Genomic DNA, 68,799 nt, shown 5'->3' with positions numbered 1-68,799 from the left:
TGATCGTTCATACAGTATCTTTTTTAGGAGCAGCTTCTTCTCCCTTTCTGAGCTATCTGGACATATGCTTGGCAATCTTTTAACTATTGAAACTACCTCTTCCCAAAATCGAGTTTTCAGAGCTTCATTTTAAGAGAAAATTTCAGGAAGAATAATAGCCAGGTAAAAAGCAAGATGGAAAATCAATACCAAAACCCTTCTGTGCTTTCTGGAAGCAAGGATGGAGGGGAGAGCGCAACAATTTCTGGCACTGTAACTCAATGAAACACAAGTCTTCTGAAAATTGATAAATAAAGGGTAGAGGTGGGGGATTCCATGCAAGGTACAGAAGACAGTGAGAAGGGACCAGGAGCTCCCACAGCAGTTGCTCTGAGTGGGCTAAGGAACAGATTCCGTTATTATGCTTCAATCCTTTTTTGCATTACAAAAGATACAGGAAAAGAAACTGCAGAGTGTTTTCAATGTCTGTACAAACTATGCAGCTGAAAAGGCTGATAGCTCTCTTTTAAAGCAAGTGGTGACATTATTTGCTGCTCTATTTTAAAGGAAGCCAAAAATTTAAGGTGTTGGATAAGGAGATAACTAAGCTCCCTGTATTTGTCCTTAAAAGTCCAAATACAAATGTTTTACACTTGAGGTCACAGCCTGTATGCCTAACAACCTGACATTTCTATTTGCTCTTGCAACAGCTTTGGCTTGACCGAGAATACCGATACCAATCCAGTAAGTTATGTGCTTCATTCTTACAACTTCAGTGAATGAGGAACATCAACATCCACCACCTCAAATTCAGAGGATAGGCCATGCCATGTGTAATGATGGTGCTTTCCAAGGCTACGACGGGTCTCCCCTCCACCAGAGCTTCCTGTACAGAGGGATGAATCCTGACATAACCACCTGGGGATAAACACAGAAGAGTGAGTTATTTGTGTGGGTATTTGCAGTAACTACTGAGCTGTTTCATAAAAAGCAAATTGTCGTCATCACAACAAATTTATCCCCCTCTTCAGCTGTTCTTTGGGGTGAATTTACAAATAATTTCAAGACTAGAGCTGTGTTTTATGTAAGTGAAATGTGTGCAAAACATCTCTACTGTTAATATGAATTATAATTCTCATCACCATCACTGAAGGATCCTCTGCCACCATTTCTGCAATTGTATTGTTATTCCACTTGAACATTATTGTGAACAAACTGAGCCCTGCAATCATGCCTAAAGATGGAAATATGTTTTAGAACAGTGGAAGCACCAAGGATACCACAAGAACTCAGTGCACTACTCACCATGCAGAAATCTTCTCACCTGGGTGGCCCCACGTGCCATGGAGGACACGTGTCTTCCCAGGCTGAGGGTTATCTTCCTAATCATCTTGTGTGTATGGATGGTCCTGAGGTAACAGGGGTCAGGTGAAAAGGAAAGATGTAATTTAGCAATGATGTGACCCTAAGAAGCTACACATATCAGTTCTTGCCTTGACCTTGGAAGGTAGACAGCCCTTTGCTTAACAGATGGCTTGGAATCTCCTGGTGTTCTAAGCATGAGCCAGAGTGGCAAAACAAAATTTTAAGCTGCAGAAATGGAGTTAGAAAGGGGTCACCTGGCCCATTAATGCTGGGCTGAAATCGTGGTGGAGCAGAGGAAGGGATGAGGAGTAACAAACTAGGGAGAATTCTGAAGCAGAAAACCTTTTCAATTCCAAAGTGACCTGCTTATGATAGATGTCAGACCCAGCCACTGCCACCTCCAACGTGAAAGGTCACAAGGAGTGTGGTGTTACATTTAAATGGTATGCTCTGTCTCACCCCTCCAAAATGTATGGTATATTCTAAGCCTGTGGTCCTGCCCTGAACCATCATGTATCCGTAATCCCATTGGCACAAGTCTGATTCTGCATCCACTTTGAATTTCCCTCTTAAACTGTGCGAGGGAAACCAGACTCTCTCTTGGCCCTTCTTCTCCTCTCTTGCCCCTTCCCTCCCCTAGGCTCTCCCCCTTCCTCCCCCTTCTCCCTCCGTAACCATGCTGCCCCCGGGGGGGGGACCCCCAATAAACCCTCATCTAATCAGCACCCTCAGAAGCCGTGTGGAGTCTCCTTGCCTGCCCGCTGCTGCCAGCCAGCTCACAGCCTAGGGGGCTCCCCAGGGACTCCCCGGAGTGCGTCCCCCAAAAACGAACAACAAATGGCACCGAATGTTCGGCAAGAGCACCGACAGCCCTGAGACAAAAATGGACCGTGCCAGCACAGCGCAGAACCCCACAGAACACCGCTTCCCCGCCGCCTTCGGCACCGTGGGGCGGCTGCGGGGGGCTGAGTCTCCTTGCCTGCCTGCTGCTGCCAGCCAGCTCACAGCCTGGGGGGCCCTCCGGGGACAGCCCGGGGTGCCCTCTTCCCTCAAACAAACTGCAACAAAGAAGGAATCTACAAGGCAGAATAGTGCTATAGGGATAGGAACCTGTTTTTTGCCAGTGTCTAGGAGAAAATAAGGAGCTCAAAAAGGAGCTGAGAACTGACAAACCAGACTGGAACTGCAAGGAGGAGAGAGCAGCTTTCCCAAGAGCTGGGAGTGCTTTATGCAGGCTCATGTTACATCATCCTTTTTAGCATAGTGCCTTGGAAGCAGAGTGGCAATTCAGCCCCAGCAACAAACTCCAGAACTCCTCTGGTCTCTTAGCAACTCCTTTTCACTCTAATTAAATTCATTCCCAAACAGAGAAAGAGGGGAAGAGAGCTGTAAATGTTGAGAGAGTGGTCTGGTCTGGGCCTCAAGGCAGTTTCACTCAATGCCTGGCTGCTTCACATACTTTCCCTGGGCTTTTGGCCATATCCCTCCAGTCTCCCTGTTCCTCACCCCCTCACTAGGAGGAAAGGATTCCCTTCCTCAGTCCTTTGTGACTATTTTTAATTCAGATGGCAAATTAATTAAAAAACAGTACTGTGTTCATGTTACATTTAGCAGAACATGGCTCTGCTCTCAGTACAGTGTATGACACTTCAGCTATATGGAAAATTATTATACCCAGGGAGAGTATATTTGCCCAAATCTAAAGACTTCAACATACAGGACAGCTTGGGCTGTGCTATTTAAGAAATGTGGGACTGGATCAACTAGACACAATACACACCCGACTGAAACACTAAGATTTTCCACTTTCCAAATCCTTTTCGTGCTAAGTTCAGCAGCTTGAGCTGTCATGGGTTCATGCAAATGTTCTGGTATGGCTGTATGTGTGCCTACACACCTCTCGCTCTCTGGGGCAAAGTCAGCTTCAGAACAAATTCATTAAGCCAACAAGGTTATGCCAGGGATCGGTTGAGCTGCTCGAGTCGTGCTCTGAATTTTAACAACTCCCCAAACTCAGAAGCACAACACCAAGGAGTGCCCAAGCTGTACTGGCCAGTGGATAAAAACCAGCTGGTCATCACCTGAAACCCAACAGGGCTGAGCTGATATTCACAGGAAGCTCGGCCAACATCCAGCCTGAGCTGCCTCAAAGATTTTTGAAGCTTGACAAGTTTTGCTGCAAGACCCATACAACCTTTTGCCTTGTAACCAAACTTGCACATTCCTAGTGCATGTTTCAGGCAGCTGGAGCACGGACCTGCTCTCCTCCCGCCTCCCCTGTGACCCACGCTGTGTATCTGAGCTCATGGAGCAATGGCCTGGTGTCTCTTACCTCTGGTGTCTGTCTCACGGAGGGAGGCTGGGTGGATACTGGAGCGGTGCCTGGGGAGCCCTGGGAGGAGGCGGAGGAGGGGGTGCGCTGGCCAGAACTCCTGGCCAAGAGAATCTATTTATTATTAACCACAGGCACAGCTGAGCTCCACAACTGCTCCCTGCCCAGGGTGCGGGGGGCCACTTCACGGCAGGACCAGGAAAGCTTCTGTGATTATTTTTGTTCATGCAGAGCCAGATTTTCCCCTTGCTCTTTAAAAGACATTTCTCGTTTTTCAGATTCCTTTCCTCTTAGATTTTTTTTTAATCGGTGAATTCCTTGCTTGATAAAACAATGCATTTGCAGACTGAGCCCTATTGTGCTTATTCCTAAAAAGCAGAGGAATCACATTCATGCCTCCCCCACAACTTTGCTAAATGCAGCTGTTAAAGCTCTTTCTTCCCAGAGTGAGAGCTCTGCCCAGCTCTTGGCCTCTCCAGCAAGGAAAGCCATAGGTCTAAAGACAGCTGTGGCCACATTTTATACGATGCAGATATCTGGCTACACCCAGAACATGAGTTGAGTTCACAGGAAAAACTACCATAGTCTCCTCCTATAAGGACAATCCATTCTAGCAGTTCCAGGGCAGTTTTGAACAAGGACTGTGAAATTGATGTTTGTCCCCTTCTAAAAAAAACATTAAACTTTGATATCTAATGCACTGCTATTGTACATGTTTCAGTTTTATATTCTGCAGAAAATATCAGAGCTGAGATTTAGATGACCATGAAGGAACTGATTTACAGGTTAAAAGACAGACATGATTCTGTGCAGCTTCCATGCACAACATAAAACTAGCTGAAGTAATTACTAACGTATTGCTAAAGTAATCAGTGTCAGGGAACTGATTTTACTGCAATCCATTAATCAGGAAATTGTAAAACATATGTTGTTAAAGCCGTATTTGCACTTTACACTTGTCCCCTTCAAAAGAAATTTCTTACAACTTCTGTTTAACCCAGCAGTAACAAATTGTGTCTTACTTTCTACATCCTTCCAGTCTCTTCAACCAAACACATCCAAGGAAACTTCAAACAAAACTTGCTGAGTTACAAAGACAATCTGCCTCTGACTTCTGCTACCCAGTCTGGAGGGAATTTAATTGCAGGAATGATAGATTGCATCCTCAGATACCGTAAATGGATGTTGAAGATTTTGTGAACAATATGTTTTTCCTGGGAAGATGGGTGGCCAGATGTATTGGAAAGAAAATGTGTAGGTAAAATAACATTTAAAAAAATACACACAAATTACAATGACATAATTTTATTTTACATTAAATCTATTTGGAAAGACTGCAGTATTGTAGGAATCTATCTGGACCATCATGTTTTTGACATATTCTCAGGCAAGATGACTTAGTAACCAAGCTGGCCACTCAGTTTCCAATTCTCCACATCACCTCAAGGTGATCTTATGCAGTGGGCACCCAAGTCCAGCCTGTCATATTAGGTAAATCAGGGGTAAGGATGTTTTGCTTGATTTGTCATTTTTTTCCTTAAATCCAGTAGAAAATCGGCCTGTTGGATTTTTAGCTCAGCTTCCCAACATGAACCTGTGAGTCTCTGAGACAAAATGGGGCAGGTCAAACAAGCCTCTGAGGGCACTTCTGCAGTCTTGTGCCTATCTCAGCTCTGGAATTGCTCCCAGCAGGTTTCTGCAGTGTGAGATATGGCTGCCAATAGCGATGATGGGGTTTGGAAGCAGCCAGTAGGGGACTGGCAGGAGAGAAAGCCCTGGAGAAGAGCTGGAGACAGGTTTGTGTGAAAGTGTGGGGCAGTGTTTAACTCACTCCTTGCCTGCTGCAGTGTTAGCTGCCTTTCCAGTCCTGTCTACCTGCCCCTGACCCAGAGCTGGCTTTTGCTACTTCCCCCTCTGGCCCTCAGAAGTAGAAGTTAATATTAAACAGGTTCCTGAGTAAAATGGGAGCGGCTGGGAACAAAGAAATTGTCATGGCAAATTCCTACTGCTCCCTAGGAGCTGGGCCCTACAGCCACCCTAGCATTTTTCTTTCTGAGTGATTCCTAGAGTTTACATCTCCCCTGAAACCTTTCCTCTCTCAGGGGTGTCACTGCTGGAAGCATTAAGGAAGTGGGAAACTCCACATTACTTTTGTCACTCTCTCATGTCCACCATGGGACAGTATTTTCCTTTCCCTGTGCACCTGGTTTCTAAGAGTCTATTTACAGTTGTTAGGCTGGGATTTGTTCATTGGTGTTTCTCGGTTTTTGAAGCTTGTTTCTAGGCTGCCAATATCCAGGAGACCTCCTAGGGACAGAATCATACAGAAGACATTTAACCCTTCGCTTATTTTACCTTAGTGAGAACTATGGTGCTGGGTCTGTCTTGTCAGGGCAACAATCTAACCAATAGGAAGGTCTGACAAAGTCGCTCTTTTGTGACTTAACCTCTTTAACTGTCTTGACATCCTTCTACTTTCATCAGCAGATTTTCATTACCATTCTAACGTATGCAAAATAACTTCCCAGATTATCTTAATGGCTTAAAAGTATTTGATTTTTTTTTTCTAATATGAAGTATTTTTTACTCCAGCTGTTTCTAACAGAATGCAAGACTGAACATACACACCTGGTGCACTTTTTGAACTTTTATTTCAGTGCTGAACATTGCATGAAAAATGCTCTGTGATGGAATCAGGTGCAGTAACTAAGTTTCTTCTTTTAAATATTAAAAAGGTATTCCCAATTCTCATGGGACAGTTTTCCATTGAACATCCAGGCTTTCTTATAACAGGGATTTGTTGAACTGAATTTATGAGCTATTTGGCATTGATGACTGTGCTGATAATATCTCGAGGGAGTCTGCTGCACAGGGAGCCTGGATCAAGGTCTTTATTTGGTGCTCCTTGCTCTGGATGAAAGTTGGTTACAAACAATCACTCAAAGAAGTTATTCATTCCAAGATTGCTGGAGTCCATAGTTCATTCCAAGAACTAGCCTTTTTTTGTGTTTTACGCATACCTGTGCCTTGTTTTGAAGCTTGTTAAAACTGATATGTATGTTTCACCTCCTTTTAATTCAAAGCTCTGTTTGCCCAGGTCTGGATTCTGTATATTCCAGAAAATGCCAGCAAGCATTCCCATTGCCTCATTCCTTAGGTAGTTTAAGGGCACTGAAGTAATTGTTTCAAGGAAACCTGAGAACACATGTACCTCTTCTCTCCTGTGCTCTTCCTAAAGTCCAGCATCTTTGGGTATGTCCTAGTGCCTATGTTTAGTGCAAAGGCTTAATTTCATTTAATTTCATTTCAGTATTTTCTGGAGCAACTAATGGCCTGGATATGTTTATTAATATATTTTCAAGGAGAGAGGCAAAATATCTAACACTGCAGTGACATGGTTCTCCCTTCACCTTTCCCCTGCACCCCAGCTTGTCACTATCTTTTTGGAATGTGTTTAGTACTTGGTTTAAGGTTCTTGGCAGTAGGAAGCCAAGGGCACCATGTGGATCAGGCGAACAGTGGTTTCACAACCAGGATTTATTACAGAATCACAGAGTAGGTTGGGTTGGCGGGACAATCATCTGGCCCAACCTCGCTATTCAAGCAGGGCCATCCTAGGGCACACGACACAGGATCGCGTCCAGAGGGTTTTGGAATACCTGCAGTGAAGGAGACACTACAGCAGAAGGACGCGATGTTTCTCACCCCGTTAATACAGCACCGGGTGGCTCAGTGCCAACTTTTGGGCCGGGCCTTTGAGGCGCCACTGTCCCGTTCTGCCCCCCGCCCCCCGCCGGCGCCACGTCGCCGTTCCGTGTCGTTCCCTCCTGGGAAAGGGCCTTTCCCGCCACCGGCTGATCTCGCCGGGACGAGCCGGGCCCCATGCCCGGGCGCGGGGCTGAGCCGGGCGCGCTCCCGGCGGCGCCACGGGGGCGCGCACGGGCCGCTCGGCTCGGCCAACGGGAGCCGCCGCTCGACCGGGAGGGCGGCGCCGCGGCCGCGCCCCGCCCCGCGCGGCCGGAAGAATCCGCTCCCGGAAGTTCCGGCGCTGCCGCCGCTTTGCGGGATAAACAGTAATGGCGGAGGCGGTGGCGGCGCTGGAGACAACGGCGGGCGCGGCCCTGGGGTCACCCGCGGCGGCAGCGGGAGCGGCGGCCGTCGCCTTCGACTTCGCGGCCGTGCCGCCGCCATCCGCGGGGCCTGGGGGAGGCGGTTGGACCAAGCAGGTCACCTGCAGGTACGCGCCGTCCGCGGCGGGTGGGGAGGGGGAGGGAAGCGAGCGGGCGCGGCCGCCCTTCCTTGTCCTTCTTTTCCTTTCCCTTCCCTTCTCCCCGCACTGCCCCCCCCTGCCCCGGGGCCTTTTCCCTCGCCGCCGGTGGGGGCGGTGCGGCCCGCGGCCTCTCTCCAGCCGCGGCCTCGTGCGAGGGTGTTCCCTGCGGCCTAGCGCCTGCGGCGCCGGGCCGGGGCGCCGGGAGCGTTCCCGCCGCCTCAGCGGGAGCCGCGGGCCGCTCGTTATTGTGCGGGAACGGGCCCGCGGCGCTCGGCGCAAGAACGCCGTGTGAAAGGAAGTCCCGCAGCCGCGTTCCGCAAAGCGCGACAAAGCAGGAAACGCGACGTAATTTAAATTGTTGTGCGTTTCAATCGAAATTTAAAACTGGGGGTTAGCTCGCGATTGAGGTAGCGAAAGTTGTTTATTAAAGCGGAAAACAGGAATAGGCTGTGACATGTTACAGAATGTGCGAAGTGGCCCTGCCTGTGTCACACAGAGGTTCTGTGTGCTGCGTCATTTCCTACCCGTGTTTTCCTTTAAGCTATATTTCTGATAAATCTTCTCTCTGGGGTTATGCAAGCCGTCCTGCGTGTTTTTAAGCTTGCCAGATGGACTATTTTTAAACCTACAATTCTGGTCGGTTGGCAAGCAGAAAGGAAGTTAAAACAGTTTTGTGAACGGAGACACATATTAGTTAATATAAAAGCAAGTAATAATCCAAGATTGAAATCGATGAGTGTCTCCTGATTTTTAAAGATTTTATTTATTTAATAAATTAAATTACATCTAACTTGTTTGCGGACAAATAAATTCTAAGTCACTAGGAAGCAAAAAGGAACATCCCTTTGTTAGGAAAGAAGAGGCTCCGGATCTTGATTGGGTTCTTTAGAACCTCTTCTGCTTGCTGTTTTCCCCGTTTGTTTCGGCGGCAGATTGCAGCAGCCGCTGCTCGGCTTTCGCAGGGAGCTCGCTGGCCAGATCTGTGTTCGGCGTGCCCCGCGCTGTTTGAAGCGTCCCTGCTCGCCCTTGCTGCTCGTCAGTTTTGGCTGGTGCCTCGCGAACTGCTCCCCTTCGGGAAGCTCCGTTCAGCAGCGCTCTGGGGGGGGCTCCTGAGGGCAGAGCGTTTTGCCTGTGAATCCCCGGGTTAATGTTTGGTGACAGTAATGAGGAAATGACCGGGAACCGTGCTTAGCTCAGCTTTAACTGAGACGTAAGGTCAGTGCTCTCTCTATTTAAGTTTGCCTCGTAATTTCTGAAGATCGAAAAGCTCAATTAGGCAAATTGGATTCGTGAGACAGCAATGGAATAGGCACAGATGCAGGATCGATTTATTGACGACAGCGACTGCATAGAACAGAAGCAGTTAAGTTCATCAGTGCCCTGCAGTGCAGAGAGTCGAGGGAATATATTTATATTTAAACACTCAGGCCGAATGAGAAGCTAAAGCTACTCTTTTGTAATGGTTAATGTCCTTTAATTTGAGATTAAACAATGGGATCTTGGCCTTGGATCTAATGAACATGTCCATTCTTTGTTCTCTTTGCCTAATCCTGCTAGTTATCCCATTGCTTGCTTTATTAATTTTTATGGGACCATTCAAATTGGAGGGAGAATAGCTTTACTGAGGCTTTAAAGTGAAATTAGCAATTTCAACTTGCCCTTCTAAGAACCTATGATAAAAGTTTTGGATTTCTATGTTTTGTTGCGATAGGATATATTCATATTTAGGAAGATATGTTTCTTACTGTTAAATTTTGGTTTACCTTTATGAGTGAGCTGGAGGATTTAACAGTGAGATGAAGAAGTTAAATTTCAAAATGCAGGTTTTTAGTGTAGGAGGTAGAGCAGTTTCTGTTTGGGTAACACTGTACTTTTTTTTTTTTTTTTTTTTTTTTTTTGTTCACAGGCATTTTTAGTTGAATTGTCATAGGGGTGACAGTAAATGCTGCCTGAAAAACTTTTGGGCGACAGTCCCTTCAGTATAAGGAGCTAGCACATGATGGCTGGTGCAGAAATGCTGCTGTTTTATGGAAACTGGAAGGCTTAAAATTGGTACCATAAGTTCTTACTGTTCCTTTGAATATCTGATATGATAAATAGGTTGGTTAATGAGTTCTAATATACCAGTGTGATATCCTTGGGATGGATGATTAATATCTCAGAGTGAGAGACACTATGACTCAGAAGAAGGACTTTGGTTTCTCCTATGCATACAGTTTTGCTGATGTTTTTCTGTTTTTCTTGCAGCTAAAGTTTAGAAGTCTCAGGGTGAAATATGGGAAATTATGTTCTTATGTTCCCTGAGAGACGATGAAAAAGTGAAAAAGGTTCTTTTTTTTTTTTAACTTTTGTGGTTTAGCAGTTTTCAAGGCTTGTCTTTTGTAAAAATTTATAGTATTTTAATCTGGAATAAATGGCAGGGGAACAAAGCTAATTCAGAACTTCATTATTAGTATGATCTTTTTCTTATTGATGTATTTGAAATAAAAAAAAGAATGGATGTCCTTACCAAGCTCCTCAGTCTTTCCAGTTCAGATGGCTACATGGTTTTATTGAGCAGTCCTATAGCCAATCTTTTTTTTCCAAAGGCTTGACACAGTTTGTTCTGTGCTTGTGTTTTCCAGATGTCATGGGACATTAAAAGTCATCAGGCTGATGTAAACAAATTGCATTTCTTTTTTGTTTTAGAATTGAGTGTAAATAAAACCCATAGCAACTAAGTGCTGTACTTTGAGATCTGTCAATGTCTTTGTACCTTAGCTGTTCTTCCTGAAAACCTGGGTCAGGTGTTTTTTTCTTTTCATGTGAAGAGTGTGCATCAGTAAAGTCAGGCCTCCTTAATTCCATGCAGGACACAAACCTTCTGACAACCTCCCTGGATTGCCCCTTTCATGGCTGCTCTGGGCTGCATCCCCTGGTAACTTCTGAAGGCGGTTATGGAGAAGGGACAATGAGCTAAATGTTGTAAAGATCAACTTTTTCTTTTTTTTTTTCCCTTTTACTAACTCCAGCAGAATTTCATTGGCAAGTAATGTGGCTGAACACCCAGGAGCTGTGCTAGAGCAGCATGCTTAGCCTCTTTGCTGCTGCCTTCTTCACGGGAATTCTCAGTCTCTGTATGGCACCTGAAGAAGCTAATGGCTGCAGATGGATGTTACCCTGAGCTTCCCCATCTGCTCGTCGTGACAGTGTCTTGGGTTTTGAAGGAGGTTTGCTGTTGGCTGTAACATTCTAATTTAGCTGAACCAGTAGTTTGATAAAACAAATTAGCATCACCTGAAAGCAGAATCCTGAAGTAAAGAACAGAATACATCTGAATAAAGAAATGCATTGCAAGCTTCCAAAGCTGTAGAAGGAAGCTTTGCCTATTGAGAAATACCCATGAAAATCAGGATATGCTCTTTTGATCAAGGCATTCATAACTAGACATGTGTTGAACCTTTTTCAGTGATAAAATGCCAGTGCAGGCAATTACTCATTTTGTCTAGTTGCTCCATTTGTTGGTGTCACTGATGTTTTCTACAATCATACAGTGAACTGAACTGGGGAAGTCATCTGGGCTTGGACCGTGATGACTTCTCTAGTCTGGCTCCTCAAGCAGCTTAACCAAATTATACTTGTATATTTGAATTGGAAAGACAGAGAGCACTGCCACAGTAAGGGCTTTTTTCAGTGACAGCATCACAGACGCTCAGAGAAAATCCAATTATATACTTGTCTTGATCTAGTTTTATCTTTTCAGGTGAAATTACATGTGTTCTCTCATTACTTGACCAAATACAAATTTCAGATGTCCTTCTATGTGTCTGTGTGTAAGGCAGATAACTCATATATTTCTCAGTGTTAAGGGTGCTTTTTCCCTATAACCAGAATGAAGAGGCTGGTATTGCTGTTGAGTAGGGTTAAATTGAATACTCTGTGTAAGTAAAGATGCTCTCCAAAATAAATTTCATTGTCTTACCCTAAAAATAATGCATTCTATTTTTTTGACTTGGCCAAAGTGTTTTAGCCAAACACTGCAATGTGATATGTTCTTTGTGACCTTAAAGTAAAAATCTTACCTCTTGTTGAGGGGGAGGGTTGTGGAAGAAGTTGGGGTGTAATCCTAAGAGAAATACATTTTTTTCCCCTCCTACTCCAGCCTTCTTGTTCAAATAATGCTGAGTTTGCTGCATAGGATTGAGGGCCTTTAAGAGTGATGTATAAATTAGAGCCTGGAGTGTTTCATGTTTATTTTTTGCCCTTTATAGCCTACCATTTCAATATAATAAATTGTGGCAACTTTCAGAATTACATAGAATCTGGATTTGCTGACTATTTTCTGATGTAAAATGGGAAGGAAGGAAGGAAGGAAAGGGGTTTGGAGCTTCATTTTCCCTATCATGCCATGGGAGAGTCTAATTTTGGGGCTTATAAGCCATGTTGGCTAAATAGTTTCTATCAGATGTCCTCACTTCAGGCAGGAGCTTTTCTGTCAGTCACTTATTTCAGCTGTAGTGGTGTCTCAACACTTGGCTGGCTTAAGGAGCAGTGGCTGTGCAGACTGGTTGGGCGGTGATCTGATCCAGATTAAAAATAACCATGGAGGCAGCAAAAGGAATGTCAGGTCCCATTGCAGCCATTTCCTGGTCTGTGGCAGCCAGTGGCTGTGAAGTTGCTGCCCCAGCACTTGGGGGAAGCGATGCTGTGTGGAAATACGCAAAGGGTGGACATAACACTTGTTAAAGAACAAACCTTAAGCAATCTGAAATATTTTTTCTACCCTTTCAGTGTGACTCCCATTTCGTAAAAGCAATCAAGCCAGAAATTCCAGTTAGATTCTAGTTGCATGACTTCATGGGTGGTTAGGTTTGTTTTTGATTTTGTTAGGGGGGCTTTTTTTGTTTGTTTGGGGAAGAGGGGATGTTAAGTATGGGCGTTTTTTTTGGTTGGGTGTTGGTTTTTTCCTTTTGACATGGGTCTTCATTGGTGGTTTATGCTGTTGGGTGGGTGAGTGACTTTTAGGGGGTTTTGTGTGTTTTTTTGTTCACAGTGGAGATTGCTGGTTTTGTAGCAGGGATGGGCCTTGTTCTCTTTTTGTAACACTCTGTTCCTGCTGGCTTAGCTGTTTGTGCCTCCACCTGACCCTGCAGACCTCATCTGGGTCTTCTACTGCTTGTTTTTTAGGTAGGATCACTTTTCTTACCTGGTCAATTTGTCTGCAGGGTACATACAGGTGGTTTGGAGTGTGAATTGGAGCCTCATGGCAAGTGTCAGTTTGCGTTCTGTTAAGCTAGTTGAGATTTTTTTTTATTCTTGGTATGTTGAATACACCACTGGTATTGCATATGGATGGTTATCAGCTCTCTAAACACTCAACCTCAGGTTTTAATATTTCCCTAAAACTGGATTGCAGATGTAGCTCTACTTATGTCATTTAGTGCATTGTTCACTGGCTTTATCTGACTTCTTAAAAATACAGTAGCCTAAATGTTTGTGTAGAAGTGTATGCAGTTCAACATCTTATCACCTTTCCTGGCCAGGAATATCAGCTTGAGTGTACTGTTCTGGAAGAGCTGTCCTAATCTTAGTTGTGACTGCTGAAAGATGATCCCCGTCTCTTGTGCTGGCTGTGAGGCTGCACTCAGCTGCTTGGAGGGCCTGATTCTGCTGGCTCTGCAAAGTGCTGGAAGTGTGTAACAGGAGGAGGGCAGGACTGCCCCATTCAGCAGCAGCGTGGGCTTAGACGGGTATTATCTGCTTCTCAGCCTTGCCTAAGGTAGTGTTTAGTATGAGACCTAAATCCTCACGTATTTTCTTGTTTACTAGCTCTTCCTATATCCAGTGGGTTCAGAGTTTGCAGCTTGTTGTCTGGAGGCAGTGCGGCTCCTTTCTAAATTGAAGTGTTGGTAAACATTTATGGACTCAGTTTTTACACAGGGTGGTTTTTGTTTTGGTTGTTTTTTTTTTTTTTTTTTGTTTGTTTGTTTGTTTTTGGGGTTTTTTTTCCTTGGCTAATACTTATATGTGGATTGGGAAAGGTTTACTTAAACTTTTCAGTTGTAGTTTTGAACATACTGAATCTGAACAGTTATGGTGCATTGAATTTCTAGAGGCTTGTTCTTCTAGGTTAAAATTGAAAAATTCTTGGAAACCACTCTACAGTTCTCATGAATAACTGAATTGAAGATGCTGAATTGAAGGTGCTACTTGACATGCTAAAATTGATCAAACTATACTCAAAAGCTTTGAAACTGTCCAAGTTTTCAAGACAAGCAGCACAATATTGATTTATTTGGCTCCTTCCGCAGGAACTAATGTGTGTGTTTTGTCAGATGTAATTATCCATCACAAACATGATTTTCGTTCTTGGAGAGGAAATCACATTTGATTGAATGATTTATGAATCTAGAATAGATTTACAACCTTGGGTGATTTAGGGTGTGTCTGGATTTGAGTCTTATATCCTTTGCTGGGTTTCTGTAAGGTTTTTGCTGGTGTCAGGACACAGGGGCTACAAGTAAAACTTTTTGCCAATCTACTTGGTCCAAGACTTTCCTCTTAGTGTCACAGTCCAGGATAACTTTGCTTTTACAGGTTTGTGTTTTTTCCCCAGGCTTTTGTAAGAGCAAGTCCCTAAATGTGCAGCACAGTTCACTGGAGTAGCTGAGGCTTCATCTTTCCTCAAATGTTCTTATTTTTATGGTTATACTGGGGTAGGGTCCCATGAGTCTTTAGTGCTGTTGTTAATACAGCATGCCTTGATTTATAGAATAATAAGATCATCCAAATATTTTTGCAGCTTCAGTACTCCTCCTTAACACCATTATCTTTTCTCACAGATACTTCATGCATGGAGTCTGCAAGGAAGGAGACAACTGCCGCTACTCCCATGACCTCTCCACCAGTCAGTCTGCCATGGTGTGCAGGTATTACCAGCGAGGATGCTGTGCTTATGGAGATCATTGCAGGTAAAGAAATGCCCCATGCAATCCTGCAGAAAGCTTTGCAGTCTGAATCCTTGTGTAGAGAGCTCAGGGAAAAACAGTAAATCTTAGTGCTTTCCTTTTCCATTGCAACTTCAGGTATTTTTAAAAATAGCTTTTCACTGACTCTCTTGTCTTGCTAAATACCAGTGTTTGCTGTGCAAAAAAATGAGCAAAGGCAAGGTGATAACGGTTTTCGTAAAAGTGATAGTTGTCAGTACGGGGAGTTTTCTTATTTTTTAATAATAACATTGTTAGATTAATTGAAATCTGAAATTGCATTCAGACTAGCTGAGTGGATGAAAATTAGTTACTCTTTTAAGTGATCATAAAAGCCTGAACAGGTAAGAATTTATTTTCTTTGTGTTTTTTCTTGAGGAATTGTACGCTGCCACTGGAACTACCATTTTGGGAAAGTAACTAGAGTTTGTCATATAAGTTCTAAGATCTTGCCTGTACAAAACAGCTTTATGAAAACATACTACGAATTGATCGATACCCCTGAAATTACAATAAAAAAGAAATGGTGAAGAAGAAAAACAGATACTTTCCTAGTGGAGCAAAGCTTTACAAGGGCTTAGGAATGTTTCATAATTCATTTCATTAAAACTTACCAGAAGTTTTAACATTCTTTCTTATTGCAGTTTGCATCATTATTTTGCATCATTATTTTATATGGTAGCTCATAGTTAGCTTTGCTTTCATCTTTCATAAAGGGTTACTATATGTAGTAAAGATAACAGAGGATGCTTCTCTGTAGTCTTCTATCTGCCAGTGTGTTTTTTTGATTGTGTAGATCAGTGGTCTTCCAGCTTTGGGTCATGCACCCCATCAGTTCAATATTTTTGAGTTCCCACCAACATACACATTTATTTATAATTTATATGGATGTATCTAGATCTACTACTGTACTGATGTTATGTACATTATAAAACATAACCCAGAACCTGAATTTTTAAAAAGGTGTATTAAAAGTTAAATGAAAAATATTTAATTAATATTTTATAAACAGTCCAAAGCAATTTTTATTGTCACTAAAAGCCTGATTTGTAATAATATTTTTTTACTGACAGTAATGTTGATTCAGTGGGCTTTTTATTGTTTAAAATCTCAGTGTAGCATTTTGTGATACAAAATTTTGGTTATTTGAAGGTCTTGTTCGAAGTTCAGTTTATTTCAGTCCTTGGTTTTAATGGTAGTGGTAGCTGAAAAAGATCTTTCACAAAGATACACACATCCAAAAGGAAGTGTACTGTTGGCTGCAGGTACTAATGTGTAGTAAATTTAGCTGGCAAGTTTCCACCTTCTCTGATGTCAATCAGCTGTTAGTGCAGATTAACTGGAAGGTGTTGCATTTTTGTATTTTTAGCAAATGGGTCCAACATACACTGGAATTCTGATTTTGAACGATTTTTAAACATGTTAGAGAAATCACTTTCCAAGTTTAAGTGTGCAAGATATGAAAGGGTTTTTGTAGTTGACACACTTGGGTAGTTCTTGGCAATAAAATCACATAATGGTGGAAATACTTCATTTTCAAAGTGTTGTGTCCGTACTACAAATTGCAGCGGCAGCTGGCCTGGAAGGAGAAAGCAATTGCTGCTTCGGGATGTCCCTGCTAGCTGTGGCCAGCACCGCCAGCAGCAGTGGGGCACTCTGCCGTTCCTTGCTCCGGTCAGGAGAGCGCCTAAGGCTTTCGTCTTGAGGGACGAGGGTCAGTGAGAGATAGAGACGGACTCCAGCTGTAGCAAAATCCGGGTTTATTGGCTCCAGGCGGACTGACAGCTGAACACCCCAAATTGGGGCCTGACGCCAACTTTTACGGAGGGGAGGATACAGAGGTGGAGTCTGGTCTTCAACTAATCAGAGAAAAGGTGGGAGTGGGGTGAGGGTGACTGATAGAGCAGAATAACCAATAGGGAAAAGCCTGGGGAGGGGCCCTGGCCCGTGAACTAATCACTCGATGCCCTGGCTGGAAGATTCTATAGGAAAAGGATGGGTCGCCGAGTGATGGACAGGGCACCAGGGAGGGACTAGGGAACAGATACCTAGGTTGCCAAGGGGAACGGGGAGGAGAAAACTGGATTGACAGGGCGAGCGAGGGAAGAGAGAACCAGGGCAGAACCACTGCAAACAAGGGGGTACATGGAACAAACCAATTTACAACTTAACAGTGCTAAAGCATACAAAACACACTACAACAACAAATTTCCTTCAGAAAGTCATTATCTGTTCGTAGAATGACTTTATCTTGGAGAGACAGTTGGAATGTGGTTGGGTTTGGTTGATTTGGGTTTGTTGGTTTGGTTTTTTTTTTTTTAATACCTGCTCAGCAGCATACTGCTGGCACTGACTTGTCATCACAAAAAAAGGTAGCAAATTTGCAGCACTTGTCTTTGTGAAATATACATGCATAACTCATCCATGACAATTTTGAAGTGTTTTGCCATGAGATAATCAGCAAACATCTGTGTGGTACAGAAGATTTTCCTGGTAGCTCTCCACCTCATAACTGCAGTGAGCATTTGACTATTTAAAGGTCTATATTGATGACATTTTCTAGTGTCACTTGGCTGCTTCTGAATGCATCTTTACTACAATACCTTGCCTGTGAATGATGCAGCGATGAATTTCTGGTGGGGTGCTACCCCTGTATCCTTACCCTGCAATCTCTTATTGTGGTCAGAGCAGCTGCTGCTTCAGTGGTTTTACTTGCACAGTTTTTTTCCATAATGCATTGTTTTTATTAAAGTAAATGTATGCTATTAAGAAGATACTTCGTCCAGTGAATCTTCGTCTTTGTTAAGGAAGTAATTTGTTGAGAATGTTTCTCTACTGGTACATCTTTTCTTTGGTGTCTCACAAAAAGTAGTTCATATTGAAACAGAATCTAGCAAGTGTCATAAGCTGAGATGTGAAAAACATATGTACTTTTCCTTCTGCCATGCACTTCCCACTCTGCACAATTTATTCTACTGCTTGTTTCTTCAAACTCTAGCAGTGTTTTCTATGCATTTCCCAACAGTATTTGCTGACAAAGGAATGCATTGACTTTGTCACCATACTGATTTCCATGAGTTATTTCAGTCATTTTTACCACAGCAGGAAGACAGAGTGGTCCAGTGGTATACGGCTTTTTGTCTTTCATTGTTATGTAACAAGCCTCAAAAGAGGTTTAGAAACCCTTACTGTAAAGTTCTGCAGAATACTGGATTGAGTAGCACGTTACTTGAAACACCTTGGAAAAAAATTGGAGGTTTGTCTTTGTATTCCAGATGTTCTGATTTTCAATGCCTTGCTAATTGAGATGGCTTCATCCTTTCAGTAGCTAATATCTCAAGGTACAGCATACAGTGAGGGCATGGTTTTTCATTAATAATAGTCAGTGTAAATCCATATTTCAGATTGCCTTCTTGGTAATCTTGATCTCTTCTGTGGTTCCCGTCCCCCTGAGTTCAAGAGCTGATTAGGTTGGCATTGTTTTGCTTCATAGTGTGGCTGATGAGGAGGTGGTAGTAGGAATAGAACTGCTAGCTCTTGGCATTTTCTTGTTGGCTTTTGCTGGCATTATCAATGCTGCCCTCAGCCCACAGATGATCCTTTCAAGACACTTGTTCACTTTGTCAGGGCTGGTTTAGGTAAAACAAGATCAGATAATCTGTTGTTCCATTAACTGGGCACTAGGAAAGTTCAATATGTCACAATGTGCTGAAAGTGAGCAGACAAGGGGGTGCCACTGTCAACCCACTGGGTAATGGAACACCTTCTCCTTCAGGGCACCTCACACGTACCGCAAGTGGGCTCTCTGACGTATGGCCTGTGAGAACACTGCCATCAACATGTATTGTAATAGTAATAGTAGTAATTTATTGTATTTTTAAGAGGGAAAAAATCCACTAAGTTCTAGTATTTTCTTCCTGCACCCCATTGGGTTGCTTTGGGCACCTAGTATGCATGCTCTTTGGAGGCCACAGATGTAGAGATCTGAAGGCTAGAATTTCAAATTTGTACTCCTACTTTGTAGGAGTAGGATTTTCAAGCTGATATTTGGTTTGGAGCACGTCTTTAATATGCAAGAATTGTGACACTTCTTTGTTTTTAATCTGACACAAGCTAAGTGAATCACAGTCACTTCAAACTTCTGTATGATCTCAAAAGATTCCTTCCTGTTGTCCTTGAAATTAGTCAGCAAATATCTAAGACTACAATAGTATATTTGTCATTTATTTTCCCTATATAATCTCCTAGTTGCTGGAAGACAGATTTTTGAGGGAAATGGTGCCTTCCTGTTTATTGTGGATGGTAGGGTTAAAAGGGTTCTGATTATAATTTTCCACAATAAGCTGAAATAAGAACAAGCACTCAAATTCAGTGTAAAATCTGCATGAGGCAAGATGCTGAGACACAGGAAAAGAATAATTTTTGTTGGTGGGGAATCTCTGAGTCTGTGCCAGCTGAGGCCAGGTTGCCCAAGGCATTGTCCAGCTTCTGCAAGCATGAAGATTGTGCACCCATTCTAGTGTTTAACTACTCTTAGAACAAATTTTTTTCCTAATTTTCATAACTGTAACTTCCCAGTTTGGACTGGTGTCTACTGACTGTCATCCTGTTACTGCACCTGTTAGAAGACTCTGGCTGATCATTCCTGTGGTTCCTGTGAGGTAGTTGGAGACAGCTGTGTCTGTCCTGAACTGGATAAACTGGCTCATATATATAAAGCTGGATAAACTCATTTTTCTCATTCAGCAATACTAAACATGTGTAATAGGTAACTGACCTCTTTGGGACATATTTGAAGATTGTTCTGTGTGTAAGAACTGTGCTCTTTTTTTCTCCAAAATTTCAGAGTACCTTGTGTTTTCTTGAACAATGGCTGACAGATTGCACAAGTGGAAACATTTTTCTATGAAGGGTCATCAGTGAGTTTCTCATTCTAGCCATTTCTGGGTCCTTCTTCCAAATAGCATGTTCACATCTTCATTAGTTTGTTTTCAGTACATGGGGCTGCTGTCTGGAGGTACTTCTTTGTGGAAAGTTGACATGATGTGTTTTAACTTTTAGGTATGAACATACCAAGCCACTCATACAGGAAGAAGTGACTGATGTTAACCCAGAGGCAGAAATCTATCCATCGGTGTCCTCAGAGTTTGCATCGCTCCCTGAAACAGTTGAAGAATTTATTGCTGAGATAGAAGATGAAAATACAGATCTGGCAGCAGCAGGAGTAGGGGCTGAAGACTGGGTGAATGCAGTGGAGTTTGTTCCTGGGCAGCCATACTGTGGACGTGGTAAGCTGATCATGGGATAACAGTGAATTTCCATCATGGCTCAACAGTTTCTGTGTAGTGCATTTATTTTAATGCATTTGAGTACAGCTATTCATATTTATTGATCAGTTCAAATGAGCTTGGGTTTTCCAGTGTGAGTAGCTGGACTGACTGTTTCATTCTGAAACCAGGTATATTTCAGGTCAGTCTCTGCATGACTGGCTTTCTCTTGCTATGTTTCTGAATGACTTGAGAATGTCCTTTGAAGTTGAGTTTGCATATGGGATGGGAGAGGAAATTACTGGTGATAAAATTCATATTACTACTCTGGAGAGATAATCTGCCTTTGTATTTTGCGTTGGCTGATTTGGTTTGGGGTGGTTTTGCAGTCTTTCAAAGGTTTTTTGGTGAAGTTACGGATTCTTGTAGAAGGAATTGAAGCCTAATGCTTACTTTTGTGAATCCCATGGCCAGAGGCTGAAAATTATTTTTTCTACTTAGTTTTCTGGAACTCAGCTTTCTAATACTGTGACAGCTCACTATGAGAATGAGACTGAAGAAACTTATCAAATGGGACCACACTATTTGAGTAGCATACTTCTTACCCGTTTTTCCTGCCAAAATGTAACAAGTCTTCAAACTGAAGGGAAAAGTAGGCTGAAGGTGTTCACTTTAACATAATTTCTAATACTTGTCTCTCGAAGGCATGAGGAGGCTATCAGTACTTAAATGTTTGAATTCAAAATGGACACCTTGCATCTAGAAGAATTTGACGATGTCATGGAGTGTTCAGATTATACTGCTTTGTCTCCATGGCACTGCTCAGATTCTCAGATTTGGAAAGAGAATGACCTTCTCAGTATTACAGGGTGCTGCTTGGAGTGTCCTGCCATCCTGTTTGAGGAGAGTGAAGAGGAATGGTCAAGTGACAAACTGTTTGCTAATGTTGTTGAGAAGTTTGATTATGGGATTGCGTAACAGATCTGTGAATTTGAGTATAACCCAAAGGAGTGAAAACTTGACCGCTACCTGTGAATGTGCCACCTTACTGTCGTGAAAGATAGAGCTTCTGTGCTTGTTGAGACAAAGGATTTTTTAAAATATTTTAATCAGAATATCATATTTAGATTGGAAGGAACCTCTGGATTTCATCTAGTTAATTTCCTGCTTAAAGGTTGCCAGGGGCTTTGTTTAGTTGAATCTCTATCCTCAGAGATGTTCAAAGGGCTGTAACCTCTGGGTATCCTTTGTGGTGTTCAGCTTCTTTCACAAAGAAAGCCTCTTTCCTAGTATGTAATTGGGTTTTTCCTTGCCTCAGCTTGTCTTCTGTCTCTCGTCATTTGCACATCTGAGAAGAGTCAGTCTCTCTTCTTGGGAGTCAACCCCGTTAATGACTGGCTGGCCCTCCACTGGAATCCATTCATTGCTAGTTTGGACAGCCAGAGATCTTTTAAATACACAGTCCTTACAGAAGAGCTGGTGCTTCTTCCTGAAGACTAAGTCACTACACTGTTAACTTAGTATTGCTAAAGCAATTTTTTTTTCTAGGCATTAGGCATACTTTTCATGCAAAAATGTGCAAGATTAAGTTCAGTAGCATTCTCTTCTGTGAATCTTGTTGTGTTTTATAGCTTTTGAAACTTGATGTAAACATACTCATCTGTTTCTGTTCTGAACAGTGCTACATGATGCTAATTCCCATGGTGACTTTATTAAAAAAGCTTCACATTTCTGAAGCAACTGTCTTTATTAAGCTACAGAAATTAAAATGCATGCAGTGTGTTCTGTAGTGTATGCCTTAAAGCAGATTATTCTTGTCAAATTGCTGGAGAAATGTACAGATACTTGGAAAGCACAAAATGAAATCTATTTCTCAAGGTTCTGTAGAAGCCTGTGTGTTTAAAATTTTCTTTAAAATGATAAAGATTCAAGGGTGGCAGTTTAGCCATGCATAGGTGGGACTATAATGCTCACCTTTTACCACGATTCTCTGATTTGGAACTAAACCTGGTATCTTGAAGATGACTTCAGGACCTAGCAGAGAAAATAGTGGTGATTCTTCAAGTGTTCACTTGTTAGTTGTACAGATGTGCCACATTTCCATACTTGTTCTGCAGTAACTGAGGAAGAGTAGAAAGGCAGAAATACAAGAAACAGTAAATTGGGTGTCTGTTTCCTGCTACTGAAAGATTAATGTGTTTAATGCTACGAAGTGTGTTCTAAGTGCAAGCAAGGTGGTGTGTGGATCAAAGTTAACAAACCGGTTTTTCCGCTAGTATGAATTTAACCCGGTTGACTGGGAAATGGGCAACGAGAAGGTGGGGATTGAGTCCACCTGCTGGTGAGCAGAGATTTGGAAACAGCAAACAATCACAGAGAACAAATGTTACTCTGAGGGATGTTGGATTTGTAACTGCTGAGGCAGTAAAGTCTTCTGAATTTTTCTAATTGTGGTTTCAAAGAGGAAGTAAAACTGTAGCTGTTACAGTGCAGAAGATAAAGAAAATACATATGCTGTCCCAGCCTCACAGTAAAGAGTTTCTTTATATATCTAATCTAAACCCACCCTTTTCCAGGTTGAATTTTAGATTGAAACCATTACCCCTTGTCTTATTACTTCATGCCTTTGTAAAAAGTCCCTCTTCACCTTTCTTGTAGGCCCCCTTCAGGTCCTGGAAGGCTGCAGTAAGGTCACCCCGGAGCCGTCTCTTCTCCAGGCCGAACAACCCCAGCTCTCTGAGCCTTTCCTCATAGGGGAGGTTTTCCATCCCTCTAACCATCTTCATGGTCCTCAACTAGGTAAAAAAATCTGTGACAACATTAACTTGAGCAAACAATGGCAAATGCAACAGTTGAGGGACTAAAAACTGAATGGTAGTTGTGATTTTTGTTATTTCTTATGGAAGTGGAGACCATGGATTTCAAATGGGAGGGCAAGTGGGATTTCAATAAGTACATATTTTCTTGTTCTGCTGAGCTACTCAGGAGAGAATGTAGAGCCTAGTACATAGTTTCTTGTCACTTTTCTTGGTGCTAGTTCACTAAAACTGATGGGGAAGAAGAACTAATGGACATAACTTTGGAAATCTCGGTCTGAAAATGAGGAGATTGCTAGGTGACTTGTTCCTCAGTTACTCACTTGCTTTGAAAAGTATGTTTCTAACAAACAGACTTCTCCAGGATCACTGAGTGACCACTACAGTCTGAGATGGTTCAAGAAGGAGACTTGATCTTGAGAGCTAATATTTTGCTACACTAAATTTCAATATTTGCTTATTCCTCAAAACTTAAGTTGCAGGGTCATGCATTTTCTTTTTCTTTTTCCTAAACTAACAGAATGATACATGCCTGTTATGTGTTTGCTCCATGGGGATGAAAACTGTGCAAGTTTGCAGCCTCTGATTAATTTTGAGGAGTCTGTCCTTCACTTTAACTGATCAAAGTATGCCCTTGGTAGTTTTTGCTTGCTTCTCCAAATTTAGTGCTTGAACAGCTTCTAAAAGTTACACTTTCTTATAGCATCGATGACTTGCTACTCTTGTAACAGCTTCTGGTTATGTAAATGAGCTCCAGCTGCTGTTCTTCCTGGTGTTTACTCTGAATATAGTAGTCCTTTATGTTTATTACACCTTCAGTTTCTCACTGACTGCTTTTGTCTTCTAATCCAGTCATCATCCTACTTATATAACAATCTCAGAAGGCTGACTTGTGGTGAGGCAGGCAAGCATGTGTTTGAGGTACAGGGAGAAGTGTTCAGCAGTGGCTTTCTAAAGGGGGAAGAGAAAAGATACAGATTTCAGTTCAGTTTAGGTAAGGGAATTTACTTAGGATTTTGCAAAACTGATAGCCATCTTAGAATGCAGTGATAATAGCCTGAATTTCAGTTTCATGTGTCTGGCTAATTGACCAGATAACTGTTTAGGACAGGGGTTTTTTGCAAATATGTAGGGTGGAGTTAATTTGGGAGATGTGAACACCACTTTTCTATCAATCCTAGAGATGCATGGGAGTCCAGAAATGAAAGTTTGTTCAGGCTAAAGAACAGTGTGCTAATTAGCCTGCACATAAGGAATTGCTGATGTGGTATTGCCATACTAGCATTTTTTTATGCTGGATACACCTTTATTATTTCAGCTGTGTAATTTCTGGGGAAAAACTTTTAACTTTAGCTGATGTGAAAATTTTAAGTAAAGTGAAATTGATTCTAAAAGGAGTGAGAGATTTGTAGCCTTATTTAATGATTGCTGAACCAGAGTCTGTATTAAGCTGCTGATGACTAGTGCAATTTTTCTAGGTGGACTTAGCCTGTAAATGGATCTTCCCTGACCACTGAAACTTTGATAGCTTCAATCTTGTCTGGGTTGAAGGATGAAAAAATTGGTCTTGAAATTAATTGAGTGGGGAAGATAATTTAGTTCAGATTGAGGGTGTGTGAACTTGGACTGAAATGAACCTAGGTGGTTTCTATTATTCTGTTTGGGTAACCCTGAGTGTTCTTACTCCCGGTGCTCAAAATCTGAATGTGCTGCTTACTGTTCTTAATTCTATTCCCAGCTGCTCCTTTCTGTGCTGAAGCACCCTTGCAGGAAATGGTGATTGAAGAAGAATACGAGAAGCAGCAGGCAGATGTGGAGATGAAGAAGGAGCTGTGCCCCTATGCTGCATTAGGAGAATGTCGTTACGGAGAAAACTGCGTGTATATCCATGGGGACGTGTGTGATATGTGTGGCCTGCAGGTCTTGCATCCCATTGATGCTGCACAGAGATCTCAGCACATAAAGGTAAGCAAACAACTGTCTGCTGTTTAACAGCTGTAAGTTATTGCTTCCTAGCTTCCCTCAATCACTTGTTACTAATTCCCTTTTATTTGAAGGTGTGTGCAGCTCAGGCAGTGAATGACATTCCGGTTGTAAACTAGACAGTTTCCTGCCAGGGCCATACTCAAAAGCAGCTGGATTTCCTTATCTGTGTTGGGAAAACAGTCTGCTTAAAGATACTGCAGCTTTGTTCTTTGCCTAGTCAAAGTGGATGGTCTTTTAGATTGCCTTTTCATGTTTAAAAGCAGTGTCTGAAGGAAGGAATTTGAACTCTGAATTGATTGTTCTCCAGTACTTAAATTTCTTTTGAGGATGAAGATTTTTTTTTTCAGCTTAATCACAGTTCATGCATTATGCAAAACAGCAAATTGAGTTAAAAAACCTGCTTAGACCTCACCAGATGACCAGTCATCTCTGTAGTTGTTTTCTTTGTGTCTCCTTTTCAGTCTTGCATTGAAGCTCATGAGAAGGACATGGAGCTTTCCTTTGCCGTCCAGCGTAGTAAAGACATGGTGTGCGGGATCTGCATGGAGGTGGTGTATGAGAAGGCTAATCCTAGCGAGCGCCGCTTTGGGATCCTCTCCAACTGCAGCCACACTTACTGTCTCAAGTGCATCCGCAAGTGGAGGAGTGCTAAACAATTTGAGAGCAAGATTATAAAGTGAGGCACTTTCCCATTTCGATTGTGCTTTGTTACTGTGGAAGATCTTAGTAACTTGTGACAACTTGCAACAGACTTCCAGATGCAGACTGCACAGAGGCTGCATTTAATGCATACTAACTTCCGGTTTAGGAGTGAAATAATTGTTAGGGATAACATTTACACTCTGATTTGGTTAATACCAGGTTAAGTTTGCAAAACTCAATGGTAGTAAATAACTGTTGTTTATTTAGTAGCATATTGTCCGGTGGTTACTGTTCATGTTTTGGACACCCAGGCAGGAATCTGGAAACAGATTAACCAGTTCAGAATGTATTCATTACTGCCTTAGAGCATTACTCAGTTGGCAAAACATTTCTCCGTTTAAGGCTGTTCTAGAAAATACAAAGTTCCAATCAAATAAATATAGGAAAAATACCAAAATAAATTTATTTAATTCTAAAGAAAAAGGAGTCTGTGTGAAGTGTTTTTTCAAGCTTTTCTGAGACAAGCTGACCAGCTGCCATTGCCATTGAGTTCTTGAAGAGAATTTAGGTTATCTTCACTTATAAGAGTCTAGATTGAAAAGGTTGTACAGCAAGTATGTGAGTACAGTACCTCTTTAAAGATGGATATGTGCCATGGCTTGTTATATAGGAGAGAGAGCGCCCTGTAATGTGGAATTTTGCAGCACAGTCTGTTCGTTTCCCAGGTCCTGCCCAGAATGCCGGATCACGTCTAACTTTGTCATTCCAAGTGAGTACTGGGTGGAGGAGAAGGAAGAGAAGCAGAAACTCATTCAGAAATACAAGGAGGCAATGAGGTATGAGCAATGCAGCCTTTTATCAAATTGAGACTGCAGCGATTAAAGACACATGTGGAGAAGAAGGGTGTTCATGTAAAGCCCCTTTTCACACTTCCTTTCCACCAGCACGTGTGGAGCGCATCTCTGCCTGTCTGCCCACACATGCATGCACATGGTCCCAAAGTTATTCCTGTGTTCTTGCACCTCAGTCTTCCCCTTCTCTACACAAAGCACTGGTAGTGTAGCCATAAGGCAGTCCAAGGTCGTGCACTGCTCACCATTAGTCTCCCTCTGCATGCATCAGTCCACATACAGTGTAATGAATCATTTCTGCATGTAGGTCTTTCACTCACAAAATGCCTTCTGCTCCTAGTACCTGAGATCCTTGTGGACTGCAGGTAAATGCAGTTCTGAAGTCTGATTGGGGTGTGCTGTCAGTAAGGGTTGCGATATTTTCCTTTCCAGCAACAAGCCATGCAGGTATTTCGATGAAGGCCGTGGCAGCTGTCCATTTGGAGGGAACTGTTTTTACAAGCATGAATATCCTGATGGCCGTCAAGAGGAGCCACAAAGACCCAAAGTAGGAACCTCAAGTAGATATCGGGTTAGTGCTGCTGATTGTCCTTCCAATAGACAGAGAGCACAAGAGGGGTGTGCATTATGTCTTCTGCCTTGAGAAGAGGATAGGGAAATACTGACTTTTCTTTTTTCCACTTCTGATAGACCTCTGTAATGGTGAATTTGAAGGAAGCGGTGCGCTAAAGTTTGTGATTGCTGGAGGCCAAGATGGAAAGACTAAATTTAAAAAACTTTCTTACAACATACTGAAGTAAAAATGTTGGGTAGCAGTAATAGGGGTGTGTGTAAGGGTTAATTCTGCTAGAGGTCAGTATCTCCCTGAAAGAGAAATGTGATTTCTTGCATGTCAGAAAGTACACCAGGGGCATGTCAGCCTCTGGAAAGGCTCCTGCTTTGTACCACTGGGTCACCTGGGGAAATCCTTGTGTTCCATTTGCAGGCCCAGCGGAGGAACCGGTTCTGGGAGTTCATTGAGGAGCGAGAGAATGGTGATCCCTTTGAAACCGACGAGGATGAGGTGGTGACCTTTGAGCTCGGTGAGATGTTGCTTATGCTCTTGGCAGCCGGAGGTGATGATGAGCTAACGGATTCTGAGGATGAGTGGGACTTATTTCATGATGAGCTGGAAGATTATTACGATTTGGATCTATAGCACCTGTCAGTGGAGTGTGGACTGTTGTCTTGGCTTCAGGCAGTAGCTATTACCTGTGGTGTTGTGGCAGTGCCTGTGTTTCTCCTAGGCAGGCCGATCAATTCCAGGTGCTGTTGTAATAACTTTTACCCAGGGTCTGTCTCTTTCCTTCCCCTCCTTTCCCACCCCAGGAGTGTTGTTTTTCCTCTGTTTCAACAAATAACAATAAATAAATCTTAAAAATGTTAGTTTTTGTAAAAATAAATTTAACTGTCAGACAGTTAGCTTAGGTTTGTTGCTTCATCTGTGTACCCAACAGAGTTCACCCAGTTCCAGGGTTAAAGTGTTTACAGGACTTCCACACTCATTTTGAAGAGCCCAGATACAAAAATGAGCAGTGGCCATGCAGTGGGGATGTAAATTGGCTGATGGCCTTTGTTCTGTCTTTGTACCAATATTTCTGATTTCAGGCCAGATACAAATATTCTTTCTGGAATCAGCTCTGTTCCAGCCCCCTCATGTACACGTCTTCATTTGTGACTTTTGGTCTCTGTTTACTTGCACATTACTATAACTACTGTGTAACCAGAACCAGGTGTGAACGTTCTGGATTTTTACTGTGTTTAGCATGAAAGGAAAATGTCTTTGTGAAAGGAGAACTCTCTATGTGTATATACAGATAAATGTAGAGTTGGACCTCAAGGATGGGGAGACTCTGTGTAAGTTAAAAATAACAAAACCATCTTTCACCCCCTCTTGGTGCATGAAGTCTTGCCTCCAATTGGACATGAAACTGGTCTAGTGGTCTCAGCCCAAACTGGGAAACGATCCTGACTGTCGCTTAACTTGATAGATGGCACGCACTAATACACCAGCTCTCTTTCATGTGTACGATTAGGGTTGTCCAGGAGCAGAAATCCGGTTAGCCAAGGTGGGGTCAGAGGAACACCAGAGAGGACCCTTTAGCTTTATCGCTCTGTAAGTTTTAGAACTTCATGTAAACACTTAAGCCGTGAGCTTTGCTAGAAACTTGCTGTGCCTCCCAGCTGCTTCGAGGTACTTGTGCCTCTCTGCAGCTGAGTTGGGCAGGTTGCCTGGTAAAGCTGTTCAGTTTATGTGAGTTACTGCTTACAAAGGCAGTCGTGCAGTTTCTGGCTGTAATTTGCATTGAGAAATTACTTTGCCACCAAAGCCCCAGCACAGGAATTTTAACCTTGCATTACATTATTGCTGTTTTTTATTGACTTGTGGATGCCCCGTGATCTGTTCTCCTGCTGCTCTTGTCCCCTAGACTGCCTCTCCTTTCACTTTTAAATGGAATGAGAAATTGTTCTGAGGTCTATAACGTATTGTTTTGCAGCTGCCTTTTGTAAGAAGCACTTTTCCCAAATAAAAAAAGTAAAAAAAAAAATTAAACAAGAAGTCAGTCTGTTCTTTTAAGTTCGAAGGTTCTGGTTTTTGACTTGATTATATTTGTGTGTGTTTCTGTAAATAAAATGTCACTTACTCTTAACTCCTGCAGAACTGTGTTATGCTTAATACAGAATTCCAGCATTGTTAGAGCCTTTCCAGCAAAGAGCCTGTAATGCAGGAGACACACTCCAAACGGACAACTGAGACAGCTGATGAAGGAATATCTGGGGTCATTAGTAAGAACTGACGTGTCTTGCTTTTTCAGAAGTCAGTCCTCCACTGTTGTGTTAATTTTATTTGCACTGGACAATGCCAGCTGCAGGACATACTCTTATCCATAGTTTCCTATCATCATGCTGTTTGGGCAGCAAGTCTGCACTGCTACAGGCCACTTCCTGAGGCTCCACATGCTTGTGTTCAGATGGAAGCAGTTTTCTGCAGAAATGCACAAAGTTGGAAGTAAACTGCTAGAAGCATATTAAGATGCTGGGGATGTGATTTTAAAAAAAAAGTTGAAGTAAACAGAGTAAAGCCATTTTTGGTTTGTTCAGTTTGTTTTTGTTTTTTTTTCCCCAGGGGCCAAGTAGCAGAGGGAGGAAAGGAATGTAATTTGAGCAAATGACACTTTAAACTGATGAAAGGGAGAAAACAGAAAAAAGTTAAAGCCTCCCTGCCCTACATGGTGAACATAAGTTGTTATATCCTTTTGGAATGCTTCATTCAAATGTGAGTTGGTAACAAAGCTGTGTTCTGATAAGATGGAAAAAGGCAATGAACTTACCAGCCAGAGCACACGTGTGAGCTTGCTTTCATAAGGGATCAGGAGTGCTGTGCTTTACTCCCTGCCTGGGTGTACATGTGGCACAGTGGTGGCTGCTGGTGCTTCTAAATCTTCCTCCTGTACACATTACAGAGGAGGCTGAGAATGCCCACATGAGTGATGTGCTTTGGTGTAGGCTGGTGGGTGGAGCTGCACAGCCACTCGTGTGTTCATGGGCAGCATGAAATGGCTTCTTTTGCTCTGAACTGTGCTGTGGTTCCTGGTGTGCAGGTTCAGGAACTGCCTGTGTTTGTCCCCAGGCCAGCGCTGCTGGGTGCCGCTTCCCATCTGAACTGTGCTGTGTGAGCCTTGTTTCTAAGCTGGCTGGAGCATTGTGATTCCCACCCCCACCAACCTCAGTCTGGGACAGCTGAAAATAGTAGGGTCTCTGAAATAAGTATGTTAGTAGGCTGCTATGTTCTTCCTCTGTGAGAACAGGAATAAATTCAATATAATTAAGCTTATAATGTAAGAAGATGGAGGGTGACAACTTCGGCTGTGCTACATTCTTTTCAAGGAAATACTTAAGGTACAGAAACTGAAAAGGCAAATGAGAGTAGTATCAAGGTAGAAAGGGTATAAAGTCTCCATACATTTCCACCAGCAGAATCTTAATTTCACAATTTTTCAATCAAAAATCTTCACTAAAAGATGGATGCTGTCACTTAAGGTGCCTTGGCTTTACTCCCTAGGCCAGAATACATACATTTCGTTTGATACAAACCTTTGCCTCTTGTGGAAAGTGCAGAATAAGTGTGCTACCTGTTCTCCCTGCTCTGCATGTGCTCGTACAAGGTAAGAGCACTTTTTACAACTTGGGCTGCTTTAGATCAAATGGTGGTAGCACAGCTGGCCTTCATGGCCCAAGGTGGATTGTAATCTTTGAAGAAATACCTGGTTCATTTAATGAAATACACAGTAACTTTCCTACTACTGCTGGTACAGAGGAGATTTGTATTTAGAGGGTACCATGAGCTATGGGGAACAAAACTTAGGTAGATAAAATTATTCATGCTGCAGCAATTTAAAATGAGGGAATTTACATGTAATCCTTTAGGACTGAGATACAATGCAGAACTGTGCTGCAGGAATCAAGTAACTACAAAGTCAATTTAATTGCTAGCATTAGAAAGGCATTAAACTGTAGTTGTGGTGGGCCTCACTTCAGGTTAGCAAAACTAGACAGACTTAGCAGTGAAAGCTTTAAGCAGTGATGTTCATGGACACAGCAGTAGCAAGGAAATGCAGGATTATAAATGTGCTTGACAACAGCTTGATGTGAATGCATCCACAGAAGCTGTGCAGGCAGCTGTATGAAGGTTGATTTACAACAGCAGAATTAAAAAAGTGCTTTAAAAGATTTTTGAAAGCCCTGTCCATTTGAAACCGAATTCCTATTTCAAGGTGAAGTACTCTTAGGACAAAGGGGCTCTTGGCCTGTCTAGAACTATTCTCAAAAGAGTGTGATATCCCAGCATTGCCTGTTGCTGTAGTTCTAGTTCTTAACACAGTTGCTTGAGAGTGGTGCTTGAAAATTATTTCAGGAGCCAGTTTGCTGAGCAATGACTGCTTGGGCCCCTCACACACACCTGCAGGCAAATGTGGGTTCTGGGAGCTGAGAGGCAGGAAAATGCCTGTTGGGGAAGGGGCACCTGTAACAGCACTGCTGTTGGAGCACTCACCTGGTTGAGGGGAGCTTCACTTCCAGTTCTTTGTCCAAAATCACAGGCATGCATCTTCTTCCTGAAAGAAGGCTCCAGGATAGAGTGCTCCACCTCTGTTCAGCATCTGAAAACTGTCTCCCTTCCAACTATACTTAAACATTAACTGGAATGATTAGATAAGAGCCTCTGTTCTTGTAACTGAGAGCCTGTCTCCTGCATATAAAGCAAAGCTGGACCACATAGGCAGTGCTGTGTGTCTTCCACATCACTGGGCTGCTGGGTTGTGATGGCTTTTAACTAGTCAGCTTCTGGGAAGTGTCAGTTTGGAACATTTTAAAATATTTCTAATTATTTTTATTACCCTATTTCACCAATAGGTAATGCTTCTTCTCATCTGGCCTGGCTGTGACACCAATGCAAGTAACGTGCCACAGCAAAGATTCAAATACTTTTTCCCAGTAGATAAGAACTTAACAAATGAGCTCATCTTCAAGCTGAATGTGCAGCTCTTGGAACTGAAACCTGTGGGGCAGTAGTAGTTTTTAAAACAGCGTTGTCAACCTTATAACCCTTTGTACAAATGCATTAACGATGCTGTCATGATGCACTAGGAATTTGCATATGATGCTGGGGAACAAACCATTAACAGAAGGCTCCATAGGAGTTAGCGCTACTTTTGCCTTGTCATAGCTGGGGTTTCCATCTGCTCTCTGATGGGGAAAAGCAGAACCACAGAGCATGCTGAGCATGTATTTTAATCTAGTGGTTCTCACAGTCTAGAATAATGAGGAATTTTTAAAATTTTAAGGGGATTTTTTAAAAGTTCATAGCTTCCTGTATTACCTCACAAGTAACAGCGTTACCAATGTACTCTGAAGAACCTTGTTAGCAAGTGCTGCTCTTCACTCACAGGAGGACAGCTGGAAAAGTAGCTCTGTGGAAACCACTCAGTGTAACTGCCCAAAGGCCTCGTGGAAAACACCAAACAGAACCAACCAAAAGAGGTCACGTTCCTGGTTTAGCTGCACAATGGCTAAGTGTCTAAGACTAAGTTTCTTGGAGGTGTAGGAAGGCTGTTAGACCTGTTAAAGGAAAGGGAACAGTCACAAGCCTGTTCTTCCTGATCCTGTGTTGCACAGCTTTCTGCCAAGAAGGTCTTGCTTTGCCAGTAGCTCCACGTGTGCAGGCAGAGAACAGCAAGAACCCTGAAACCTGGCAGTGCTGGGCACTCAGGATCACAACAGCCTGCACAGTAGTGGCAAATTACGATGGTAAACCCAATGAACCATGCAAAGTTAGCACTCTGCTGGTACCAGCCTTCCTCTAATTTTTGACCAATGAAAGATTGCAAATGGAGATGAAAGCAATACTTTTTCTATTGTAGTCTTCTGGAAGATACTAAAAAAAAAAAAAAAAAAGGTAAAAATTCTACAACCAGGAATAGAAATATTAAGCTCACATGTGACTGCTCTTGTAGTGACAAGAGCTGTAGAAACTAGTTGTTTGGAAGCTGGCTCATAATTGTGAAAGGCTATGGTATTTGCTTGAATGTGCAAACCAAAATGCAACTACTAGGCTAGTAAAAATGAAGAAGGAATAAAGATTTAAAAAGCAAACTTGAGAAGGAGGATGCCTGAAGACGAAGCTTTCTCCACAGCAGGCTATAGCAAGAGGCTAGCATGGAAGGTTCCTCCCTCAGCTTACAAAGAGCTGAATTAACCCCTGCTCTTTGCATGTAATAGCAAAGAACCTGGCCAGAGGAAGCATTAAGAACATTAGAAATATTTCCAAGACTATTACTTAATTATTCATTCTCCTTTATTTTTTTGTGCTTCTAAGACAAGATTTTCCAGCAATACTTGCTACATGTTTTTCCCTATTTTTCAAGGACTTAGGAAACAGTGGCAGCCAGCCATTGGGTAAGCTGGCAACACCCTAGCCTTCCCAAGGCTGCTTTGCATGTAACACAAACCGTGTTTTATCATTACAGAGTTGGAGTTGCAGTTCATAGCTAAACAGTAATGAAGTGATACACTTTGGTACATGTGGACTGTAGTCAAAAAAAACTTCCTCTGATATTTCTTTCCTCCTCCTCCTTCCCTGTTTCCATCTACTGGGAAGAAAACTTGCAAGCAACAGGAAAATAAACAACCTCAAAACCCTCACCAAAAAAGCCCCAGCCCAAACCCTTCATTCAGTTCAGGTATACAGAAAAGTGAGCCCCAAGTAGCAGAGCTTGCAATTGGGAGGAACAATCCAAAACCTTCCATTGCTACCACCATGTTCAGTCTCCACAGCAGCAGAAGATATACTCACCTAGGGCAGCTGTCTGATGCACCCCATGCCATTGCCATACCACTCTAACACAATGTAAATTTTTAACTTTTTACCTAATTTAAACCATCTCACCCCTTGCTGAGTTTTACAGGAGCTTGCGTCCATCCTTCACACTCCCTTGAATATCTACAGGGATACCCTCAAGCTGCCATTGGCCCATCACACAAGCTGCAGAAGGCTTTTGGTTAAAATCAGCACATCAAAAGCAAGATGAAGTTAGCAGGGAGGAATGAAAAAAAGGTCCTTTCACTTGAAGCTTTACTGCTCCCAGCAAAGCATGTAGCAAGATGGAGAATGGTACTGGGAACAATCCTGACTATTACAAAGCAAAGTGAAAGGCAACTTTTCTCACCCTAGGAAGAAGTGTATCATTCTGCCTGCTACACCACCCTTGAGATGTCTCCAGGTTTGTCTGGTGAGGATGTGAAATCCTCTACTCTTTCACAGATGTTATTAAGCTCCTTGGTATGGGTGGCTACCTGCCTGACCTCAGGAGAGCTCCTAAATGAAAGTTTAGGCAGAGTGGGTTAGTGCTGTCCAAGCATGTGTCAGATTTTACAGCTACTGCCAGAGAGGAAAGCGCTGAAAACCAGCAACACAGCTTAGAAGGGTCAGTGCAGAACTCTGGTGCAAATTTATCTTCTGACACAGCCAGAAAGACATGTAAGGAAATAATTAAAGGCAATAACTTTTATAGTTCTCTTTGGTTAGGGCAAGGCCTGGCAGCTTCCTGAGTCCTCTCATCTCAGAAGTTCACATTGCTATGTTCAAAGCAACCTATGCTACCAACAACAATGATCTCTGAAAATACTCACAAGCCAAACTGCAAGGTAGGAATATCAAGAGAGATGGCTTGAGGCCACATAAAACACTTTCATCTACTGAACAAAACTGAATCAAACAGCCTCAGAACTATGGTGGTTTCCAAGTTCTCTCTGAAGTCTCTCTTAACAGGAGCACTGGGTCTTCTCCACACTTGGACTGGCAACCACTGGCCTGGAGTCAAGACTGAAGCTGTTTGGAGGGTTCTCCCCATGAAGCTGTAAGGTATTTCGGGCTATCAGCTCCTTAGCCATTAATGTAAACACCTCTTCTATGTTTTGAGCTTCTTTTGCTGATGTTTCCAGCACAGCTAAGAGCCCGTGCTTCTCTGCAAGGGTGCAGGCATCTTCAAACAGCACCTGGCGTTTGTCCAGCGAATCCGATTTGTTCCCTTAAAAGAAGGCAAAGAGATCCTTCAGCCACTTAGTCCATCAAAAATTTGTTTTTAAATGAGATGCAGGAATTCAGTTTTGTTAAACAATAGATTTATGTTAGCAGTAAGAGTTACTGGATAGAACAAGATGTGAGAACATCAGAGCCAAAAATATAGACTGTGATTTAAAACTGCAGCAAATCATATGATAGCAGGAGATGAAATCAAATAAAAAGCTAAAAACCTGTGCTCATCTGATTACTTACTGTAGGTAAAAGATTATTTTGAAGTAACTCTTGGTCATGTTCCCTAGTAGTTTTAAATGTTAAGTAGCCTTTAAGTTGAATTTTTTTTTTTTATCTTTTGGGGTGATGTAAAAAGAAAGGTAAGAATTCAAATCAGCTACCTTAATGCCTAAAATATATACTTCTTCTTGCATGTATAGATTAAACTTTTACTTGTGGCTCTTTAGTCAGAATCTATCATTAAACACCTCAGATAAAATATCTTTGTATATTTAGGCAGTTGCAGCACTTGTGGATTAATCAGTTCTAGTAGCTGGCTGAAGTCTACATTTATAGTTTCAAGACAACCTTTCATCAAATTAATGTCTTGAATATATATAAACTAACTACCCTCCCATAAAGTCCCTTTAAGTATTTCTAAAAGAAAAAAAAAAAAAAACAAAACTAAACAAAACAAACCTACCCCACAAAAAAAACACCAACAAACAAACAACAAAACAAACCACAAAAAACAAAACCCCAAAAAAACCCAGCCAAAAAAACTACCCCAGCTTGAGGGTTATTTGCCTTCTTAAGAGGAATCCACCTGCCTTTTCCTCCTTCAGTTCCAGATAGGAAAGTTAGGTTTCCTAACCTTAACCTCCTGCTAGAAAGGTGTATAACATGACTAAGCGTAATTAAATGTACAATGACTTCTGCCAATGTTAGTAAAGCAAACACCATCAGCTTTGGAAGAAAGCACCAAGCTGGATCCTTAAAAGAAGCTTAATTTTTTAGTAATTCCAGAACTTTTCTCTCTAAAAAAAACCCAACAACCACCACCCCGTCCACCACACACAGATAAGTCTCTTTCTTTAGATTCAAGACAGAAGTTAGAAAAAACCAGCCAAAATGCAGCGATTTACACCTCCCCTATCCCCAGTTCCAAGCGCTGCATTAGAGAATTTACAGTTTGCTTCTTCCAGAGGAAGGACAGGAGAAATCTCCGCAGCACAGGCACGGAGGGTGCTGGGAGCAGAGGCAGCAGCTCAGGGGCCCTGCCTGGGGCTCACTGCTTCCCCAGCCCCGGCTGCTGAGCTGCTCTCAGCACACTGCAACAGGCTCAGCCACGCCAATGGAAATAAAGGCAAGAAAGGCTCCGGCGTTTCACCACACCAGTGTTCTCATTTGCAGCTTCTTCCCTGGGGGAAGGAAGAGCAATAATAACCATGAAACCCAAGGGAAAGGAACTGCGCCTTCCTACCAGTTCCATTCCTGGCAATTCCCCGCCACTGCTTTCCTCAGGGACGCAGTTTCCTGAGCGCTAGGGGAATGCAAGCCAGGCTACTCCACACTCTGCAAAAGCCATCTCCCCATCTATTGTCTTACCTGCTCGGAATCCCATTACAGAGCAATGCGCATGCATATCAAGAGAGCAGAGAGGAAAGATGAGAACCAGGAGTCTGTGCATCCCCCTTCACCTTGAATTATTGAGCTGCTACATTCCTGTGTAGCAGGAGTACAGGGTCAGGCTTACTGCAGTTCTAACCTCAACAAGGTGCTCCCTGCTCCAGCCTGGCAGCAAAGCTTGTTGTGTTATTCCAACACGAAAGGACCAACTGAAAAAGCATTTTGCTGTCTGCAATGGGTTTGGTCCTGTCAGGAGTAGGTTATGATTTTCCTCATTTTTTTAAGCTTTTCAGCTTGAATTGACACACTTGGTGATCTATTTTAATTAGAACTGAATTCTTCCTTAATGCATAGTGTATAGATGCTTCAAGTAGTGGTAGGAAACGGGGGAGATTTTATATCCTTATTAAAATCTACATAACACAGTATTTAAAACTAAAATCCTACCAATTAACATCATGACCAAGTTTGCAGCACCATACTTTTCAATTTCATGAATCCAGTGAGGAATGGATTCAAATGTGGACCTCCTAGTAAGGTCATAGGCAAGGATGGCCCCATAGGCACTCCTGTAATAAGACTGGGTTATTGTCCGGAAGCGCTCTTGACCGGCTGTGTCCCACACTTGCATCTGTAAGAGAAAGGACAGAAGTTGTAAAGACCAGTGAACACCATTTTCCTAGGTGCTTGCCCTCAGTATTTGAAGCCCTTTGTCCAGAAGGCAGCCAGACCTGTCCCAGCTCACTCTACTACACCAGTGTGGCTTTGCCTTCCTTAGATCCGAAAAGCCATTTACAAGCATGTAGAGTCAATCTACACAGACCAAAGAGAAAGCTCCAAGGGTAAACCCAGCTTTGCAAAGAGGCCAAAAAACCCATTTTCAACAACTGTAGCAAAAGATATAGAACATTACAGCCTTTTAAGAAGAGTAAAGAACCCTAATACAGGGCTGGGCAAATCTATATATAAAAGCCAGGCATCCTAACTTTCATCTGCACACAGAGGGAAGTTCTAGCTGACAATTTCTTCTGGTGTTTGTCTTGGAAGTCTTCTTCCCTCAAATTAAGCACACTTGAAAGTGGAGCCTTTGCAAACTTTGGGGGTTTTCCCTCCTTGATGTACCAGCTCAAACCCCCACATCTCTGGAGGGAAGACACATCTCCAAATTATAGCCGTCTCTCCAAAGAACTCCCTGCAGGCAAAGCACAAGCCCTCTCCTCAAGTAGATGCAGGGAAGTCATGAGAGCAAGTATGTACCCAAATTAGGGTGCCTGCTTCCCCAGGACATCTTCCTGAGAGAAAGCTCCACTAGGAAACACCCCTGGTTAGAAAGGCAGCCAGCTTTCTCCAGCTGCCTTCGGCAGGGCCGAGCAGGAGGTGCCGTGCGTCCCGCCGCTTCCTGGCACGGGAAGGACGGCACGGCCAAGGTGCTGCTCGTCAGGAGGCTCGGGCTCGCTCCCGCCACCGACCTTTACTTTCTTGCCGTCGACGTCCATCGAGCGCACAGTGAAGTCGACGCCGATGGTGTTCTGCTGCTTCTCGTTGAACTGCCCTGTCTTGAAGCGGTGCACCACGCACGTCTTCCCCACGTTGGAGTCGCCGATCAGGATGATCTTGAAGAGGTAGTCGAAGGCATCATCCGCGCCGGAGCTGGGGAACGGCATCGCGGCTGCCGGGTGGGCCTGCGGCCAGGCGGGGGAGGAGGAGGAGCCGCAGGCCCGAGGAAGGAGCCCCGTCCCAGGCGCTCACCTGCCGGCGCTGCCCTGCCGGGACAGGTAGCGCCGCTCTGTGCCGCCCTGCCGCAGGGCTGGCGGGAGCTGTAGTTCGCCCCCTCCCCTCCCGTCTCTTCCCCGCCGCCCCGCCCCGGGCTCGGTCGAGCCGTACAGGGGCCGGGCCGCTCGTTCCCGCCCCGCGCAGGGGGCGGGCAGGGCCCCGGCGGCGGCCGCGGCCGGACTACAGCTCCCGCCGCTCCGCGGGACCGCCCGGAAGAGCCGCCTCCTCCCGCCGACTTCCTCCGGCCGCGCTGGGCGCCGCGCACGGTGGGCCGTGCCGTGCCGTGCCGTGCCGTGCCGTGCCGTGCCGTGCCCTGCCCTGCGCTGCCCGCTCGGCTCCGCTCCCGCCGTGCCGAGGACGTGGCCCCAGCTCCCGGAGGGAGCCGCGTCCTCCTCGGGCTGGGCTGGGCTAGGCTGCGCTGCCGTGCCCGGGGCGGGAGTGCAGCCCGGGTCCTTCTCGGAGCATTTGGGTGCTCGGGGCCGCCCCTTGTCCTTCCTCCCGGACAGCATCCGGCGGGGCGTCCGCGGTGACACACGGTCTGCTTGTGCTGGCTGCCGAGGGCCCCGGGTGGGTTTGCGGTTGTGCCGCTGTTCTTTTGTCTCTTCGGAAAAATGGCATAGGAGTGTGGGGGTTTGTTGTTTGGGTTTTGATGGGGTTTTATTTGTTTTTAAAAATTATTATTATTTGGAAGAAAAAATACTTTCGTTTGTTTTGCACTTTGGAATATTAAGGCTGCGCATTCCTGCCGGCTTTGGAGGGCAGTAAGGTAGCATTAAGGGTGTTTATTTTGAACTTAAGGTGTCTTATTTTGCCTTTAAGTGAAAGGATAAGGTAGAACACCGAGGAGAGCTTAACACACAAGGGTGAAAGCCTGTCAAAAGCCAGAATACTGGCTGGCTGTAGGTAAGTAGTGCTAAATAGTTAGATGAGGCAGTCTAAACTCTAAAAGCACTTCTCTTCCTTTCTTAAAGGCATGTGCTTCACTGTCTTGAGTTCTGTGCGTCATCCTGATGCCGAGCTCTTCCTCCACCGCAAAGTTACTGTGGTGTTCTCACAATAATTAAAAGACTAACTTTAAAGAAGAAACTGGTTGCAGACTTTACTAGCTTAGGAAGAATGCCAGTTTTGAATATAGAAAGTGCAGGATGAAGATAGAGAGAAAATAAAATATTTTGTGGTTGTCTCTACACTATGAAAATGTCCTGTGCCAGAAAGCCTTCTAGAAAGAAGACCTGAGATTGGGAAGCTCTGAGGAACAGATTGTTCCAATAGCAAATGCTGTTTAAAAAAAAGCAGATGACTTTAAGGTCAAACCAGGTCTTAGCTTTAAAAGGACTCAGTATCTTGGACAAATAAGAACTATATTTGCATATGTTGACATGAAGCAAGTAGTAAATCTTGTGCTTTGGGCTGCAAACTGATTACCCAAGGAAGGAACTTTTCCCCACAGCGTTGCACAACTGGCAGTGTTTTGGTTTCCTCGGGACAGCTCTGTTATCTGCCTGGTGGGAGGGGAGGGAGAGCCAAGGAACCTCTTGTATTTGACCAGCAGACTATGTGGCTCACAGGCTGGGAAACTGGAGTGCCTTGGCTTCCCTTCTCAGTGCAGCTTGTGTGGGGGACAGCCCTGAGCTGTAGGGTTACTGCTGCACTGTGTGGTACTTGTGTGGGGGCTGAGTCTTCATTCACTGGTGCTGAGAAATGGTCTGGGACCTCAGGTGAAGGTAGTATCAAGACTGCTTGCAAAGTTGCCTCTTCAGGGCTAGTCTTGCCTTCCCACAGCTCCAGCTGTAGGCACTTTTTTTTTCCTCTGTGTGAACCCAAGCAGTCTAGACATGTGTCCCTACAAGGAGGTGCTGTGTGCCAGCTGGAGCAGTGGCGGTGTGGCTCAGGAGCTCCTGGGCTGTGTGGAGACTGATGGTGTCAGGTCCTTGTACAGACTCACTGCATTTGCCCTGCATGAGAATAGAGGTATTCAGGTGTGGTCTAGGATAAATGTGACTCTGGTGTCTCAAAGCTGTCATAGCTGGGTCTGTGTTACTCAGAGGATCTCCCTGCCACTCTCTGTTTTGGAGGTCAGATGGTTCACATATCCAGCAGTAGGTGGATATTGCTGTTGGTCAGGCATGTGTCACCACTGGGAGAACAGGAAGGGAGACTGCCTGCAGTGAAAGGTATCTTGATGAAAGCTTTAAAAGGAGGAATAGAAAGTCTGTAAAATAAAGAGTTTTCAGTAGCCGAAATTTGGATGAGAGGCTGTCTGGGCAATGAGTTCTACTTTCTCCAGGTGTGGTTATGAAGCTGAACTTGAAAATACTTCTGTCAGATGTGCAAATAATTACAAACAGCACCTGTGGATACAAAAGGAGTCAAAAGCATTGTATTCTGTCTTATTTCAGTGCTGATCCTATGGGGGAGCAGGAGTGGTGCTTTAGTTTACCTCTCCTCAGCATTCAGAATGTTTGTGGCGTTGAAATGTTTCTGAAATGTGTGGAGAGAGATTCATCCCGTCACTGCCCAGTGGGGCTGTTTCCCAAAATCTGTTGGCAAACATCATCCCTCGGCCATGCCAGCATGCACAGCTGGGGCATTGGAGTGGTGTGACATGGAGCAGCATGAGGAAACTGTGTGTCTGTGATGGTCTTCCCTCAGTAATGATAGTTTCTGGTTGTCTTGAGGTTGAGGCAGGTGTCACCCATGCCCTACACCCATGTCCTGTAGGGACAGGAAGGTGTGACTTGTGTGCTGTACTAATGAGCTAGGGACTGATGGAGCTGTAATGTCAGGCTTGAGAATAAACAGGAAAGGATTCCAGCTGTTGGATTTCAGCCCTGTCCTCGCAGCTACTTCCCTTCTTCTATCTATGCAAGTCCACTCTTGGGCATATTCCTTCAACAGCATCTTAATGAGGCAGTCAGATCCCAAACCCTTCTCCAGCCATAGCCAAATGCTGCTCTTGTGGCTTCATAACTTGTCTGTGTCCAGCCAGGTAGCAGCAGAAAGCTCTTATTTATGGTCACTCTGTAGTGCACCATGTGTGTAAATGCTGCACAATGGTCTGTAATGGGAGAATGCTAGAAATTGGTTGATCAGGGGGTACTCCTTTGATCCTGGGCACTGAAGAGGCATCTGCTAGGAGAGAACCAAAACAGAAGTGCCATGAAGGTACTGGGAGAATGGGCATAACAAGACACCTTAAGCCATAGAAGTTACTGAAGAATGTACAAGTGATGAACGGGTACTTGTGTGAAACAAGTTGGAAAGGCATGGCATGGTGTTGTTCCATCTGGATTCGAGCTGCTTGGGGAACAGAGCAGAACTTCATACATGTGTTTTAATTCAAATTGGTTTTCTCTTCTCCTTTCCAATCTTCTTCTGTTTAAGGGAGAAGAAGAATGACTTAATCATCATCCAGCCCTCGTGGCCAAGGCAGGAGCAGGGCTAGGGCTGCCAGGAACATGGCTGTGCCTGGAGGCTTACGGAGGCAGCCTGCCAACAGAGGTCTTGTGTCCCACTGCACCCACCATCATATTGCTGTGTTCCTGCTGACCTTCTTCAGGTAGGTTGAGTGTACTCTGCTCAGAGATTGGTATTTCCACCCTTTCTCCAGAGGAGATTGGGCCAACCTGTGTCTGTGTGTTTCCTGGCAGTTATTCCCTGCTCCATGCCTCCAGAAAGACATTCAGTAATGTTAAAGTCAGCATTTCCAGCCAGTGGACTCCCTTCTGCCTAAACAGCACGGTCCCCAAGCTCCGCCCATATGAGGTAAGGACACAAGGTAGAAGGAAGTGCTAGGAAGGGTGGGCAGCTGCCGGTGGGCTGAGCTTGTGGGGCTGAAGAAGCCCCTTTAGGTGTTCCTCACTTCTCAGCATGTGAGTGGAAGCTTCAGGTGTTGGCATTGTAGTTTTATGAATCACCAGGCGATGCTGAAAGCTTCCCAGAAACTTCTCAAGAAGCTACAGTGTTCCAATGGAAAGGAGGGCTCCAGAAGAGTCTGCAATAGGCAGTAGCATGGAGGAGGGGGAAGAGTGTCTCTCTCTGAAGGGTTGGAGGCAATAAACCAAAGCAGTTAATGGGCTTACAGAGAGTTTTGTCAAGTCTTGGCTGTGCTTTTTCTGTGGCAGTGGTGCTGCTGCCACCCTCAAAAGGATAGCCAAACTAGGAGACAAGAGACCTGTCTGACAATGCTAGCTGTTTGTCCTAAATTGATGGTGGAGAATGACATTTTGTCTTGCATCTGAAAGGCCTGATTTCCATGCTGAACATCCAGTACCCCTTGTCTGTAAAATCCTGGTTTCAGTTAAAGCAATGGGAGTTTTGGCAGTGCTTGCTTGCAGGAAAGGAAGTTTTAAACTGCTTGGTTCTCACAAATGGGAAGGCAAGAACTACCTCCTGGTTCCTACCATGGGGTTTTTAGGGCTTTTTTTTTTTTTTTTTTTTGGTAATGCTTTTGAGAGGTGGAAGAAATCTCACATCAAAAGCTTGGTCACAGGCCATGAGATCTGTTAGGGCTGGGAGTTTTAAGTCAGCTGCTGGAGCATAGAAATCATTGGTTATTTGAATGTTTGACAGAAGGAATAGAAGGATGATAAATGCTGACTTCTTGTGATAAGTGAAAACAGTACATTTGGCTTGTAATGTGTTCAGGATTTTATAGTATGGCCAAAAGGAATAAGCATCTCAGGGATGCTAAAACAAAATGCAAGGTGTTTATATTTAGTTCCTTAACTAACATTCAAACAACTAGTATATTTTGGAAGCTGTTTTGATTTCTTTTTAAAATATATAGATGGTTTGGTGTTTGCTGGATGTTGAGATGCATGTGTCTGATCAAGAAAAATGGTCAAACTGATCCTTTAGTTATCAATTTATGTTACATCTGTTAAACCCAGTGGATGTATGATCAGTGTTGTCAGTACAGGATGTTCTCCTGGAGAGGTAGAATCAAGCTGAAACAGGTGATATTTGAGTTAGGCACATCTGTAGGTCGTACTTGGGTTGGGTTTGTTTATTTTCTAATGGAGGCATGGTGGGAAGGGAAGGAAACTTTGTTCTGATTAACTTCATTAATTCTTCAAATTATCCTCAAAGCTTGCTATTTTTTTTTAATCTGATGTCACTAATCTTTCTCTGGGGACAAGTGCAACTTTTTCCCTTTTTTTGATCATATTGAAACTAAAGTGAAACTCAGGGTAAGCACAAAACCCAACAACATTAGTGATGACTGGAGTTTGTTGTAAATAGTTTCCAACCAGTCTATTTCTTCCCCTTGTTGCTTTTGTGTTCTTTCCTTTCTGTTTGTTTTCTGTCATTTCTTGTTTTGGCTGCTGCCACAAATACTTTAAGGGAATTATTTATTTAGTGAAGACAGCAAGAGAAGTACAGAAGAGATGCTGCACATAAAACAGAATATTCCTTTATTTTATTATTCATTAAGATGCTTGTCAGTGTTTCAGAGTAAGAAGCTGTCTAACAGTTGCATGCTTGTTAGAAGTAGGGTTTGTTTTGCCACTCATTTGTCTTGATCCAGGTGAAAGGAGCATTTCTCACTTCTGGTTTGCTAGCTTGTATTTTAGAAGTGAAGCAAGGTGTCAGTGAACATTTTCTGCCAGAAGATAATGCCAGAATTGTTCCTGATTCAATAACTAAAGTGTTGGAGAAATGGGACCTTGCTTGGGCCAGGTGCTGTTCTGCTTTGGAGCTGAGGTTTCCATTGAAACAGAGTAGAATGAGCTATGCCTCTCCCCTTTTACCTGTCAAAATTTTCCCTCTGTAGCTCTGGAACAGCAGCCATTTATTTCCAAATGCAGAAGAAGCAACTCTCTTCCTGGGAACATTGGACACCATCTTCTTGTTTTCCTATGCTGTGGTGAGTAAAACCAACCCCAAGCTGCTCAGCTTTGGTTGATTCTTGTTGGGAAGATCACAATAAAAACAATAAAAAACTTACTTCAGAGGCAAACCTTTTTCAATTACTGTTAGTTCTGCCCATGCCTGTCACCCATGTGAAGATGCTTGTTAACAAACACAAGGGAAATACTATCACTTCAGTATTTTTTACACCCCTGTCACCGGGGAGGACTAGTTCTGTCTCTCCAAGAGTTCTCAGCTGAATTCTTTTAAACAAGAAATGTAATGAGCAGCTACAGGCAGGGTTTCTTTGGTGGCAGGAGAAGTGGTTAGAATCAAACTGTATGTTGAAGTAACAGCAGTGTTTGGATTAGCATGGCCTTTCTATGGAGTTTTAATACTTACAGCTGTAAGGTGCAAATCCTCTGGCTTTATTTAACGCTGTGTTTTGTTCTCAGGGTCTCTTTGTCAGCGGTGTAGTTGGGGACCGCCTGAATTTACGCTGGGTTTTGTCTTTTGGCATGTGTTCCTCTGCTCTGGTGGTAAGTTGGAACACAGTAGTGGGATTTAAAAATCTGCTTTAGGGTTTCTGGGTAGGGTCCCTTTGCTGTAAGGGAGAAGAGGCTCTGTTTCTGTGTGAATCTGCTCATGAACTGTACCTCAGTGGTCTCAAAGCCTGGAGGTCTAACTTGGTGCTGGATGCATGTACTGCACTGTCTAAAGCATGGAGCGTAGATGACTCTCCCCTTCCTGAAATGTCTAGCTCTGGACACTGTGTCAGAAGGAAATTCCTAAGTTTGAGAAACTGTCTGGAGACTTGATGAACAGCTTTTGTTCAAGATTAGTGTATTTGGGCTTTGCGGACTGTTTTGTGGTATAACTTAATCTCTTAGACCATGTATGTTGTTATCGAGGCTTTTGCTTCTAAACACAATCTTCGTTCTGTTCTTTAAAGGACATCCTAACAATACCAGGCACTCATATACTTACTTTATATAATTGCCAGGAGGTAATGTGTCAAAAAAGAATGTCTGCTTAAAACAAAGGATGTTTTGTGTTCAAGTTCAAGCCGCTTCAGATAAGTGTAAATCAGTTTTATCTCGTGGTTTTCTGATTATTAAAGTAGTGGTAAAATGTGTGGAGTGTGTTTGTTTTACCAGTGGCTACAAACCCCACTGTGGCCTGTTGGGCTCTGCAGACACATGACTGTAAGCGTACATCAAGCACCCTGTGCCACAATGTGTGTTTATTTTGGGTTAGAGCACTTAGTAATTTGAGATCTGGCTGTAGTATTTGTGTTAAATTTGGTGAGGATACATGACCTGTGAGGGTTCTGTGTTTGCAGAGAGCCTCATGGATTAGCATGTCAATACAACAGCAGATCAAGAGGCAACTGTATTTTTACTGTTGTCATTGAAACTATTTGTGTCTTCCTTCTCTTCTCCTGTTATAACTGTGCTGTTTGGGGAGGCAAAAGTCTTTTGGAGAGCAAGTGCCATGACAGCATATTTGTCTCTGGAGTCAGAGCTGTGCTGGCTCAGCAGAGGGTGCTGTGAGTCCTGTGCTGTGTCTCAAACAACACCAGCCTGGCCTCTGCCCTGGCCTCTGCACAGTTCCCTGGAAGCTTGTTCCTTTTTTTAGGACTCCACTCCTGCTTGTCTTTCAGCAGTAGCCTCAGGGTGTCTTCTCTGTTTTCCCCCTGCTCTCCTCTAGGTGTTCTCCTTCGGCACACTCACAGAATGGTTGCATTTCTACAACAAGTGGCTCTACTGCTGTCTCTGGATTGTGAATGGCTTGCTGCAGTCCACTGGCTGGCCCTGTGTGGTTGCTGTCATGGGAAATTGGTTTGGAAAAGCTGGGTAAGTTGAGTTTTCTCCAGTGACTCACTTATCTGACATGCTGAGTAACAGATTGAACTGAAATTCTCAAACCAGAAAGGCCAACTGTTAGATCATAATTAAAATTAGGTAGGATGAAATATGCCTTACTTGTTACATTCTCTCTCTCTCTTTTTCACTTTTTTCTGGAGCCACAGAACAGCCTGGTGTGAACATAATTGTGTGTGTTAAAAGCATAGGTTCAAACTTCAAAAATCCCATAGTGTAGAGTGACTGAATTTTAATTTTCATGCCACTGAAAAACATGTTTCTGTCTGCTTAGCAATAAAGAGAGCTAATGATAACTGAGTTATCCTAGTCTCTACTCTCACTTCGGGGTATTGCAGGTGAGCTCCAGTCATAGTTTGTAACCTTGTTGCCAGCTCACTCTCCTTTAACACAGATGTTCCAGAGTTCCTGGCTTATCTATTTGGCACTTCCAAGTTGTTATGTGTTTTGTTTTAAATGAACTTTGAGCCCCTTTGAAGTGGAAGGGAAAATGGTGTAACTTTATTTATAAGTTAAAGTTAACTTGAATGCTTTTTGTCTTGTTCTTAATGTCATCTGTCCTCGCATTGTCTGCTTCAAGTCTTTTTCCCCTTCTTCAGGAGAGGCTTTGTCTTTGGACTCTGGAGTGCCTGTGCATCTGTGGGAAATATCCTTGGGGCATTCCTTGCCTCCTGCGTTCTCAAGTATGGCTATGAGGTAGGTACCTGGCTTCTAGCTACATCTGTATGTCTGAATGGGACACTGGTTTTTTATCCCGTCTTTGAGGGATAACAGCCTCGTGTATACAATTTCATCTTGCTGAATTTTGTGGAGGCAGAATAGAAAGGCTATTCATTTCCTCACTCTTCCAAGCTGGGAGAAATGAGCCTGAGACTCCTCTATAAAAGGGACTGATGTTATTAAGGAGATCTAGTGTCACATTATACCATCTTCTGATTTGGGTGGCTTCAAGTGCTCTTCAGAGTCATCCATCACAGGTTCTGAGTTGACTAGAGTCCCTGGAGCTGGAAGGGCACAGAGGCATAGCTGCTGTGACTGGGAAGAGGCCAGGCTGTTGTGTGGCAGTGGACAAGTGAGCATAGGGAATGGGAGTGACCCAGCATGTCTCATAGCATAGTCTCTGAGGACTGGCTGTCAGAGCTGAACTGGTCACTGTGGACATGAAAAGGCTTAGAGCACCAAGAGCAGTCTTCCAAAGCCTGGGGGAAGTTTGCTGGGAAATCAGAGCCAGATTCTTTCCAGGATTGCATTTTGAGAGAGCAAAAAAGCAGTGGGTGTAAAGTGAAGCAGGGATGGTTCCATGTGGATGTTTGGAAAACCATTTTCCTCTGATGTATGTTAAGCACTGGAACAAGGAACGGGACAGAGCCTGGAGGATCTGTCTTTGGAGGATTTCAAGAATCTGATTGATCAAGGCTCTGAGCAACTTTGTCTGAATTTGGTGCTTGACTCTTCTTTGAGCAGTCCCTTCCAATAGAGCTGGATCTCTGGTTGTGTTGGCTCAGCTCCTTCCTCACTGTTGGATGAGCTCACCTCAGTACAGATGAGCCTAGATAGGACCAAGTCTTTTTAGGAGATGCAGAGATCACTTGTTTCCAGGTGTCATGGATGCAGTCTGGGTTGTTGTACCTGTGTTTGCTCTCTCATGAGGCTGGAGTGTAAAGAAACCCTCATTAGAGAGGGAGGTGTATGTGACTGAAAGTGCTTTAAAAAAGAATGTTTTATTTATTTCTCCTCAGTATGCTTTCTTGGTGACGGCCTCAGTGCAGTTTGCTGGAGGAGTCATTGTGTTCTTCGGGCTCCTGACGTCGCCGAAGGAAGTGGGTGAGTGGAAGAGCTGTGCTACTGCAGTCCCTTCATGGAGAGCAGATCTGCAGCTTTCCATGTAGTATTACTCATTCTGACAGCATTTATCCTCAGGGCTCTTATCAAATGGTGCTGCACCTTAGTGCATTTAATGGAGCAAATGCTTTACTTGCCAAGATTACACTAAATGCTACCACGTGAATAGGGCCTGGATGTTTTTTAAAGCAAAATAAAACAGCCTAACATCTAACATCTCCACTAGGATATGCCTAATTATCAGTTTTTTTCACCTGAAACGTCAGTATTAAAGAAACAGCAGGCAAACTGGTAACTGGCTATTGTAGGAGAAAACTATGGCAAGCCTTAAGTGTGCAGTGAGAAGGGAAAGTAGCTTTGGTCTGCAGGTCTCCCACAGCCAGATAAGTAACTCTTGGGTTGGATATGTTTCTTTGAGAAGGTGTTAGGCAAGTCAGAGTGCAGCAGGGAAACAAAAGAGCTCTGGGGCTTTGACAGGGTTGTGGAGGAGGTTTCCCAGGTGCCTGCAAAGGCTGTAAAGTTGGGAGCTCTAAAGCTGCCATGAAGTGTGCTTGTAAGAATGCTCTGCATCCCAGGAAGCACAATGCAGTTCCCAGGCCTTCCATTCCAGCAGAGGCATTAACAGGCAGCAGGTATCTGAGTCCCTGCTGCTACTCTCAGCCTCAGTGCTCACAGAAGGTGGCACCCAGGGCCAGGGCTGAGGATCCCAACCCCTCAAAAAAGGGGGAAGTGCACTAATTTGTTGTGTCTTCCAACTAATGGCCAGACACTCAGAACAGACAAAGCCGACGCCAGGATCACACAGTACTTTCAAGAGCCCTAGAAGACAAAGGGTAGAAACTGGCGGCACTGCAGAACACCATCTAGAAGAGTTTCTAAGCCAAAGGAGGATGGAGGTATGGGAGAGCAAGGGAACTGCTGGAAGGTAGAATTGCTTAAAAGAAGTGAGCATAGCTTTAGAGTGGGGAGAGGGTGAACAGGCTGTGGTCTGTTTTTCCTGTTGCTTATTCCTTGTAAAACTTAGGCCTCCCTGAGCTTGGAGCAGATGAAGACGAAGCCAGTGTGGAAGAAGACGCCAACAGACCCCTAATGGGCAATGATGATGTAGATGATGATGACCAGAATTACTCCATTCAAGCAACTGACAATGACAACCAGCCCAAGGCCATTGGCTTTTTCCAGGCTTGTTGCCTTCCTGGTGTAGTACTGGTGAGGACACAGATTCTTAAGAGTGAGCCGACTTAACTGTTGAACATAAAGCTGTCTTTGTGTTGTCAGGATTTGTACACATCATTGTTAATATGCTGACCATATGTTGTAGTGGTTGGCATCTGATATCTCATGTTGTTAAAATGTTGGGGTTGAGCCTGCTATCCTTGTGTACATGGATGATGCTGTCTGGATGTGTGGTGTGTGTTGCTCTTCCCATCCTGCTTCATGGAATGCATGTAATGAGGCAGTGAAGTGCAGCAGAGATCCTGCCCTTCCTGCTGTGAGTTTGCAAGGGAGGCCATGGCCAAAGGTGGCTGTAGCATGCTTCCTTGGTAAGGTGATGCCTGCCCTGAGGAGTGGGGTTTTCACTCCTAGCTAAGCATCACACAGAGCTCTGTGGCATGATACTGAGATTTGGAGCTTTTTAGTTATCTTAAAGCAGAAAGCTGGCCTGAAAAGCCTGAATCAGCATGATGTAACATCTGGCAAAGTGTGGAGGGGTTTTTTTTATGAGCAACAGGAAACAAGGTCTGGTGATGCAGTTTCCACATATCCTTGTCCTGTCCCTTGAAAACTTGTGCTTCTGTATCAGCAGTATTGCCCAATTCATGTTCAGCTGAAAAGTTGACCTGTCATTAAAAAACAATGTTAGCCTTCTGCATCAGGACACACATTCTGTGTGCCTCCTGAATACTAGAACCTGTACAAGAAAGGGGGCAGACTGGCTGCTCAGCAGAGCAGTGAGAACTGCCCAGATTTGCCATGGAACAGAACTACTGAACGGGCAGTGTTGTTAGGTACCCTTAATGAGCAGTTGGCTGTTGTGATTGAGGCAACAGAAAATGTAGAAGGGATGGGTGCATTGTCAGTGTGTTGAGTGCAGGACAACCACAGTCCTGTTGTTAAGGATGTAGTTGAGGGATGGCAAAAGAAAGCAAACCCATCTTGAGTTCTTTCCTACTCTGGATAAATGCCTCACACAAAATGTTAGTGATGATGTCTGCCTCATTTGATGTGTGACTTTTTCCACTGGCCTGAGCAAAAGGAGATGGCAGCAACTGAGGTTGCTTGCTTTGAACTCTGGGTTTTGGGGACACCTTCCATGCCCTAATCCATCAACCTGAGCACCTCTGAGCCGGAGTTTTATCTGATGTTGGCTTAGCGTCCAGCCAAACAGGGATACATGTCAGATTGTTGAGAGACCAAATACTGAGAGAATCTCCAAAGCCTTGTCAAGATTCTACAAAGAATTTATTTGACATATTTTTTCTGTAGCTCCTGTCATCTCCTGCTGAGTGATACAGTGGAAGGGTTTTAGTACGGACAGCTTTCCCCTGAGCCTCTAGGAATTCAATGTTTAATCACTCAGACAATCTGGTAGACAATTTCTTAGTGTGTTGAATATCACTTTGTGCAGTGTACTTTTGACACCCAGAGGCAGGAGAACCCTACCAAACATCCCCATGTCTTCCATGTATGGTGGAAATTAGTTTGTGTCCTGTAAGAGTGAAAAAGCATTCATAATACAGCTAAGAAGTCTGCATCTATTAAAATAATATAAATTCAGAAGATATGATTTTGTGGAATTTAATGTATAAAAAGATCTGCTTTTTGAAATTCAAAGTCAAGTGTCCATATGCCCAGAGCCTCAAAGGCTGTACTTTAACATCTTCATCCTTGTTTGCCTTTTCCAATGGATTCCTTTAACTGCTGTCTTTACTGAAGTAGGGTGACCTGTCTCTCTGCATGTTGGGCCAGCAGTCCCTGAGAACTAATGTTTGCCACACACATGAAGGCTCTGTAGGAGGAGATCTGCTAGCTAAGGACAAATTGAGCCCAGCAACCAAAAATAAAGTTGTCTCAGCTGTTGGGTTTGGAAGCCTGTGCTCAGCTTTGGCCAAACCTTTCATCCCGTGTCCTAGAATACCTGCCTGGGGATTATGAGTGAAGCTTTCTCTTCTGATGCTGTAAGCAGATGAGCCTTCTGAGCAGCACAAGATAGCACAGAGGAACCACTTCACATAACTTTTCTCAGCATGATGCACAGTTGACTAAATCTCAAGCTTTTTTTATGTCACGTGGCTGGCTCCCTTCTCTTCAGAAGGTGAATTAAATTTTCTTCATTTTCTGAAGCCTAGTGTCATTTCCTTTCAAGATTACACTGAAAGTGTTTTAACCCATTGCATTCAGTAATTTAAAAAATAACCTTCTTGACAATGATTTTTGAATCTTGGGTTCCCTTTGATGTTCAGCATTAAACTTTTATGATGCTGCCTTCTTACATGAAATTTGGAAGTGCTTTCCCCTGAAAGCTTTAGCTGGATCCAGAGCTTTATGGAAATAAGCAGAAATGCTGTTTGCATTTCTCAAATGCTAACTGCTCACTGGCCCTCTTTTTGTTCCAGTACTCCTTGGCTTATGCCTGCTTGAAGCTGGTGAATTACTCATTCTTCTTCTGGCTGCCCTTCTACCTCAGCAATAACTTTGGATGGAAAGAAGCAGAAGCTGACCAGCTCTCGATCTGGTATGATGTGGGAGGAATCATAGGTGAGTGAGCAGGGGAGTGACACCTTCTTGCAGCTGTCTCCCTAGTGTTTGAGAATGAAAGACAGTGAATGCAGCCAGAGCAGTTGTGTTCAGTGGGATCTAGCTGTTCACTTAATGTGGGAAAAGTCTAGGTTTGTATGTGGCTGCTTGGCTTATCTTTTTTTCCTTAAACACAGAGTATATGACCCCCTAAAGAGTTAACATATAACTGAAGTTAACATATCACTGTCATATCCTTGAAAATTACCCCTAGCTGGCATTTTTCTTTACTGACTAGGACTTCTTGAAAAGTTGTGTGTACAAAATGGGGCCCCTGCTTGCTACTTCCTTTCTGACAGGTACCCTTGGAGAAGATTTAGATCTGGACTTGGTGGGTTCTGTACTGTCCTGTCTGTCCTGTGTTTCTAAGGACAGACTCATTGCAGATCTCAGGAGAGCAGGCACCAACTGTGTTATGTTCAGAAATTAAACGTAATTGCTTTTATTTCTGCTGGCTGCAAAACCTGACCCGGTTCCTCCTGAATCAAAAGTATAATCTATATATGTGTTTAGACTTCCAGTCTCCTGTGATCAGGTTCTAGCTTTATTCCCTTGTCCAGTTAGCTTTCTTATAATAGACATCCTTGTTTGGGTCCATTCAGGGTCTGGTTTTGCGTCTGTGGTGTTTTCTGCATTAGGCTTTCTCAACATTTTGGCTTTTACCAGCAGAGCAGTTCCTGCAGAGGTACCAATGGTATATAAGGTGATTTTTATTGGCCTTTGGCATTTGTTGCATTCAGTTGCACCTGCCCTAAGTAGGTCAGACAGCAGAGAATGTGAGGCCCCTGTGTGATAATGTTTTCCCTGTGAGAAAGAGCTGCCTTTTCTTGCACTTTCAGTTAAAGGAGCCAGCCACAGCATTCAGCTTACTTAATCCAGGGTTGTGGTGGTCGTAGAGCCATGGTGGTCCTGTAGGGGAAGAGAAAGGAAAGTAGGAGCATTGGCTAGTGGTGTGCCAGAAAAAAAAGAAGCAATAAATTCCCAGTAAAGCAGTATGAGTAGTTTTCTCTGCTTTATCTGAGACTTAAATTTGCTGTTGTCTCTGTGTCCGGGGCAGGGAAGGGCAGGAGGCTTAGCTTTCAGGATTTTAGGGGGAATGTGTATTGATGAGGAGGCCACTGCACTCAGTGAAACAAGCTTTGTTCAAGGTACCAGCATCCTGAGCCTGACAGTGAGACTTCTTTTTTTAACAGGTGGGACTATCCAGGGCTTGATTTCTGATGTGCTGCAGAAGAGAGCCCCCGTGCTAGCAGTGAGCCTGCTCTTTGCTGTGGGCTCTCTCTTTGGATACAGCCGTGAGTACTCGTGTGCTGCACAGGGATAAGAGGCTCATTCAGTACCTCCTAGAGAGAACCAGAGCACAGCCTGTTCTCATTATGTTTTCTGGCCTTCAAACTGCTTCTGGATCGGAATGGGGCCTTTTGGTCTATTTTGCTCAAGTGTGGCACTGCACAGAAAGAAATCCGTTCTCTGGTTAATTGGGTGGAAATGAATTCTGTGAGTGGCTGGATTTCTCTATAGTGGTGCGTTATGGTACTGATCCTTCTGGTACTGATCCTTCTCCAGTGTCAGTGAGATTTTTGACATGGTCATTGTGTCAACACCATAATTGGCAGAGCAAGAAATCTTGGGTGCATCCCTATCCTGTGAGGAAAGAGAATCTGTGGGCAGATCTGTGCTGGAGTATGTATTCACTACTCAGAGGCTGGAGAAGCTCTTAAGACTTCTAAAAATGGTGAAATTGGAGAGTTTCTGCCTTTTTATGATATAGTTGTTGGTGTCTGGTTTTTGAAAGGAATCTTGGGAAAACAGGGGGTAAGGAGGTGGGAAGATGTAATTTCTGTGAAACATCTATGGAGCACTTCTAGGGGTGACAGGTTTGTATTTTCAGACAATGTCCTGTGGTACAGAGTGATTTAACTCACTGGGATGCCATTAATCACTTCTCTGTGTGTTCCTCCAAAATGGGGTGGCGGTCCAGACAGACTTTTATAGAGCACTTTGAGATTTGTGGGCAGAAATTTCTGCCAGATCTGGAAATGAACAGTGGCTTTTGGAAGCATGCAGGCTTACTCAGATGGTCTTGAAGTAAGGTCAGTAAGTTATTATTATTGAATAGCAAGGATTGGGTTTGGTGGAGTTTTTGTAGGCTCTTGTGTTAACTCATTGCTTTTGAAAGTGAATTGGCAGTAAACATGAAATTATTGCTGATGAAGTTTGAAGTTTGTGACTAGGTAGCAGAACAGCCAGAGCCCCAGGTGCCTTGTACTTAGCTCAAAATGTGCTGCTGTCCAGGCAGATACAGAAGCCTCAGGTGATCCAAAGTTCTTGCAGTGTGATAATGCAGCTTCCATCAGCCAAGCCAGGAAACCTTATTGTGCCCACAGTGTGTTGCACATAAGAGTGATAATGGCCTGAGAATATATGAAGAGGGTGCACCTTGCCTTGTGCAGTAACTCGCTGTGTGTGGGCCCTGAGTGGAAGGGAGTGAGAAGTTCAGGTGATGCCTGGAAATGAGATACCAGGGAAAACTCTCTGAAATGTACTGAGGGGCTGGAATGGAAAACTAGCAGCATGTACACATGCTGCTGAAAAGGCAAGGGGAACCTGTAGGTGTTCAGACATGGCTTTGTTAGGAGGAATTAGTGTTTTGGAAAATGTAGGAAGAGTGAAAGGGCTGATTCAAGTGCTTCATACTTTGTGATGAAAGAGTTTGAGCTGAGTCTGACTTCCCCAGAGACATAAATGAAGGATTCTCTTACTATTCAAGTTTTATTTACACTCACCTGGTCTTTCTCTTGCAGGTTCCCCAAACAGCAAACCTATCAATGCTGTAATCATGGCAATTACAGGTAACTTCTCAAAATCCACTGTTATGCTGGTAGACATCTAAATTCATTGCAGAACAATCAGTAACACCAGTCTGGTGGTAGTAAGGTGTTTGTGTGGGCTACTATCTCTGCTGGTTTTGCAGAAAGAGTGAAAACTGGGCCTCAGTTTCTGTTACCTTTGGAAAACAGCTGTAGGAAAACTGCCTTACAGAGGGAGATACAGAATATAGACTGTATAGAATAATGGCCTGGATCTGAGGGGATCTGTCTTGACTCAGTACGATGGAGGTGGATTCATGCCAAAATACCTAGCAGTGATCTGGTATCTGAGGAAGTGGGTATATGGCAGTCATGAGCTGCAGCTCAAACTTGAGGGTGTTTGTCAGAATCCAAAATACCCTCTGTGCTGTGAGAGGTCACAAGCTTTTTGTGCTACCACACATACTGTGCTGTGTTATGGAATTAGGTCTGCATGAATAGAGCCTTTCTTTCCAAACACTCTGATTTCAGAACTTTCTGTCCTGTTGTTGTGGGTAATTTTTTTTTTTTTTTTGCCTTCCATCTCTTCCATGAACCCCTAGAGACTGAGGCTGTAGCATGGGCGTCCATGCTAATTAAAATGTTCTTGTTAGCTCTTTCTGTATGACTACTCCAGATATTCAGGGTGTTCCATGACTGTGTGTTTCAGATACCCCTCTACCTGCAGTTAAGTCTCTGAGCACTGTCCCTAGTCTTAATTCTTGTCCTAAGCTTTCATGGTAGAAAATCTGCGTTTTGAAGATATTTTGTTGGGAATCTATGTGAGCATTTGTTTTGCACCAAGGCTGTTTTCTTGTCGCTTCCAGGGTTTTTCATCGGAGGCCCTTCTAACATGATCAGTTCTGCAATTTCTGCTGACCTGGGGCGTCAGGATCTGGTGAAAGGCAGCAGCGAGGCTCTGGCGACAGTCACAGGAATTGTGGATGGAACAGGCAGTATTGGTGCTGCTGTGGGCCAGGTGAGGCTGCCAAAGGAAAAGAGAGGTCTGGGGAAGGAGGAGAAGTGTCTGTTGTGGTTACAGATGTTAGTGCATTCCTCAATCTGAATTTGTGTTGAGGGGGAAAGAGAGGGTTGGGGTATTTTTAAAAATAATTACTTTAGAATCAGCCAAGGGAACCTGTATGTTATAACAAAGTTTCCAGTGGAAACAATGTAATTAAGAACTAAACTAATTATTCACAGTGCTAATGTTAAGGCACTTCTGTAATTCAAGTGAATTTTACAGACTTTCATAGCTGGAACATCAAAAAGCTTGGCCAAGTGTGAAAAAAATACTTTGAAGTTTGAGATTTTTTTTTTGTTTTGAGGTGATAGGCAAACCTTCTCTTAAAGAAAAGTCTATCTCTATAATTGAGTAAAATTGGAATACCTATTATGAATGTTACTGTGTTTATGAAGTGATTTAAAATTTGCTTTTATTTGTGCTTTCTCTTTTTATCTGTGGATGTCTTTTACACCTTGTAAATCCAGCCCCACTTGCTTCAGTAGTCCTTACAGTATGCTGCCAGAGGTCTGAGAAGTAGAGTGTTGCAGAGGAGGAAGCTGACAGTGTGCCCACTGGGGATGTTTTCTTCTCAAATACAAGTGTTAGCTACGTGAAAGAACACAGCGGTGCTTTGGGGAGGATTTAGCAGAGAGATTGGAGCCAGTTCTGCTCCAGGTATCCTCCAGTGGTGGTAAAATACCATGGATGCAGGCGAGGCTTGTGAGTTTCTTTTCTAGAAAGAGCTTTGGGTTTGTGCTTGCCATTGATTGCCTGATAAATACAATCATTCAGTCACTGTTTTGTAGGATAGATGCTACTTATCTTCTCTGAACATGGAAAATTACAAGTGCTTTGAGGACAAATATCAGTGTACTGTTACACTCAGTGTTCTTCTGGCATCGCCTCAGTGTTTTTGTCTTCCGACACACATACGGTCCAAACTCACGTCATCATAAAAAGTGGGTCTTGGCTTCGGAGAGATTCCACCTGCCTCCCCTTCCAACACTGCATTTATTCCAGCAGAGACAACCACAACGTCATTCCGGGGGTGTGTGAATGACAGCAAATGCACAATGAGCATGTTAGAAATTCAGATCCTGTTCTGATACACCCAGTGGTGAAGAAGGGAGGCCCTTGTGCAGCATCTGAGTATAAATCTACTAATAAGAGATACATTTTCTTGTGTGGCCCGGGCTGCCCAATTGAGCTAGGGTGCAGCTCAGAACAGAGTGCAGTCTCAAGTGTCTTGCCTAGATGAAGGGTTAAGTAGTTACTGGTAGCACAGCTCTTGAAAATGTGTCCTGTGTAACTTATAAGCCATTCTAGAGCTTTTAGTTCTTCTGAGAGTACTTACATCTACTTATATCCCAGTGTTCTGTGCAAAAACCTTGTATTCAGCAGAGTCAATTTGTCACCCTTTGAAACTGTAGTTCAGCTCTGTCTTTGTGCTGTTCTGAGTTACTGTAAAGCTTCAGGGTGTTTTCTCTGCTTTGCTGAAACTGTGGGTTTTGTACAGAAAAAGGCTGCTGTCCTGAGTCATCCCTTCTGACAGGAAAAGATCAATTGGAATATTATGTGATCAGCTCTGTGTGGAGTGCTAACAGCCCACAAAGTCTAGAAAATGAAAGTGTCATGCCTGAAAGTCATGTTTATCTTCCAAGTTTGAACAATTTTTTTTTTCCCTTTCTGTTTAGTATTTAGTGTCTTTGATCCAGGAGAACCTGGGATGGATGTGGGTTTTCTATTTTTTCATTCTAATGGTAAGAAATCACCTTTTTAAAAAATTCTTTGTCAAAGCTCAATTTGCCATAGGATGTTTTTGTGGGAACATGAGAACTGTGACTTCTGATGCCATTCTCAAAGTGGCCTGTGCTGTGGCTTTGCCTCAGGTTGTCTAAGTCAAATGAGTTCATTTTGGATCCTTTAAAGTCATGTTACCCAACAGGAACTGAGATTGTAGCAGAGACACAAAAGTATTTACCCAAAAATACCTGTATGCATTTCCTAAAGCTCATACCACCTGACTTCCAAGGTGAGGCTTCTCTCTCCTTCATCTCCATGGTACATTGTTTCTAATATTTTCAGAGAGCTGAAGTTAGGCTGGCTGTTTGTTACGTCTTGAAGATTAGTGGAGAGAGTGGTGAGGGTATTGAAACCAAACTGAAAATGCCTTGGCCCTGTTTTGCTGCTGGGGCAGAGAGCTGTTGAGGCCCTGATGTCCTCACCACAGTGGTGAACACTGCACTATTTACTTGGTCTTCTCTTCTGGAAGTGCCAGGAGATGTTTTTGCATCTGTGCTGACAAGGGAGAAGGCCACTTGGATAATCAGCAGAGGTGGTGAGGAGCAAGGTCACTGAGGAGCTGGAGAGCTCATCTTTGTGAAAAGGCTGAAACTGTATGAGCTTTCCTGCAAGCTCAGCCCTTCCTCTGCTGTGCCACTCTGTCATTGCTTCTCTAAGCCTGTGTCTTCCTGGGATGGCCTTGGATGCACATTGGAGCAGGGGGGACTGCAGCGCTGGTTGTTCTGTGCTAATTGTCCTGGATTTGCTTCTTTCACAGACGAGTTCAACAATCCTGTTCATTTCACCGTTGATAGTGAGGGAGATCAGGTTGCTGCTGCATGAGCGGCGCCTGCGAATGCTGGCAGAGTGACTCCTGCTCCCCTCTGCCTGGACTGCTCTATGGAACTGACAGCTGGGACACTCAGCAAAGCTCTGGGAGACTTATTTGTTACATCCTCCAGATTTGGACTGATTCAAAAGGACTCCACAAGACTTGATTGACTTGCCTGTGGTGAGCTCAGTTGTGAAGCACCAAATACCTGTCCTGAGACCACCTGTGTCAAGGAGCTGCTGACCTAAGCCAGACAATCCATGGGACTGATGGATTATCCCAGCAGTCACACCAGGGTCTTCTGTTGGGTGTCTCATTCCTGTACCTTATTTATTTCTGGATGTGCTGACCCGACCAAAGTCAGCTCTTTGAAACTGACAGTTTTCAGGAGGCTGTCTTGCAATGAATCTTGATGCTCTTTTGTGCTGGTGAAATCATACAGTGCAGTTAATGGGTAGTCCTAAATTTCAGATCACCTTAGCTTTTAGAAAGGGCAAAAATAATTATTTGGGATTTATGCTGTCCCATTATTTAAAAACTGCTGTTGCTAAATCTCTGCACAGATGGACCTCTGCTATCCTGCATCTATTAACTGTTACATACTCCAGTAGTCATATGAAGAAGTTAACTCTGTATTTGTTTTTAACATTTTTAATAATGTTACTAATCTCTGAGAAAGGAGATTTCATTTTTTTAAACTATTGAAGCAGACAAAATAGTGTGCAATACTTTATGTAGTCTCTGAAATAAGCCTTAATAGGTCCTTTGAGTCTAAAGGATCCTTGAATGGCTTCAGGGATCAGTAATGGGACGCAAACAGTTTCACTACTTTGTTTACTGAACCTGACCAATACTGACCAAAATGGGTGTGAGGTGACCTTCTGAAGGAAACTGGTGTCACTGACTTCATACTGCTTGGGCAATTGCTCATCTCTAGCAAAGCAGGATCAGAATGGAATTAAAGGAATTTAAGAGACCTGGCTGCTCTTAGACAGGAGCTGAAGTGTACTCGTGGAGTAGCATTAATGAGCAACTGCTGCTGTTTCCCCTCATGCTTCTGTTGCTATGGCTGCATAGGGGACCTCAAGCTCCAGGGTTTGGAAGCTTGAGTTGTACCTTGAAGGGAAAGGTAGGTGCAAGTCTGCCTGCAAGCATTAAAAACAAGTGGCTGTGCTTGCTGTGGTGGTGTTTGTGTGCTCTGCAGTACTGTGGTAAGTGGGGTGACCAACTGACAGCTCTAACATTTATTGGTGATCTTAATGGGATCACTGAGTAACTTCTGAAAAAAAAAAGCTTTCTTTATGCCTTGAGATGTTTCATTGTAATAGGTCTGTTTAACTTGCAGAACTTGTGAGCAAACACTCTGTCTAACTAGTCAGTTCCTGGATGGAGGTGGGAAACAGCAAAATTGGAGCTCAGAATTTGAAACTTTTTAAATGGGAACAGTTGCCTTTTCAAAATGTGCATTAATTTTATTTTATTTTTTAATTAATGAATGTCAATTTTTAGTCATGTGTTGATTGTAATGAGTGGAACATCATTAGTGCCTTACTGTTTTACAGTTTTGAATGGTTGCTTGGTGATTGCTGCTTCTGTAGTTATGTCTCCATGCACGCCTTTGCTTAATGTGGAACTCAGTTGCCCCATTTTATATTTTTTTGAGTCTTTTTCTCTGGGTGGAGGTGATTGTTGCATCTTTTTGTTGACCCTCAAAGTATTTCAGTGCTTGGGAAAATGATGCCATTAAGCTGATACAGGGCTTGAGTCCTGTTCTTGACTCTTCTCGTTCCCATTCCAATTTTTGCCTGTATAATTAGAGCAGGAGACTGAGAATCTATCATCCTGTTCTCAGAATTATGCCCTGGGGTTAGTGTTCGCATCCCAAGCTACTCATTAGCCCCTGTACGAATAGAATGAAAACTCCCTGAAATTTAGTTCTAAAATTGATCGTGGCACCATTTGCCTGAGCCACAGCATCTGAGAATCTCTGGTTTCAAATTCCAACCTGGATGAACTTTTTGGCTGCCTCTCTGGGCAGCAGATAAGCTTCTGATGAAAGGTGGGGTGGGAAAGGGATGTCGCTGGGGTCGAGGGGGAGGAGAGGCTGGCCCCTGTAACAAATGGCTTCCTGTAAACAGTTCTGTCCCCTCTTGAGAAGTGTCAGAAGTGATGGAGCGCCAAGCTCAGGCTGCCCAGCCACTGCATCCGAGCGCACGGCACTTTGGGGCCACCCCTGATTAGTGAGGTGTGCCTAAGGCCTCGGGATTGCTGCTGTGCTTGCTTGTCCTGGGTTTTCAGTTCTATGTATTTCTCCAGGATTCTCTGAGGGAGAAAGGTTTTCAATTTGGTCATGTCTGAACTGACCTCACATGAATAAACATTCTTTGACTTGATCTGGGCTTGTTCTTCCGTGTGCTTTATTCCACTCTCCCTGGTGCAGTTTTGCTGAGCATCCTCCTCTTCCTCCCTTCCTCCTCCTCACAGGTCTGGCTCTAACAGCTGTTTTTCACTCAGCTGCTGTGAAAACCTGAGCCCTGACTAGTGCTGAAACCAAACCCTCATCCCAGCCTAAAAGGGGACCATGTTCCCAGGGCTGCAGTTTGGCACTCTTCCTGATCAGGCTCACAGGAAGTTTTGTGAGAGTCCCCTAACAGAGACTGTGTAATTAATGGTCCTGAAGGAACCAGACCTTATACTTGGTTTTATTAATTTATTTCTTTGTTGATCTGCATGTAGAAGTCAGGTATTCTTCCCTTGGAATTAAATGTGCCATGTGGCTGTGGGCCCTGCTTTGCCTTCTCTCCTGTGGCTCATTCCATTAAACATGAATCCACTTCTTTGCTTAGCTGTGTTTAAATGGACACAGTGGGGAGCTTGGTAATTGTGTTTGTGTTTTATAGTTTATAATAAATTCTGAATCGAGCACAATACCAGACCACTGGAGAAACTCCTGTGCCTGCATGTTCTGGTCTCAACCCCAAGTAGTTTGGTGGTGCTATCATGCTATTCCTCAAGGAAAGTAACAGTTCATGTTTTTACTCCTTTTCTGTCACTTTTTTCCCCCCACCTACTCATCAGGAACTTCCCACCCTACTCTGGAAGTACTCTGAGGAAGGAGCAGAGCTTTGCTTGAGCATCTGAAAATGCTGACAGTAGCAAACCTCATCACCACCACTGTGACTGTGAGCTCCTGAGCGTAATGTGTGGGCAAGCAAAAGAGTAGGAATTGCTTAACTTCAGAAGTGCAAACGAAATGCGTAAGGAACTGATTTCTCTTTCAGACTGAATGCCAGGATATGGCAGACTGACCAAACTGATACTGAAGGAAAAGGCATGCTTCAGCCCCATGACTCTTGTGTCAAGGAAGGGGCTTGCAACAAATGCCCTAGAAGCAATGCTGCTGTGTCCTGGTTTCCTTGGAAGTTTGGAACCTGAAAGGTATGGATGTCTGCCTAGTAGGTACCACCATGTTCTCCAAAGCAGAGAGAATTGAGCTTCTGCTCTAAGTGCTGGGCAGCTTTACAGAGCATGTCTCCACCAAACCCAGGACAGCAGCTTTCCCTTCTGCAGGAGAGTGGGAGGAGAAGCAGCATGCTTTAAGAGTTGTTTTCTCTCAGAGATAGAAGGAGAAAGTATTGTGAGATAGTCCCCCAGACCTCTCCAGTACAAGCAATGCCTGCTTGGGGATGACTTGGACACACTGCTCTTTGGTTACTCTCCTGTCATTTAACCCTCTCTCCAGCTGGGGCCAAAGTGCTCTGCCAAACCTGTTTGAAATTTCTCTCCCCTTCTTTTCTAGGTTCTTTCTAACCGTAATTTTCTACAGGGATGTTTTGGGTTCTGTATTGCAGAAGTTTTCTAAAGCACAGCATGCCCACCTTCCTGCTTTGTCAAGCCTTATCTAATCCCTTTAGTAAACAGCCTCCCACGTGTGGGAGCCTGGAAATACAAGCTCTTAGGATGATGTGTGAGGCTGGACTGGGGCTCCCTGTGCTATGTACGCACCCATGAAAGCATCCCCCATCCCTGGAAGTGTTTAAGCCCAGCTTGGATGGGCTCTGAGCAACCTGGTCTAGTGGAAAGTATCCCTGCTTACAGAAGGGAGGGTTAGAACTAGATGAGCATTAAGGTCCTTTCTAACTCAAACCATTCTGTGATTCTATTGAAGTCTCTCTAAATGAGAGTTGCTTAGAAGAGTATTTAGTACAAAGATGAATTTAGGCAATTACTGGGAACATTTCTTTTGGTTCTCCTGAACTGGTGATCCAGGAGGATCCAGGATGATGAATCCAGGAGGTTCTCTTGGAATGTCTGCTTTGACCAGGGCTGCGACAGTATGCAGGTGCACTAGGCAAGCTGGAATATACTCCTGGAGCATAGGGCAAGTTTTTTACCCTCTTGAAAGTTTAAGAGCTGACAGGAGAAGAAAGACTGCTGCTGAGAACAGAGAATTCCAGGTAAGCTATCTGGGGACAGTCTATTTTGTTTGAGAATACATTTTGAAGTGGCTGATGGCAGTTGGAGGACTTCTAGATGAGTTGATGAAGTCTATAGTTTTGGTCTTCTTATTGTGAAGCAAAGTAAATCCATACAACACCACCTCTTGTCCTTGAGGGCCACATAAGTAGCAACAGAATTCAGAGTGTACCAATGGAATGACACTGCTAAGGAGGAGATTACTTATGTGTGCTAATTAAATATTATTTCTTTATAATGCAGTTAACAAAGTATTGGGGATTTAGGATTGGTTGATTCTTGGGGCTCTTGGATTCCAACACTAGCTCAGAGAACTCCTGCATCAGGACACCTATGTCCTCACTCACCTGTGTCCTGTTTGTCAGGTGGGACCCGTTTCTAGAAACTCACTCATCTGCTCTGGGGTGCATGGCAGAGAACAGGATGTTGGGCTGACAAAAGCTGGTGCTTGCCTGCAGCAAGTGCCAAAGATGACAAAGCAATTGGGTTTCAGCCCATTGCACTTACCAGCCGGCAGGATGGGAGTGTTTGAGAGGCAGAAGCTTCGTTGGGACTGGCTCAACTATCCATTTACCTCTTCTTCAGCCTCCTTGCCTCTCTGCTGTAACTCCTGCATCCTTCTGGGAATAGTAAAATTTCAGTTCTTCCAGTCAGTCACAGGTTCATCCCAGGACTGAATCAAGTCATGGCAACAAGTAGGGCAGATGGCAACAAGAAGCTATGCTTGTTCCTGTTGAATGCAAAGGGGCTGTTCTGTGGGGATGGGCACAAAGGTGGGAGCCCTGCCTGTGACAGCAGTCCTGTAGCAGAATCAGGGACTTGGGAATAAGCTCACACTCCCAAAACATCGGGGCACTGTCTGTGCAGGGCTGGGACAGCCTCTGCTGGAGAGAGCTTTGTCCCTGTGTGTATCTCTTGAGCTCCCAGGTCCATTTTAGAATCCTGTTTTGGTCCTATGTGCTCAGGTGGCATCAGGGCTGGTTTCCCTGAGGGAAAGAGAAAGGGGAACATGGAGCCATGGCTCCAGCAAGCTGGGCGCCAGCCTGGTTATGAGGGAATCTGTCCTTTGCTTCCAGATGGTAAAATCCCAACTGCCTTATGCATCTAGTTCCATACTACTTTGTCACTTGCTTTGGTTGCTGTTTTGCTCTCACTTGAATGAGGATCTCTGCCTGTCTTCTCCAACTTTATTAAGCACAATTTTCTCAACTGCCTTCACTTATGCAGAAAGGGAGCAGGGAGTTATTTTGGAGGGTTTATCACAGATTTGTTGAGTCTTTGCTCTTCTGTTCCTAATTCCACTGTTCCACCTCAGTTTATCTGTTTGACCTCAGATGTACAGGGCCATTTTCTTTGTCCCCAGTCTTTTCTTTGCTCCAGCCTTTGTGGTAGCTTGTCTGGAGGACCAGAGAAGGAGACAGTATTTTCTGTGCTAACAAAGTAAGCGTTGTTCTAATGCTGTTGCAGAGTGGGTGGATGTGATTGCCGACAGATGTATTCCTTCTAATAGGGTGTGGATTAAGGCTCAAGGTGACTTTGTTCCTTCGTAAATTCACTGGCTTTCCCCAGGGAACTGAAGGGGCAGGACTGGGAGGGAAGAACTATGATAAATGAAAGTGTGGGAAGGAAATGCACTTACATAGGCCACACTGGTTAAGAACAAATGTGTGCTCTGTGAGGAGCTCTTGCCATTGCCTAAGATACGACTCAGTGGGTTAAAAAACCCAGGAGAATGTTTAACTGAGGAGTTGAGCACAGCTCCCTGCAGGCTGCTCTCCCAGTGTAATTGCCTGGGTAAGTGGATTAGCGAGCAGCAGCGTAGCTTGTTGCGGGTTAGGCAGGCTCTGAGGGAGCCAGCAGAGCCCTGTCCCTCACAAGAGGACAAGAGGTGGGAAGCAGCGTTGCTCCCTTCCAGTCAGAGCTGTTTGGTGCCAAAACCTGTGGCTGATGGTTGTCATTGCAGGGGCTTGCTGGGAAGGGTCCCATGGAAACAGCTCCTTTCAGAGCTATTACTTGTCCTTATCTGCCGCGAGGTGGGTATAGTGACAGCAAATCACATCTTGGGACACTTCTCTGCCTTTGTTGCCATGGGAATCGGTGTCTTCTGCAGCTTTGTCTTCTGTGTAAAAAAGAGTAGTATTGTTACTTCTGCTGGCTTGCCCACTGAAATGTGCTGAGGGTGAGAGGGGGGTTGTGGTCAGCCACAGAGCGCCAGGAGAAAACCTCAGTGCTGGGGACAGGCTGCAAGGTCACTTTGTTTAAACTCTCAGCCAGCCATGCAGCCCCTCCCTCTGTGGTAGCTGCCACACCCGCGCTGTGGGGTGGTGATGCAGAGCACAAAGTGAGGCACCCGGCCCAGGTGGCCCTGCTCCAACCCTTGGGTGTCAGATGCTATCAGACCTTGCCAGAGTAACAGGGCTGGGACCTGCCCTTGCATCCCCTCCATGGTTAGGTAGAAGAATCTGGGTAATATCTGACGTGCCAAAACATGACATTGGTTCAAAAGCCTGGCATGGCCCAGATGTTCAAACATGGGAACTCAGATGGGGCCAACTGCCTTTGGGGGAGTTGTAGGGTATGGACAGAGGTGTACCAGATTTGTAGGAAAGCTATTGTGTTTTGTTTCCCTTCCTGGGTGACTGGGTAGCCCCAGCAGGGACATGGGAGCCATGCAGCTTGGTGCTTCTTTCACAACCAGGAGGTGAAGGCACTGCAGAGCCACTGAGGGTACCCAAGGATTTGCCACAAAGCAGGACCGCAGCTGGGTTCCTAACCCAGGATCTGCATCTCTCCTGTGCTTCAGTTCATGATCAAGCCCTTTTGAGTGTGGTAGGGAGCTCCCTGTGTTTATACCATACATCTCATTCCTTCCTCCTAGCCCACGCTTGTGTCATTTCTTTAGAATTGCAACTGATCTCTATTTTAGTTACACTTCTACTGTGGATTCCAATACTCATTCAAAAGGTGTCTATCTGCCCAAAACTCCTACATAACACAGTGGTGGTGTTACTTCCCCAGTACTGAGGAACTGAGTCAGAGGAAGGCTGAATGACACATCTGAGGTTACCCAAAGGGGCTGAGCACTGCTGGGAAATACATCTGGAAGTTCCTCCCACTGTTGCCAGAGCCCTCACCCTCTTCTTATGTGGCACTGGATGTGGGGCATCGCCCTGCTCTGCCCCCAGCCTTTCATCTCAGCCTGGGCCTTTGGACTCTGAAATGAGCCATAAATACAATCAGCCCCTTTCAAGGGGAAGGAGTGATTTATCTCAAGGTCTAAACTTTTGGCAGTGGAATTAAAAGTAGAATTTGAACTAGTCTGTGCAAAAAAACCCACAATCACAATCTGGTGCTTTTGCTTGGACTTTGATATTTGTGCTGCTTCATGCTATGCAAAGATACTTTTAAATGTTCAGCCATTCAAGGTAGAACTGGTTAAATGTAGAAATATAGATAAGAACTGTGCAAGTACTAGAGCAGCAGGAAAATACCATAATAGTTTAACCTGGGATGGAAAGGAAACTTACCATTTTCTCCAAGGTGTGTGCAAGTGTTACGTTTTTAAATATACATATATATAAAATACAATAAGCTGGCTTAAGGGAGTAGTTAAAAAATGCAGGAAGTTTCACTTTCCAATCTAAAAGATTTGTGTTTTTTTATTCTTTTGCATATGTATGAGTATATACACATGTATAAATACATTAAATGCTCACACTGTTGTAGCTCAGTTTTTCTACATTTTTCTCTCTTCATATGATGTTGCTTATTCTCTGAGGATATTCATCCCAAAATTCACTTTAATGGAAATGGGCTTCACTTGCAACTTGAAGCTGATTTTGTTGCCTTTGACCTCTGCTTGTGAAAGGGCTTTCTTGAAGTTGTCAAGAATATTGAAATAAAAAGACGGGATAAAAACAATGAATAATAGAGGGTGGGCAACTACTGAGTCACCATGAAATGCTGCCAATGGAGCTTGCTGAGCTCCAGCTTGGCTTGGTCTGGCTACCTGTGTCTCATTTCTGAGTTCTTCAAAATGTGTCACTACAGAGAGCTGATGCAGCCAGCTAACCACAGGGAAATGGTACAGCTTCAAAGCCCTGGGAATAATAAAAGTCATGTCTGCCACTGTCTGCTTACTCACCCTTGAAACGAGCTGGTATGAAAGCAGCAGAGAGCAGTTTAGGCTCACAAACAGCATGACTCGTAGGCTGTGATGTGTTAGAAATTGGTCATGTTTCAGTCTGTGCTTCTGATTTTGCTCAGCAGTTGTCTGCAGTTCCTTGGTCTCTGCCTGCTGTCCTGGACATTGGGCAAGACAGGAGAGGTAGGGAGTGATGGGGAAAAAGACAGGCCTCTGGAAAGGAAAACTAAGCCCTCTGCTCTGCCCCACCACTCATGGCGAGTGCACAGACCAGCACTGGCAAACAGCCCTCCATGCCAGCATGGCCATGCCATTGCCTCTGGTCAGGGATTTGCACAGCAAAGGGTAAGAATTCCTGGTGCTGCCAGCAGACAGCAATGATGGAGGTTGGGAAGTGCATGGATGTGGTGTTTGAAGGCACACGGGGATGCTTAATTGGCGTGGCACTCCTTGTTCAGTGCCTTCCCCAGTGTGGATACCTCCACAAGGTCTTTTACCTTTGCCAGAAGAAAGGAAGAGAAGGTTGCTCCGTTGTTCTCAGGTTTCAAACCAGCATTCCCTCCCTGACACTGTGGGGCCAGTGCGGGGCTGCTTTGGTGGTGTTGTTCTTTCATGAGTCTGAAGTGGTTAGCTCGGTTTTCAAACACCTTCCTGCAGCCTTTCCTTATTGTACAGCCATATACTTCTGCTGGCAGGCAGTAAACCAGCAGTTAAACCCAAATCCCTTTCCGGAGGGTGCTGTGAGCCTCCCTGTCCCACCTCCCCACTGCCTGGGGGCTCAGCCTTGCTGTGCTGCGTTTGAAAACAGGCCTACAGAGGTGCATCCACCACTTGCTGGAGGTGGGTTCTTGCTGGCTGCAGTGCCCAGGGCCCTGTTTACCCTAGAGTACTGCAGATACCAAGGGACAAAGCCAGCCTCTTTCTTCCCCTTGTTCTGTCAAAGGAGCACATGAAGGCTGCTGGCATTTCCACTTGCTGTCCACATGAGTGGAGACCCCATGTGGACCCATCACATATGGGATGCCAGCACTGAGGAGAAGTGCAGCGAGAAACAGACAAGGAAAATGAACCCAGGATGGCAGCTCATTGTCCTCAGCCTGAAAAATGTGGTGTCCAGTGCTTAGGGAGGGAACAACAATGTTGTGGTACTGCTGGTGCCACATGGGGAATGTAAAGGGCTTGAGCAGTGGGTGGTCTGATTTGAGGGATGTGCAGTGCTGTATTTTCCCATGCACTATGAGTGTCCTGGGTAAAGCCAGCTGAGACAGCTGGGTGCTGCTGGGAGCCCAGTTCTTATCTAATGCTTTTACTTTCTGCCCAGTACCAGGTGGCAGGGGACATAACCAGAGCGGTGGCACAGCAGCAGAGGGGATGCCCACCCACCTGGCATGTTCCCCTGGCACACCGACCAACAGGTCGGTGCTGCACGATCCCACCTGCAGCTCACAGCTGCCATGGCAAGCAAACCTGGCTTCCAAATAAGAGCTGAGCAATGCTGACAAAGCTGAGCAGAAGGGCAGTGCCGGTGCGGCGGCTGTGTTTAATCCGTAAGAGGCCACCTTGCAGGTGAGACAGTTCCCCGAAGGAATCCCCACCTGGGGGGGACCAGGTGCTGCTTGCACAGCCCAGAGCCCCGTGTTGGGTTGGGAGTGCTTTAATATTTAGCAGGCACGGGTGCAGCTCTGCAGAACAGGCGGTGTAGCAGGAGGTTGGTGGCAGGCAAAAGAGAAGGCGGTTTTACAGCCTGTGTTGCAGGCACTCTCTGAGATGTTAATGTCACATCATCTTGCTTCTACTTTTCAGAAACTTAAAGCCCAACTCAAGTAAAAAATCTTTCAGTTAAGCTAA

At 44.1% G+C, this 68,799-nt stretch overlaps 4 protein-coding genes across 18 annotated transcripts in view; 2 read left to right on the top strand and 2 right to left on the bottom strand.

Annotated features, from left to right (window-relative positions):
* Positions 1 to 3,741, bottom strand: part of LOC121332854 (pseudouridine-metabolizing bifunctional protein C1861.05-like) — a 26,592-nt gene extending 22,851 nt beyond the window's left edge. For 5 of the 8 annotated variants that reach the window (XM_041398713.1, XM_041398716.1, XM_041398715.1 and 2 more), the window contains exons 1-2: positions 1,285 to 2,289; positions 783 to 897 (exon numbers count right to left, since the gene is read on the bottom strand). In XM_041398713.1, the coding sequence (XP_041254647.1) occupies positions 783 to 897; positions 1,285 to 1,369 (200 nt within the window). In that variant the 5' untranslated portion in view covers positions 1,370 to 2,289. Of the gene's footprint in view, positions 1 to 782; positions 898 to 1,284; positions 2,290 to 3,676 lie in introns of those variants that run through there. The other 3 variants (XM_041398714.1, XM_041398719.1, XM_041398717.1) reach the window with 3 other exon arrangements.
* A 3,971-nt stretch (positions 3,742 to 7,712) lies between these two features.
* Positions 7,713 to 27,898, top strand: MKRN1 (makorin ring finger protein 1). 7 transcript variants are annotated; one of them, XR_005952194.1, is made up of 10 exons: positions 7,714 to 7,913; positions 14,768 to 14,896; positions 19,973 to 20,199; positions 22,837 to 22,977; positions 24,733 to 24,959; positions 25,442 to 25,656; positions 26,348 to 26,458; positions 26,906 to 27,044; positions 27,164 to 27,325; positions 27,459 to 27,599. XR_005952194.1 is itself a non-coding variant. In XM_041398492.1 (10 exons), the coding sequence occupies exons 3-10, from the start codon at positions 14,775 to 14,777 to the stop codon at positions 27,669 to 27,671; spliced, it is 1,395 nt and encodes a 464-aa protein (XP_041254426.1). In that variant the 5' UTR covers positions 12,939 to 13,112; positions 13,755 to 13,865; positions 14,768 to 14,774; the 3' UTR covers positions 27,672 to 27,898. The 7 variants fall into 7 exon arrangements, 6 of the variants coding, with proteins under 6 accessions (XP_041254425.1, XP_041254423.1, XP_041254422.1 ...); XM_041398492.1 differs by lacking the exons at positions 7,714 to 7,913; positions 27,164 to 27,325 and adding exons at positions 12,939 to 13,112; positions 13,755 to 13,865 and having other exon boundaries at positions 27,459 to 27,898; XM_041398489.1 differs by lacking the exon at positions 27,164 to 27,325 and having other exon boundaries at positions 26,906 to 27,020; positions 27,459 to 27,898.
* Positions 27,899 to 33,194: 5,296 nt separating this feature from the next.
* Positions 33,195 to 38,586, bottom strand: RAB19 (RAB19, member RAS oncogene family). The gene is made up of 3 exons (XM_041398564.1): positions 38,183 to 38,586; positions 37,161 to 37,344; positions 33,195 to 35,097 (listed from the first exon to the last, which is right to left on the bottom strand). The coding sequence occupies exons 1-3, from the start codon at positions 38,375 to 38,377 to the stop codon at positions 34,832 to 34,834; spliced, it is 645 nt and encodes a 214-aa protein (XP_041254498.1). The 5' UTR covers positions 38,378 to 38,586; the 3' UTR covers positions 33,195 to 34,831.
* A 174-nt stretch (positions 38,587 to 38,760) lies between these two features.
* Positions 38,761 to 60,724, top strand: SLC37A3 (solute carrier family 37 member 3). 2 transcript variants are annotated; one of them, XM_041398562.1, is made up of 15 exons: positions 38,761 to 39,053; positions 41,871 to 42,045; positions 42,137 to 42,251; positions 44,263 to 44,355; positions 44,795 to 44,878; positions 46,050 to 46,195; positions 46,822 to 46,918; positions 47,962 to 48,046; positions 49,089 to 49,273; positions 51,682 to 51,823; positions 53,056 to 53,157; positions 54,667 to 54,714; positions 55,539 to 55,690; positions 57,412 to 57,477; positions 58,278 to 60,724. In XM_041398562.1, the coding sequence occupies exons 2-15, from the start codon at positions 41,945 to 41,947 to the stop codon at positions 58,368 to 58,370; spliced, it is 1,509 nt and encodes a 502-aa protein (XP_041254496.1). In that variant the 5' UTR covers positions 38,761 to 39,053; positions 41,871 to 41,944; the 3' UTR covers positions 58,371 to 60,724. The 2 variants fall into 2 exon arrangements, with proteins under 2 accessions (XP_041254496.1, XP_041254497.1); XM_041398563.1 differs by lacking the exons at positions 57,412 to 57,477; positions 58,278 to 60,724 and adding an exon at positions 56,203 to 57,390.
* The last annotated feature ends 8,075 nt before the right edge of the window (positions 60,725 to 68,799 follow it).

The sequence above is a fragment of the Onychostruthus taczanowskii genome, unplaced genomic scaffold, assembly GCF_017590055.1.
Source record: "Onychostruthus taczanowskii isolate IOZ18803 unplaced genomic scaffold, ASM1759005v1 scaffold15, whole genome shotgun sequence".
In the NCBI taxonomy this organism is placed as follows: Eukaryota; Metazoa; Chordata; class Aves; order Passeriformes; family Passeridae; genus Onychostruthus; species Onychostruthus taczanowskii.
This window is presented reverse-complemented; position numbering and strand designations above follow the sequence as displayed.

Excerpts from the sequence above, each read along its gene's own strand:
- SLC37A3 (XM_041398562.1), top strand. The coding sequence starts at position 41,945 with ATGGCTGTGCCTGGAGGCTTACGGAGGCAGCCTGCCAACAGAGGTCTT. Across the intron at positions 44,879-46,049 it reads TGTGTTCCTCTGCTCTGGTG|GTGTTCTCCTTCGGCACACT; the intron begins GTAAGTTGGAAC and ends GCTCTCCTCTAG. Across the intron at positions 46,919-47,961 it reads TTCTCAAGTATGGCTATGAG|TATGCTTTCTTGGTGACGGC; the intron begins GTAGGTACCTGG and ends ATTTCTCCTCAG.
- MKRN1 (XM_041398488.1), top strand. The coding sequence starts at position 7,753 with ATGGCGGAGGCGGTGGCGGCGCTGGAGACAACGGCGGGCGCGGCCCTG. Across the intron at positions 14,897-19,972 it reads GCTTATGGAGATCATTGCAG|GTATGAACATACCAAGCCAC; the intron begins GTAAAGAAATGC and ends TTTAACTTTTAG. Across the intron at positions 25,657-26,347 it reads TTTGAGAGCAAGATTATAAA|GTCCTGCCCAGAATGCCGGA; the intron begins GTGAGGCACTTT and ends TTCGTTTCCCAG.
- RAB19 (XM_041398564.1), bottom strand. The coding sequence starts at position 38,377 with ATGCCGTTCCCCAGCTCCGGCGCGGATGATGCCTTCGACTACCTCTTC. Across the intron at positions 37,345-38,182 it reads TCGACGGCAAGAAAGTAAAG|ATGCAAGTGTGGGACACAGC; the intron begins GTCGGTGGCGGG and ends TTTCTCTTACAG. Across the intron at positions 35,098-37,160 it reads CTTGGTCATGATGTTAATTG|GGAACAAATCGGATTCGCTG; the intron begins GTAGGATTTTAG and ends CCTTCTTTTAAG.